General features: G+C 44.1%; 1 protein-coding gene across 9 annotated transcripts; it reads right to left on the bottom strand.

Moving 5' to 3' along the window:
• Positions 1-2,078: 2,078 nt before the first annotated feature.
• Positions 2,079-44,214, bottom strand: ZNF217 (zinc finger protein 217). 9 transcript variants are annotated; one of them, XM_077952005.1, is made up of 7 exons: positions 44,052-44,214; positions 42,636-42,726; positions 17,008-18,719; positions 13,868-13,984; positions 10,996-12,549; positions 6,691-6,823; positions 2,079-4,272 (listed from the first exon to the last, which is right to left on the bottom strand). In XM_077952005.1, the coding sequence occupies exons 3-6, from the start codon at positions 18,374-18,376 to the stop codon at positions 6,714-6,716; spliced, it is 3,150 nt and encodes a 1,049-aa protein (XP_077808131.1). In that variant the 5' UTR covers positions 18,377-18,719; positions 42,636-42,726; positions 44,052-44,214; the 3' UTR covers positions 2,079-4,272; positions 6,691-6,713. The 9 variants fall into 9 exon arrangements, with proteins under 9 accessions (XP_077808131.1, XP_077808125.1, XP_077808128.1 ...); XM_077951999.1 differs by lacking the exon at positions 6,691-6,823; XM_077952002.1 differs by lacking the exons at positions 42,636-42,726; positions 44,052-44,214 and adding an exon at positions 29,621-29,849.
• Positions 44,215-72,089: the final 27,875 nt, after the last annotated feature.

Raw genomic sequence — 72,089 nt, forward strand, 5'->3', positions numbered from 1 at the left:
TCGGTGATGCCCACTCGGTATTCCTTGAGTGGAATCTGCCCAGTAGAGACCAGTGTCCACTGGAGGGCTTGACTGCTGGGCCCCACTTGCCGAGTTCCTGATGGAGCATGTCTAGGGCAAACCTAGTAATTTGCATTTCCAACAATTTCTCAATGATTTTGCCAGTCAGGGACAACTTGAAAACTATAGGCAAACAGAACTATAAAAAGAAATCTGAGGCCGGGTATGGTGGCTCACGCCTGTAATTTCAGCACTTTGGGAGGCCAAGGCAGGTGGATCACAAGTTCAAGAGATCGAGACGATCCTGGCTAACACAGTGAAACCCCATCTCTACTAAAAATACAAAAAATTATCCAGGTGTGGTGGCGGGCACCTGTAGTTCCAGTTACTCAGGAGGCTGAAGCAGGAGAATGGTGTGAACCCGGGAGGTGGAGCTTGTCACTGCACTCCAGCCTGGGAGACAGTGAGACTGTCTCAAAAAAAAATCTGAAAAGTTCACTGGGCAGTGATATAATAACATTGACATTGTTATATACAGGTTAAAGCCAGGTAACCCAGCTTTTCAGAAAATCAAAAAACAAAGAAAACTCTAAAACAAAATGGCAGTATAATTCACGGAGGTTTCCTTTTTGATATTTCTTTTCCCTACATTAAAAAGGCCAGGAGCACAACCACCCAGGTAGGACTAAGCACCCCTTGCACCCAAATCACCCCGATTACCGCTTCCCATAAAAAGAATCCGGGATCCTCGGATAAACGACAGTTCCCAGGTGTGGGTCAGTACAGGTGGGATTTGGAACATCTTGGGTTTTGTTTTGGGGGTTTTTCTTGTCTGTTTTTAGAGACCGAGTCTCGCTCTGTCGCTCAGGCTGGAGTGCAATGGTGCAGTCTCGGCTCACTGCAACCTCTGCCTCCTGGGTTCAAGCAACTGTCCTGTCTCAGCCTCCCTAGTAGCTGGGATTACAGGCGCCAGCCACCACACCCGGTTAATTTTTGTATTTTAGTAGAGATGGGGTTTCACCATGTTGGCCAGGCTGGTCTGAAACACATGACCTCAGGTGATCGGCCCACCTCAGCCTCCCAAAGAGCTGGGATTACAGATAACAAAAAGTTAAGCAGCCTTCAGGCTGTTGTCCTGCAAACATTGGGCCAAGTTAAAACTCCCACTGATCAAAAATGAGAGACTCGAGGCATCAAAATGATTACCACATGCTCTCAACGTATCAAGTGTATAAAGACTTGTGAGCTTGGGCAGGCGCGGTGGCTCACGCCTGTAATCCCAGCGCTTTGGGAGGCTGAAGTGGGCAGACCACTTGAGGTCAGGAGTTCAAGGCCAGCCTGACCAACATGGCAAAACCCGTCTCTACTAAAAATACAAAAATTAGCGGGGTGTGGTGGCGCATGGCTGTAATCCCAGCTACTTTGGAAGCTGAGGCAGAATCTCTTTAATCCAGGAGGCAGAGGTGGCAGCAAGGTGAGATCGTGCCAGTGCACTCCAGCCTGGGCAACAAAGACCCTATCTCCAAAAAAAAAAGTGTGTTTATTTTTGAGACGGAGTCTCGCTCTTGTCGCCCAGGCTGGAGTGCACTGGCGCAATTTCAGCTCACTGCAACCTTTGCCTCCCAGGTTCAAGCAATTTCTCATGCTTTAGCCTCTTAACTAGGACCACAGGTGTTTACCACCACACCCAGCTAATTTTTGTATTTTTAGTAGAGATGAGGTTTCACCATGTTGGCCAGGCTGGTCTCAAACTCTTGGTTTCAAGCGATCCACCTGCCTTGGCCTTCCGAAGTGCTGGGATTACAGGCTAAGTCACATGCTGCCTTAAGATTGTGTTTATAAGCCAGGCATGATGGCTTGATACTCGGGAGGCTGAGAGCTGCAGGATCAGTTGAGCCCAGGGGTTCAAGGCTACAGTGAGCCGTGATTGCACCACTGCACTCCAGCCTGGGTGAAAGAGTGAGAGCACATCTCAAAAAAAAAAAAAAAAAAGAAAGAAAGAAAGAAAGAAAGAAGACTAAAAAGTTAAATAAAACAAAATGAGAAACCAGAAACACAATAAACACTAAAACTCAAGGTTGCAAAACACCAAATCTATATTTACACTTCCACATATAATAACATAACTTTAAGCTGAAATATATCATAAATAAAACAAGTAATGTCTACTGTTTGACAACTTAAGTATCAACAATTAAAATAAATCAAACTGGAATGAAATAAATACATAAACAAAATCCAACGAATTGTACCTCTATTATATGTACTGTTGTCTCAAAGAAAAAAAAAACATATAAAACCAGTAGTATACCAATAGTTAATACTGATGGACACAAAAACATATTTTGAAGTACAAAGGGCTGTAGGAAAATAATTGGTATTTTCATACATTCAGAAATGTGGTTAAAAAGAGAAATCTGAAAGCCCAAAAAATTCCAGCATAACACAAATTGACTTGTTTTCAAATAGATTTGGTGATTCTTTTTTTTAAATACAGGTTTAAATTCCAGCCCTCTATTATCACATACCCCCTTTTAAGATTTATGGTTCTAGTTCAAGCTCTCTGTAACACTCATTGGATTAGGCAAAGATTGAGTCAATCATCTTGCAAATGTGTTAATCTTCAAAAATAGGCTATAAAAGTGCAAAACTATGAAAACAAAAATCTAGATTATGTACATATGGCTCAGCTTGTGAACAGGAAAAAAGGTCAATAGTGTACACTTTCCTGATACAAAGCACTTCATTGCAATGCCAGCAGACTGATCTCAAATTACTTCTCCCTTGTAACACAGGAGCTAAGACTTCTATCAAGGAGGACATCTTATGTTGCATAATTTAAAAAGAAAAAAAAATCTTCTAGGACTTTACCCTTGCTCTATGGAGAACAGCGAGGCCAGAAAAATGAACAGTGCAAATTTATTTTTGAAAAAGTTTCTTAATAAAATATTTTGTGGTCACTACGCCCATGTACTAATGAACTCAGCCATGGACAGCACATTAAAGAACAAAAGTTTAAAATATCTAGGAAGCCAGCTGGTGGCCATCTTCTCTAAAACCCAAATTGCATGTGCACTGAGAAAAATGCTACTGCTTCACAACAACCAAAAATGGGAAGATAACTGAGGTCTAGAAACAGATTTCCTCTTTCTAGACTCCCAGGAGGCTCGGCCAGCAGTTCCTTATTCAGAATCAATGTGTCTATAATCAACTCTAGTATGTCCACAGTTCACCCAAATGCCAGATACATTAAGACTACCAAATACAAACCTAAAATGTTTCCCCAAAAATTTCCCTTAAAACTGTTCCCCAATATCTGCAATTCACAGGTATAATTTACCATTTTTGTTTTTATATACTAATTTAGGCCCCCCCCAATGAATCTTCCAACAAAAGTGATTAATTTGATAGAAACAAATATAAATAACTGCACATACAGTTTCTTATGTTTACACAATGTGTGGCTGTTCTACAGGGAAAATGCTTCTCTGTAGACACACACTCTTAAAAACCCTACGAGCCATCCCAAGGCCCTCAGTCAAGGATTCTGGAGGTTCCAGGACAATCGGAGAGGCGAGGAAGAAGGCGTCTTCCCCAGCTGAGATGCTGAAAGTTGCAATAAAATGCTGCCAACTTCCAAATGGCTGACTCAATATCTGCAGCACGTATCACATAGAGGGTCAATACTTCCATTAACAATTTTAAGACAACAATAGATTTCGGAGGATTCAACATAATACAAAATCATTGGCAGTTTAAAAAAAAAAAAACATACATTTTAAATGAAAGAGCACAATAGCAGAAACTGCTCCAAGTGATGAGCTGTATTAGAGAAAAGGAATACACACAGTATTTGAACAAGCAGGTTTACAACTTAAGATATTTACAGATTTTTACCTGAGGTGCAAGCATTATATACTTTTCCCCCATCCCACCCCACCCCACCCAAATGATTTCTTTTCAGCAGCGCTCAAGTATGCAAAAATTCCACTTCTTATTTGGTCGATTCTAAAAAAAATATTATTGAGGGACAAAATAGAGATTTCCAGTCCCCATGTATGTAGGTTCCAACTGTTCCAACTAGTTTTTATTGCTATTTGGTACAAAAGTTAACAGAACAACTTTACAAAACTGTAGTGTTCCTTGCAGATTCCTTATATGTTTTATGTACAGTACAATCACAGCTTATTTCAGTAGCTTTCACCATTCGCTTCTCAAAGGATGAAGTAAAATTTAATTTCATGGAGAGTAAGCACTGACATCCACCAAGACCTAAGGAAAAAAAATTTTTTTAATGATTAAGATCAAAAATGAACAGTTTAGAAAATTATTTCTTTAAAAAAGTATAATAAATAGAAACAAATTGGCATAGAAATGCAATGGGTTCTGTTTGTTTTTGAGATGGAGTCTCGCTCTGTCGCCCAGGCTGGAGTGCAGCGGCACAATCTTGGCTCACTGCAACCTCCACCTCCCAGGTTCAAGCAATTCTCCTGCCTCAGCCTCCAAAGCAGCTGGGACTACAGGCATGCACCACCACACCCAGCTAATTTTTTTGTATTTTTAGTAGAGACGGGTTTCACCATGTTGGCCAGGCTGGTCTTGAACTCCTGACTTCAAGTGATCCGCCCACCTCGGCCTCCCAAAGTGCTGGGATTACAGGCATGAACCACTGCGCCCGACCCTGGGTTCTATTTAAGTTCAACTTTTGCCATGAAAGTATCAGGAGAATAACTAATTAAATAATGCTGCAAACTTTGGAGCTACTTTTAGTAATTTAACTGAGATGGCTTAACCAAGAATCAGAATTGAGTAAAAGGCAATTGCCATGCACAAGAAAATCCCAGCTACTCAGGAGGCTGCGGTGGGAGGACTGCTTGAGCCCAGGAGTTTGAGGCTGCAGTGAGCCAAGATCGCACCACCGCACTCCAGACCCTGTCTCAAACAAACAAAACCAGTATGTGAGCTGGTCCTTAGGATCAGAAAGAAGAGGTTGAAAAGCAAAGACAGTGCAGGCAGGCAGTTCTCCAGATGAAGGAAACACAAGCAGAGAATCTCAGAGTCCTGGAGAGACACCAGCTCCAGATAAAGGAGCATGGCCGTTTGCTACTACTTATCAGTTGTAATGGATGTTGCAAGTAACCTGCTACTAAAATCTGCTCCTTATAATTCATAAGTTATTTTTATGTTTTAATATACAGTGGACTGAATCTTAATCCTGTGATGACAAAGCTTTACTCCCTCGTGTTCTTCAGCTATTATCCTAAGTAGGAGAAAAGGGTGCAGAACTGTATAAGGCTCATGTTGCCCAGAGAGAACACCACCTCGGTTCCCATGTGAGTCCCAGTGAAAATATGACAGAAATTCCATCCTGGACCACGAGCATCCTTTCATCTTTGTATCCTAGCAGCCAGCAGGCACTCAGTCAAGAGGCTGCTCAATGAATATACAGTGATGGTTTTACGGGACAAGAGTTATCTGAGAAACAACTAAATCTGCCCGTGAGCCCCAAGCTGTCCATTTAATCTTATTGTTGAATGAGTCATAGTATAACCTGTACACAGACATCACACCTTCTGCCCAAGCTAATTAACTAAATATAAACTAACAAAACAACACATGTAATTCTGATACTACTACTTGAGCCTTATGGGACGGGAGTGCACTACCATCAGACCGTTAACATGTGAACCGCATGCTCACATATACTTGCTCCTGTCCCAGTTCTCCTCCAACAGATAAGGACTTGCCAAGTCTTTGAACAAGCTCTTAACCTAGAACACTGGGCACAGAACCTGGATCTTTGCAGACCTAAGACAAAAACCAGGCTCCTGCCTCTCACAGGCAAGAGGGAGGCTTTGAGCAAACTGCATAATCCACGCTTTGGTCTCATCTGAAAAGCATGCACGATACCTCCTAATGCTAGGTCACCAACTTTTTCTGTAAAGGGCCAGATGGTAAATAGTTTCAGCTTTGCAGGCCACATGGTCTGTCACAGCTGCCTGACTGCTGCTGCAGCAAGGAGGTAGCTACAGACCGTATGTTAACAGATGGGCATGGTCATGTTCCAATAAAACTTTATTGATGACGATGGGTGAAAAGCTAGTTTGCTCATCCCTTACCTAAGCCCTCTGCTGCAACAGAATTAAATGAAATCTTGATTATAAAACACTTCATTCAATGCCTAGCACAAAGTAAATGCTCAGTAAATTCCAGTCACCATGACTGTTTTTCCCATTATTTTCACTAATATCCAAAGATCCTGAGGACTCTTAATTTTAAACACCTAAAAAAAATCAAAATCAAACTTAAAAACAATTTTTTTACATTATATTAGACAAGTTAACTTTATTTCCAATCAAGTAAACTCAATCCCCACCCCTCTCTTTTTTTTAAGACGGAGTCTTGCTCTGTCACCCAGGATAGACCGCAGTGGCACAATCTGCAATCTGCAACCTCCGCCTCCTGGGTTGTTCGAGTGATTCTCCTGCCTCAGCTTTCTGAGTAGCTGGGACTACAGGCACCCGCCACCACACCCGGCTGAATTTGTGTATTTTTAGTACAGACAGGGGTTTCAGCATGTTGGCCAAGCTGGTCTCAAATGCTTGACCTCAGGTGATCTGCCTGCCCTGACCTCCCAAATGGCCACCGCGCTCAGCCAATTCAGTGTTTTTAATTGAAACGTATGCTCACCTTTTTTCCCCCAAATTAGTGAATCAAGTTTTTTTGTCATTTGGTCGATAATGTGCATTCCCAATAAAATTCTCATAGTTTCTCTTTTGTACCATGCTGTTAGATAAGTGTTGATATGACACAGGCCTTTTTCCTGATTGGGAAAAAAAAAAAACTATTTAGAGTTAAGGTCAAACAATTAGGTAAGATGTGTATAGGTTGTTAGAAGTCAATTTTCAAAATTCCTGACACTGATAATGTAATCACAACACATAAGTCACATAGTGGCATGCGCGTTTTCAGTTACAGCTGAATTGTGTTTATGACACTTGTTAGCACAAATGTGGTTGATGTCACTAAAACTAAAATTGTCTGTCACTAGAAAGAATTAAAAAGCCAGAAAAAAATTATATCACAAAATACTTGAAACCTATATGCATCATGAACCAAACTATGTAAGTGTTGCTTTTTTTTTTTTTTTTTTTTTTAATCATTTAAAAGGGGATTTGTCAGCCTGGGCAACATGGTGAGACCTCTTTTCTACTAAAAATAAAAAAGTAGCTCGGTATGGTGGCATGCACCTTTAGTCCCAGCTACTCAGGAGGCTGAGACGGAAGGACGGAAGGATTGCTTGAGCCCCGGAGGTCAAGGCTGCAGGGAGCTATGATTGCACCACTGCACTCCAACCTGGGCAACAGAGTGTGACCCTGTCTCAAAGAGAGGGCGGGGGGAGGAAAAAAAGGAGGATCTGACTTACAACACACAGAGCCTTTTCCCCCTTTAGGACAAAGTTTTGATTCCCGTCCATTTTAAGCACCATGGGGGGGAAAATGAACCTTTTTAACCAAAAGGCAGTAAAAATTACTATTTCATCACAATTTTTATAAAATCTACTGAAGTGTGTGAAAGCAATTGTTTTTTAATTTGCTATCTCTACCGAACCAATCAGCATCAAGCAAATCTTGATAGAGTGTTGTCACCACACAGAAGCCTCAGTTTGAAACTAACACGAACTGAAATGTGTAAAACCAACTGTCTCCTTGGGGAGCACAAACCAGTAGAGCCTCTGATAAAGGAAGGCACTGTGGTTTGATCAAGTTTGCCAAGGGGAAGATGTCCCTGGGACACTGAGCTCCTTTTTTACACATACAGGTATGTGCCAGACACCTGCACGAAGTGACACCACCACGACACGTTTCCATGGGGAAAACCCCAGTCATCTACGAGGTCAACAATTTACCTACAGGGGAAATAAGGCTGGTTTTAAATTTATACAGTTGTCTCTAAGTATCCGAAGGGCACTGGCTCCAGGACCACCCCCCGCCCCCACCGCCCCTGCCCCACCGCCAACAGATACCAAAATCTATGGATGCTCACTCAGGTCCCGAATATAAAAGTGTCATATTTGCAGTATTCATAGTATTTATAGTACAATTTTTTTTTTTTTTTTTTGAGATGCAGCCTCGCTCTGTCCCCCAGGCTGGAGTGCAATGGCACAATCTCAGCTCACCGCAACCTCCGCCTCCTGGGTTTCAAGTGATTCTCCTGCCTCAGCCTCCCGAGTAGCTGGGATTCCAGGTATGTGCCACCACACCCATCTAATTTTGTATTTTTAGCAGAGATGAGGTCTCTCCATGTTGGTCAGGCTGGTTCCCAAAGTCCTGGGATTACAGGTGTGAGCCACCACGCCCGGCCTTGTAGTACTATTAATTTGTAGTATTCGTAGTGTAACCTATGCACATCCTCGCATGTACCTTTTTTTTTTTTTTTTTTTGAGACAGAGTCTCGCTCTTTAGCCCACGCTGGAGTGCAGTGGCACAATCTACACTTACTCACTGCAACCTCTGCATCCCTGGTTCCAAGCAACTCTCATGCCTAAGCCTCCCAAACAGCTCAGATTACAGGTGCCCACCACCACACCCAGCCAATTTTTGTATTTTTAGTAGAGACGGGTTTTCGCCAATGTTGGCCAGGCTGGTCTCAGATTCCTGGCCTCAACAGAGCTGCCCACCTCAGCCTCCCAAAGTGCTGGGATTACAGATGTGAGCCACCACATCCAGCCCCTCCCATATACTTTAAATCATCTCTACATTGCCGGGCATGGTGGCTCATACCTGTAATCCCAGCACTTTGTGAAGGTGAGACGGGTGCATCACCTAAGGTCGGAAGTTCGAGACCAGCCTAACCAACATGGCGAAATGCCGTCTCTACTAAAAATACAAAACTTAGTCTGGCGTGGTGGCGGGTGCCTGTATCCAAACTACTTGGGAGGCCGAGGCCGGAGAACTGCTTGGACCCGGGAGGTGGAGGCTGCAGTGAACTGAGATCACGCCACTGCACTCCAGCCTGGGCAACAGAGCGAGACTCCATCTCAAAAAAAAAAAAATCATCTCCTTCATTATTTACAACACCTAATATGAAGTAAATGCTATGTAAATAGTTGTTACACTGTATTATCTAGGTAACGTGGACAAAAGAAGGAAATCCGCTGATGTTCAGTACAGATGCAACCATCCCATTTTCCCCTCCAATATTTCAGTCCCGCAGTTGGTTGAATCCACTGAGGCACAACCCAAGGATATGGAGGGCTGACGACATTTAACAGCATAACGGTTCACAAGACCATTTAACTGGAACTTCTTATGCTTACTGCTCTTGCCAGGTCAAAGGTCCTCATGTGGTCCTTACTGGGCGCCCCCCCGCCCCCCAATTCTGCCCTGTGTGGGAAGCATGTGACTTGACGTGTACGTATAAAACATGGTTTCTGCTCTTAAGAAGTTTACAGGCCAGCAGGGAGTGGTAAAATACCCGAGGAAGAACCCCCAGGCTGGGCGTGGTGGCTCACACCTGTAATCCCAGTACTTTGGGAGGCCGAGGCGGGCGCATCGCCTGAGGTCAGGAGTTCAAGACCAGCCTGGCCCACACGCTGAAACTCTGTCTCTACTAAAAATGTAAGAATTAGCTGGGCATGGTGGCACGTACCTATAATCCCAGCTATTCAGGAGACTGAGGCTGGAGAATCGCTTGAACCCTGGAGGAGGAGGTTGCAGCGAACCGAGATCGCACCACTGCACTCCAGCCTGGGCAACGAGAGCGAAACTCATCTCAAGAAAACAAAACAGGGGGCCGGGCGCGGTGGCTCAAGCCTGTAATCCCAGCACTTTGGGAGGCCGAGATGGGCGGATCATGAGGTCAGGAGATCGAGACCATCCTGGCTGACACGGTGAAACCCAGTCTCTACTAAAAAATACAAAAAACTAGCCGGGCGAGGTGGCGGGCGCCTGTAGTCCCAGCTACTCGGGAGGCTGAGGCAGGAGAATGGCGTGAACCCGGGAGGTGGAGCTTGCAGTGAGCCGAGATCTGGCCACTGCACTCCAGCCTGGGTGGCAGAGCGAGACTCCGTCTCAAAAAAAAAAAAAGAAAAGAAAACAAAAAAAACCCGCAACTCCAGGTGGACTGGCAGTGACTACTGAGCACGCCATAAATGTGCAAAGGAAGAAAAAGGGCTGCGATGAAGTGAGGCAAGATGGGGCCTAAATTGGCTGCATCTGGAATTTCAACAGCAAGACAAGAATGGACTAGATAGACCAGTGTTCTCACCCGCTGTTTCCATGATCACTCCCACAACAGAAAAATAAAACGAACAAGAAAAATTACTCAAGAATAAGGCTGGGTATGGTGGCTCATGCCTGTAATCCTGGCATTCTGGGAGGCTGAGGCAGGAGGATCACTTTAGGCCAGTGGTTTCAGACCAGCCTGGGCAACAAAGCAAATCCCTGTCTCACAAAAAAATAAATTTAAGTTAGCCAAGCGTGGTGGAGTACATCTATAGTCTCAGATACTTGGAAGGCCAACACAGGAGGATCACCTGAGGCCAGGAGTTCAAGACCAGCCTGGGCAACTCCATCTCTACAAGAAAAATTTAACAATCAGCTGTGCATGGTAGCAGCACAGTCTCAGCTACTTGGGAAGCTGAGGCAGGAGGATCTCTTGAATCCAGGAATTCCGGACTACAGTAAGCTATGATTACACCACTGCACTCCAACCTGGATGACGGAGCAAGACCCTTTCTCTAAAAATAAAATAAGACTAAACAAATAAAAAGAATAAAATATTCAGGGTGAGAGTTACACCCACAAAGTAAGCTTTGGAGGACCACAAACCACTGCCGTATCTAAGAATGCTTCTCTCCGTGACCCCCAAGAACTCTGTGCTGCCCACCCCCGACCCTTGGGAGTGGTACCATCTCCATTGAGAATGCATGGATTAGCTGTTAGTCACCGTAGGCATCAGTGCCATTGAAACACGACACCCCTCACGCAATACCTTCTAACGTCGAGCTGGATGCTGGACTACTAGCAGGCACACAAGTGTAAAGCGGCCCGGAGCCACCGTAGGGCTTCTGAACCGTCAGCACATTTGGAGAATCGACCTCGCTGGAGCTCAGGAACCTCGGTTTGGGAGGCAGCGCTGGCGACGGATACACGCATTCCTGCGGTAACAGTGAGGTGATACCTCTGACCATATGGTACTTGGGAAGGTCATAGCCTCTTCTGTAATTGGCCCCAGGCTGGTCAACGTCAAGGGCAACCACGGTGGACTTCAGTCTTTTTGGAAGGGGTTCACCAAATTCTGCTGCAGTGTTGCTGGCACTCCGATTACAGAAATAGTCTCTTCCCGGAGGGGCCCACGGGCTGTCGTTCTTGGGAGGGTAGTCGATGGAACCATTGATGTTACTGCTGCCGAGGGTGGGCTGAGAGGGAGCTACTGGGAGAGGTTTCAATTTTGTCTCAGGTCTTTTTGTCTTATCCGGTGCAGGGGAAACACTGGTTTTAGGAAACATCTCAGATTGCTGTTGTCTGGTGGCGGCCCCTTGGACCCCCACATTCTGCTGTGGTCTGTGGGACTTCAGGTTACTTGGGGCTAAAGTGCTAGAGTCTATCCCTGAAGTCAGAGGGGCCTTGCCTGGCCCCGGAGGGCTCTGCTTCCCCTTCGCAGACGGCAGGGATTTGGACTGCGCTGGGAAGGCAGACTTCGGCTTGGGTTTACAGAAACTAGACAGGGGAGGCACATCCTTTCCCAGCAACGCTGGCGGGCACCCGGTACGTCGACTTCTAAGTGAGGACTTGTTTCGACAGTTTTTATGAACGTCAGGATTGTATTTATGCTCCAGTCTCTGGTGCATCATTAAAACTTCTGGATAAAATGTCTTGAAGGTACAAAATGGACAGGTGATACTTGGAATTAAACTTTTGCCCAAAGAAATTGCCGGGCAATTGTGAAGAGCCCCCAGGGATAAATTTAAAGGTTTCTCGTGACAATCCACACTAGGCCTGTATCTGCAGTCAGCTGCAGTCTCCGTTTGCTTCTCTTTGGGGTTAACTTCAAGGTTATGGGTGGTACTGCCGTCCGGAGGAGGAGTAACATCCGCCTTGGTTCTACAGATGAGGTTATTTGCCTGAGTTTCAACTGCTGATCTCTTTTTTAACAGGTCCAGGTAAGCAGGGGTAGGGATTTTATTCACTTTATCAGCACTGTCATCAGCTGCATTTTTATGGAAATCCTGAGTATCTTTGTGTGCTGGTGAGAGGACAGCGCTGCCCAGAACATTCTGAAAAACAGAAGGCATCTCCTTCAGCTGCTTTGCAGGTGGACTGCCTGTAACATCTTTGGCACCATCAAAAAATCTTTTCAAATTTTTGGTTTGCGCACTGTCCGCGGTGAATAGTGCATCTTCAGTGTCCTGATTTTTACCATCGCTCTTGGCTTCAGCAGCAGCGTCGGCTTGTTTCTCCTTGTGGTGTCTCTCCAAGTGATACCTCAGGGACGTCTTCTGGGCTGCAGCATAGTCACAAAATTCACATTTGTATGGTTTTTCACCTAAGGCAAGAAACGGCACTTTATTAGAGAAGTGTATGAAAAGCACTGAAATAGAGCAAAGGGCTATTTACTGAGAAAACAGGCTTCTTTCCTCCATTTGCTTTCTCTATCTGCTATCACCTAGTATTTTTTTTTTTTTTTTTTTTGAGACGGAGTCTCGCTCTGTCGCCCAGGCTGGAGTGCAGTGGCCGGATCTCAGCTCACTGCAAGCTCCGCCTCCTGGGTTCACGCCATTCTCCTGCCTCAGCCTCCCGAGTAGCTGGGACTACAGGCGCCCGCCACCTCGCCCGGCTAGTTTTTTGTATTTTTTAGTAGAGACGGGGTTTCACCGTGTTAGCCAGGATAGTCTCGATCTCCTGACCTCGTGATCCACCCGTCTCGGCCTCCCAAAGTGCTGGGATTACAGGCTTGAGCCACCGCGCCCGGCCTCACCTAGTATTTCTCATCAGTTCTTTATCACCCTTACTGTAATGAATATGTGAAATTGTGAATACTTATCTTCAGTAGAAAAATTAACAGCAACACTTCTAACTCATTTAATCTTCCTAACAGCCCTAGGGAAATAGGTATTATTCCACTTTTACAGTGAAGAAAACTAAAAGCACAAAAAGGTTAAATAACTTGCCCAAGGGTGCACAGATAGTAAGTGGAAGAGATGAAATTTCAAATCTACGCAGCCTCCTACACCATGATGTCATAGCTCCTTTCACAATCTCAAGACTACTAAATAGATTCTCATTTCATTCTCAATCATAAAGACATAAGATGCAGCATTTTAAAATATTGTAGTTTTAATAAGATGAGAGTCAGGATATAGCAGTCATAAACTAAACAAATGAACTTTGTCCAGGCACGGTGGCTCACGCCTGTAATCCCAGTGGGTGGATCACTTGAGGTCAGGAGTTCGAAACCAGCCTGGCCAGCATGGTGAAACCCCATCTCTACTAAAAATACAGAAATTAGCTGGGTGTGGTGCCAGGCGCCTGTAATCCCAGCTACTGGGGAGACTGAGGCAGAAGTATTGCTTGAACCAGGGAGGCGGAGGCTGCAGTGAGCCGAGATTGCACCACTGCACTCCAGCCTAGGTGACAGAGCAAGACTCCATCTCAAAAGACAAAAAACTTGACTGATTGCATCAGGCTCAAATTACAATGGCACTAAAAAAATAGTAATAACCGCTGTAATCAACACGCTACATATTTATCCTTAAGCTAGTCCAAGGATCTGGAAGAGTATCTGAACACCACCACCAAAAAATCAGAGAGATAACTACATCATTTTTAACTAAAGCATGGTTAAAAATATAAAAGTTCTTTACCTGTATGCGTTCTGAGATGAATATTGAGGTAATAATTTGAACGGAAAAACTTTCCACAATAACTACACTCTCTTGAAGATGTAAGATGCTTTATTTTTCCTCCATCATCATTTTTATCTTAAAGGAAAAACAGAAACATTTATATAAAAAGGTAGCTGAAGTACGGGAATAAGGCATGCTGACTTAAATGTTCTTGACAAACATTTTTGGAAAGCATGAAAAAATTCTTTAATATAATATCGGGTTAGAAAAGGCTAGACACACACCAAATGCTGTTTTGAGGTTGTCTGAAGTTTCAGAGTGTTGTAACGTGGTTTTGTTTTTTTTTTTCTGGGTACAGCAGAGTACACTATTAAAGATTCAGTTCTTTGTTTGCCTTAATCACAAAAAAGATCATTTAATAGACCGAACTGCCCGGACAGCTTCCGGTTCTCAGTATCTCTGTGAGCAGGCAGGATCTGGCAAACTGAAGGTGGACACACATACTGGGGGGAAAAATGATCTTCTTCAGAATCATTTAGAAAAATGAGCCAATTACAAACCACCAACCACCATGGGAAAAATAAGCCGTTTAAGGGTAAGATTAAACAAGTGACCACTAGAGGGCAGCAAGCACAACTTAATCTTCAACAGAAAAGAAAGTTTGGCATCGGGCAAGCACCTAGGAAAGTTTGTCAAAATTTAGCAAAGTTTTGGAAAGCAGGCTGTATTGTCCACAAACACTCATGTGGGCGAAACAGATCTGACGAATGAAAACCTGTGCCTAAATGACACAGTGTTTGGCTTCAGTCTCTGCAGGACAATAGGACAATGTGTCTCACGTGCATCAGTGAAGTCCACTCGAAGGAGGACAGAACTTCAGACACACACCGGCCCTCCAAAAGACTGAGAGGTGCCGCCGTTAAAATACCACCCCCAACACACATGAATGTTTAACTTTTAAATAAATGTCCCCTTACTGTAGATCATATGACTATCCACCTGTAAGACAGACACACCCTTGATCTATAGTCTAAAGAAAGACTTAAAAAAATTTACCTGATCTTCTTAAATCTTAAAAAAAGCCAGGTTGATAGTACAATATGATAAATCTAGACTACTAAGATAATATAAGTTTAGGAAAATCAATTCCCCAAAAACAGAATGGCCAGCTTTTTTTTCTTACAAGCATACCCAAACTAGCTGGGTTTATAACTGGGTGTTCTTGCAATTTCCGACTCCCAACTATGTGTCAGGATTTATGGTATGTTGCGTCATATCCAAAAAGCTATGAAATGCCTTTTCTTTAGAACAAAGGACGTGACATTTCCACATCTACCTGATTCCTGCTCTTTCAAGCATCACCTCTGACTTTACAGTTATATTTTTTAAAGGACTGTGATCTTTTTACAAATAGGCTGTTCAAATTGTCCTTGGGAGGTGGAAGACAAGGGTCAATGAACCATTTTGCAAACAGGGAAACAGTGGCAAAGAAAGGTTAAGCAACTCATAATTAGTCACAAAACAATGCAGTGGTAGAACGAGAACTCAGTGCCAAGCTGTGGTGCTTCCACCCACAGCCAGGCATTCGGTCCTGCCTGATGATCTAGCCCATGTTTTCCACACCACCCACCAGTAACCGGTCTTTTCATTTCTTTCAGGGCACTGGGGCATCTCACAAGGCCCCTTCAACAGTACCGGCACTAGCAGAAACCACTTCGCTAACTGGAGTCTGTGTTTAAAGCCTCTTTTTATGATGCCAGTAAGACATCAGATTTGTAGTATGCTAAGTGCTAGGTTTCCTGTGTCCCAGGAAACTCAAAAACATTCTAAAGATGTGATACACAGACTACAGTTCTCATGTCAATCACATGATCAAAAAAGGAACTGGCACTGCCTGAAGAGCAGGTGAAGGACGAGTCTGATCAACTGTGTGGGCAAATTCACCGTGGGTCTCATATACACAGTTCTCCAAAGAATTCACACACACAGCCAAGTTACACTGAGAGGAGGAGGAACTTGTTTGAACCGAGGACCACTTTAATAAAGGCTTCCCCAAGACCAATTCATGTTCTCATCATTCACTTGTCAATTATGGCCTGCCCATCAGGGGTCTTTTCCAACTGTTTGAAGCAGCAGGATCCTCTATTCAAACAAAATATTAAACTCTGATAGGAGAAGCTCTGGCTACAATGAGGATGGGCACAACTCCAAACACAGGTGGAATCCTCTGCCCTAGATAACGCCCACCAAGGTTCAGGAATATTATGTGAGCATGCCTTCAGTGATCGCCTTCTGTTTCTATAAATGCTGTTAGTACACTGAAAATTTTGCTGAGCAAATGAGCTTTCTTAAAAATGTCTTGGTGTGCCCACATTCCTTGTATTTTATGACAAATCATTTGGGTTCTTGAAGTACCTATTAATGGATACCAGCTTGCCAGACAGAATGGATAGGGTTTCGGACAGCACCAAATGGCTGCCCAAGTAATATTCCTGGCTCTAGTTGATCATCACTCCCAGTACCTCTTATGACCACTGGAAATTCACTACAGATAAGATCAGGAACACCAGAAAACCTTACGTGAAGGCTAGGGTCTCTCAATGATGAAACTATTGATACTTGGGACCAGATAATTCTTTGATGATGGGGCTGTCCTGTGCATTGTACCATACTGAGCAGTGTCCCTGGCCTCTGCCCACTGGATGCCAGTAGGCACACAAGCACACGTGCATGCACACACCCCCACACACAGTATAACAACCAAAATGCCTCCAGACATTGCCAGATACTGACTGGGAGCAAATCATCCCAGTTAAGAAGCAGTGCATTTGGACTGGATGCACAAGTTATTTAAAAAAAAAAAAAAAAAAACACCATGTTTTGTGAGCAAAACGTTCAACGTTTAAAAAAAAAAACACACAAGATTTTCAGAACAAGGAGACCTTTTAACTCAACCCTGTTATTACAGAAATGAGAAAATTAAGGCCCCGAGAAGTTAAATGGCTTACACAGAGTGATACCAAAAAGAGCCTGGATTTGACTCTGGCTCTCCAAATTCCATTCCTGGCCAGCGTTGTCTAGAGATGGGAAGAGAGGGGGAGACAGACAGACAGACAGACACAGGCGGAACAGCACGGGAGGGAGACAGGGCAGCTTACCCAGATGGATTCCTTCGGGAAGCCCATCCTCAGATCCGTCTTCAGAACCACCTTCCCCTCGATCCACGGCTCCATTTTCATCCAGAGGGGTGGCGAGGTCAGGAGAGCATGTCCCCGGCTGCCTCCCGTCCACAGACATGGTGGGCGACTCCGCGCCAGCCCTCCGGTCCTTCTTGTGGACCCTCGAGTGCAAGACCAGCTGGTGGTAGGTTCTGAAAGCTTTGCCGCACTCGGAGCAGTGCGTGGGCTTCTCCTTGCTGCTGGTGGGTAACTTGGGATCCGCGTCCACGGAGGGCGCGTCACCGTTGGAGTGTCTGCACTTCTCTTTCTCTTGCGAGAGGCCTGTACAACTGCCCTTATTTTCTCCAAGCTCCTTCTCGGAACTCGAATCATCATTGTCGGTGCTCCCTTCTTGTCCCGATTCCTTCACTTCTTCTTGGCAAATGGCAACTTTTCCTTTGGTAGCCAGCTGCCAAGCCTGGAAGGTGGTGAACGGATCGAGCTGAGGTATGCATTTGACAAGCTTCTTCCCCGTGTCAGTGTGAGATTTTGGTCTCAAGTTGAACCACCGCAGGAAGTCTTCCCTGGAGGACGGCATTCCTTCTTGTGGAGAGTCTGTCTGCGTGCTGCTGGTACCGGGAGCAGTTTTTTTGGTGTGCACCTTGCTGTGCTCTATTAGATTTTCTTTATTTGTAAATAGGAAGCCACAAACCATGCAGATTTTGTAAGGAGAGGGGATGCTCTCAGCCGCGTGCACCTGGACGACCTCGTTGATCGTCGCGGGACAATCCAAGCCTTGCTGCAGTTTGCTCCTGGCCCCTGATTTGCCATTATGTGTCCGCATGTGATTTTTAAGAAACCAAGGCTCCTTGAATCTTCTTCCGCACATGTTACACCCGTAAGTGAAAGAATCTTTGTGTGTCCTCATGTGGATCTCAACATCAAAAGCCACTCTAAATGTCTGCCCGCATACCTCACAGCTAAATTCTTCATTTTCCTTGCAATTCTTTTCCTTGGGAGGTTCTGTTCGTACTTGACTTTTATCAAGCGGACTAAGATACTCTGCTTCAACCCGCAGAACTGCTGGTTCACAAAGGGTAGGCCGGTGTTGCATTAAGACGTGTTTATTAAGGTCTTCCGAATGTGTGAAGGTCTGGCTGCAGAACATGCAATCCAAGGGCATATACCCCTCTATTTGGATGACATTTTTCTCTTGCGTAGCTCGGAATGGAACAACAGCGGTCCCTTTCATTGACATGGCATCCTCCATCTCCATCTGACTGCCAAGAGAGCTGCCAATCACTTCTGGCCCATCCATGTACATCAAGAGGGATTGAGTTGGCATGTTTCCTGTCACTTTCGATTGCATATAATCTCAAAGTTCCCTTGGGGAATTTCTGGAGTTGGAATAAGGCCACTTGTAAGACTTGTCACTCACCCCTCTAACAGCCCTGGGCTTCAAAAACCAGAACAAATATTTATTATAAAAGTTCAAAAGAAAGTGTCTAGTCCTCTAACTTCTTCGGAACTTTTAGGAAGCTCAGTGGTGGTGTCACTGGTTCTTTCCACAAACAAGGCATACAGACTCCCCAATGCTTTGATTCAAATATGAATCAGCACAAAGCATGAGTTCTCTTTGTCTCCATTGAATGAGTGTTTCAATTGAGCAAGAAGTCAATCCCAGCAACCTGGAGACAAGGGATTTCCAAACCCTAGAGGAAAAAAAACAGAAACGGTTAGCTACACTCAGAGCAGAGAGAAGGCTGGTGTGGGTGAGTCAGACGGTCTTTTCCACGCAGCAGAGAAGATACCTAATTCAACTGCCTCACTTTTAACTAATATATACAGCATCCTGTTAAACGGGCTTGTTAATTAAATCACTGGCATTTTATCCAGTCAGTACACTTATTAAATCAGAATTCCATCCAGTTAAAATCCAGTTTAGTGCTTTACTGACTTAAATCTAAAATGTCAAGTTTTAGGTCAGAAATGGTTAAATTCAGCTGAACACATTTTAAATGTCACTAAGATGCACATGTGGATGCCATCAACAGCCTTCCTAAATCTAAAGACTGTAAGAACTGTGAAAATTAAGATGAAAAAATTTAGTAAACTAAAAAATTTTAAATCCAGTGTACATAAAACAATTTAAAATGTTTTGTATACAAGCAAATCTGCATCCAAGAAATCTAAGTGCCCAAACACACCCTCAGAGATTGCACATACAGAGATCAACAAAATGAGCACAGAAATACAGAAACTTTTCCTAAAATCCCCATTCAAGAAATATGAAACACCTCAGAACAGTCACTCATCTTGGGCAGGGGAACCCTGATATATTTTGGTTCACTGTATATTCCAAACCTCAATCCACTGTTCAAATCCCGGCTTGCTTTCAACAACTTTCTGCCTTCAACAAGCACTGGGTGGGGCTTCCTAGTCCAAACAACAAATAGGGAAAGACATACACAAAGCTCCTTTGTGAATGTATAGATTTAAAATAAAATCCTCAAACAGGGCTGTTTCAACAGGGCTTAGTCTTTCATCAGAAAATGGGTCCTCTCGTTTTTTAATCTACCTTTCACATCATGCACTGGCCAGGTGGAAAATTACTTTATTTAGCTCCGCTGCTTCTGGTTTAGAAGCTAATTTTTCACTCCTGGAGAAGAATTAACTTCTAAAGCCAATACCCTCGGCCTTTATGGCAAACATTGGATAGGCATTGTTTTTAAATAGTCCCAACTACTTAAAACTTAAGTCAGTTAATTCCACCCAAGAAAATCAAAAGGGATGCAAACTACTCCCAGCAAAGTAACCATAAAAAACAAAAACATACTTTATTTTCCTCCCTCTCCCTACTTCCTTAAAGAGTAACGAGGGCCTGTAGGCTCAGAGAAGGCAAGGAAACATCTCCTTTACACTCCGAAATAAATTCTCATATTCCTTGTTATCTTTAGTTTTGAATAAACTAGATCTTTAACATTAAGCTTTTCTAAATAAGACTGCAGATCAAGGATTAGGGTAAAAGAAGGAATGTCCTGAAGTCTTTTCTTTGTTGCAATCACAATGGAGGATCAACACATGGGCTGGTGACCAGCTTGGTGTGATATAATAGAACACACCAGAGACCCGAGTTCTAGTCACAACCTTCAAGCTGTCACTGCCACATACCACCTCCTTCTATTATGTATTTAATGCAGTTGGTTAAACTACAGGATGGCCTTTACAGTTCCAATATTCTGTGATTCTGGGGATAGATCTACACACTGAAAAGAATATTCAATTACTCTGCTAATCAGAATGTGAAGTGATATTTGGACATGAGTCTGACAACTTAGGTTTCTATACATAGAAGTTTAAGTTTAATTTGCTTATTCAACAAGTATTTAGTGAATGCCAGCATCCCAGGCAATATTTTAACTGAATAACAGCACATACCCTAGAAAAACAGTTATCAAACTCTGACAACGTTTTCCCTGGCCAAGAACAAAGACTCATTTATTTGAGGTCATTCCTACTTTTAGATGCTAAAATACGCTTATTTTTCAAAAAATCAAATAGTGGCAATAAGCAATAGTGGGGTTTTTTTTGTTTTGTTTTTTGTTTTAAATGTCCTTATTTAGCAAAATCAAAGTTAGGTGAGAATTTGGGGGAAAAAAAAATCTAAGTCCCTATGTCAGCTCTCAACATTATTACTGTATTTTAGAAACTTGACTAATATGTGAAACTGTAATTTTGGGGAACTCCACTTCTCTACTGACATCTTTTCCAAAAACAGACACCAGCTCTACACTCAGTCTCGGGATTAGAAATAAGATGTGAGGCCGGGCACAATGGCTCACGCCTGTAATCCCAATGCTTTGGGAGGCTGAGGTGGGTGGATCACTTCAGGCCAGGAGTTGGAGACCAGCCTGGCCAACATGGTGAAACCCCTTATCTGCTAAAAATACAAAAATTAGCTGGGCATGGTGATACACACCTGTAATCCCAGCTACTTGGGAATCACTTGAACCCAGGAGGTGGAGGTTACAGTGAGCCAAGATCGCACCACTGCATTCCAGCCTGGACAACAGAGCAACACTTTTGTCTCCCCCCAAAAAAAAAAAAGAAACACGATGGAGGGTAACTTTATTATTTCCCACTCAGGGAAACAGCATAACTTACTGAAAACATTTACTAATAGAAGAATGTTTTGGTTCCAATTCTCAATTATCTGAAGTTACCATTACTCTCCACCCAAGACCTTGTAGGATTATTTCACTGCAGTGAAGGACAATGAAGGAGGTTCAGTGGGAAACGATCTAAGAAGAGAGGAAGCTTCCACTTTGCCTGGGAGGGTGAACAGCCTGGGAGACCTGGAGATGAGGGCAGGCATTCTAGGCCAAGGGGTCTTCCTGTGTGGTCAGATGGGGAAGGAAACCCTCCTGGCAAAACAGCAGCAACTCTTTCTCCAAGGAAGCTTCTGAGACAGACTCTGATAATCAATTGTGCCTAACTGTCCTAAGCTCCCAGGGTCACAGGAATCCTTAGGCACCCCAAAGGTGCCATCCCTGACTGCCCAGCACACCCTACCCCCAAAGCATTGTGACAGCTCGGGGATGACTTCCTCTGAACTTCTGTCCAGATCTAAAACCATCATGTTTGCTTGTAACTGTCTTTTTCGAAAAGTAACACCTCAGGACCAAGACTCTGTTGCCTTGTCCACTGCTGCCCCCAATGCCTGAAACAAGGTGCTGGACACAGGGTCAGCCACTCAACACACAGCTGGTGAATAAACGTCATGGAATTAGCATACGTGTAGAATCAGTACACACATGTTTTGGCCACAGTCACTAACCGTAACTGATCAGAAATTAAAATTAACTTGCATATTCATCAAAACTTCTACATGGCTATCAGTGGCTGCCATCTAATTGCCATTCTGCAACTTCAAGAGTGCAATTTCAAGAGTGTAATAAAAAAAATTGCATTAAACACACCATAAAGTTGATCAGCACAAGCAAAAAAAAAAACTGCACCATTTGAATTTATACTCACTCCACTTATGACCCTCCAAAACAAAAATGCTGGGCATCCTAGGGCTATCTCTGACAGCAAATGCCTTCAGCTCTTGGACTTTGAAACTATAACATACTGGACAGAACACTTCCTTAAACTCTAAAACAATGAATAATTTTAAACCAGGTTTACATCGATTAAAACCAATTTGCTAATCAGTAATCAAAGTGGTTGTAACAATAAAGACGTTAATAACGGAATACAGCAAAATAGAAATTCTAATCTACTAACAGCAAATCACCATTCCAATTGAATGGGGTGTGTGCACAAACATAAGCCTTCCCAGAAGCCTCCAGCTCTCCACACTCCTGCACACATAAGGCAGCAGTAAACTGATGGCACTGCTGATAGAGTCAATTGTCTTTCTTGACAAAGAACTGAAGGGGAAAAGGAGGATATTATAATCCAACACTATAATCTAAATGCTTCTAGTTTGCAAGGAAGTGAGCATTATGAACACACTAAACTTACTGAAAAGTACTTCACAAAAATGTTTTCCAATGTTTAAAAACATTTTAAAATCTTTACTCCAGTAAACGACAGAACTTAACCTTAACTCAAATACCCCCTAACACCTAAGGCAAGTGGCTATGCAGTATAGCCATATTTTGAGAAAATACTAGGGTTTAATTTATATTGGGATTATTTAAGTAGACACTTTTACAATTTGCCAGAGCATAATCTTTGAAATCCAGTAGGAACCATATTGCTAGAAAAGGCTGGACTAGAAATGTGATGTTCTTCAGATCACTAATTACACACTGATTTGTGACTAAAGCTACCACTACCTGTAGATCCTGAAATTAGCAAATACGACACATTATACACTGCTTAATAAAAACCACAGTAATCTGTGCTTAAGTACAACAAATTAGGTACAACAGCCACTTTGCTGACAATTACTGTAACTTGGGAATATTTTTCTTTACATCCAGATGTACTCAAACTGTTAATTTTTAGAAACAGCACAGCTTCTTTGTTTCGGCTTAACAGGTTATCTTACCTTGTTGATATGAAATATGTATCTACCATAATATGAAGCAATAAGGTATTCAAAGTCCTCAAAAACACAGAAAAATTATATTTATACACAATCTGTCATACTGCTAATAAAGCTACTTTTTCCCGAGTTACTGAAGTGTCCAAATCAGGAGTTATTAAAAAATTCAACTTAAATATCTATTCTCTGGCCAATGCATTTGTACCCTGAAAACTACAAAATTGAATCTTTAAGACCGGGCTAGAAGTTTACACTTTTTCTCAAAGTTTTCCCTCTGGATTTTACACACAGTATTTTTTCTTAATCTGACAAGTGAAGAAAACTCTGTAGAGCCGTCTACTAACAATCAAAAAGCTACAGGTTTTTTTTATTTTTTATTTTTAATGCTCTAAATTCTCCAACACTGTTTCAAGGAAATTACTAGGGGTCACACCCATGAGGCTAAATGGTCAACCCAACGTTCCTAATATAGCTGTGGAAAGATGCTTCCAAGTTAAGCAAAAAAAAAAAAGATTGGAATATTCAAAGTTTTTATTTAAGGTTACAACCTCAACTCTTCAAACTTGGGAAGCTCGTAAAGGAAATAACTTCATTTTGCTGAAATTGTTCATAAATTACCAATTATAACTAGGATTAGAGATCAAACTACTATAAAAATATAATCATATAGCATATCTGAGTGTCATTAACTAGAAACTGCCTGATTCATCATAAAATCAGTTAAGGTCAGTTAAGGGATCTTAATAAGAACTTAAAGTATAACATAGTAGCTTTAGTTTCAATATTAACAGGTACTGTCATCTCCAAAGTAGTTTTTAAAAACATCCTGATCTGAAAAAAAGTTATAAGGAAAGTGAATTTTTAAAAACTTTAATTAAGCAAGATTAAGCATTGCTATCCATTTCTCCTATTACTACTACTTAACCAGTACAATCTTGTATCTGTAAAAATTTGACAGGCCTAACTGCACCAAAAAGATTTCAGCAAATTAATAAACTGTTTAAATAAACTGTTCTATCTTTACCTGCACTAACTCTCTGCAATGAAAACACTGAATGTGTGTGTATTACACACATATATATACACACACACACACACACAAATAACTAAGCCCATGACTAGACCACTACACCATACCGCTTTTTCCAGTGAGCGCTCTGAATTAAACACAATTCAAGTAACCTAGTTCAATACAAGCTTAGGCAATGCCTTTTAAGGCATAACATCTTTCTTCTGCAAGATTTAAATATTCCCATCCTATCTTTTGTTGACTACATACTAAAGTTGTGTATCTGGCTCTTTCCAGTCACCTGTTTGCTTTCAAAATCAAGGGGAAAAGTCTCCTTTCAATTAATAATACAATCACTGTTCAGTAGACTTATAAACTGAAAAAAATATATATATTGATTACAAAAGAAAGAAACACACTTCTTCAGTATAACTGAGATGCTTTATGTTATCCTTATTTGATACAGGTAGAAGTATTATTCCTAAGTTTGATTCAAGAAATGTCTAGAGTCTACATTTCCGGTCCATTTAACTATATTTTAAATTTCAAAGGTTTCCAGACACACCCGAAAATAATGGAACACCAATACAGAAACACTACACAAATCCGTTAAAAACCTAGCTTCTGAGTCTAGGGGAGCTTTTCCATAGGAAGTACAGGCATGTGGAGGTCAGAAACAAGTTTTGTAAAGCTTAATAAGAACAAAGGCTAAGTAAGGAATCCAACTAACTCTCTCATACAACTTCTTCAGCTGTCTTTTCAGGTTTAGTAATTTTATTTCTCAACTTTATCATAAAATTACCAAACTGTCCCCAAATTTCCAGTAACTCAGTTATGCTGATACCCTGGGCAGGAAGTAATGGAGATGTTCAGAACAGTCAGTCAACAAATGTTCAAATGGAAAGCATTCCAACGTTAAATATAAAAGGGTAATATGTGGCGGCAGCTGGCTAGCAGGGGCTTCCCCCCTATTTATCTGGAAGATAGATGTGTACAAGAATTGAGCACGTCATCGTGAGCTGCAGATTTTAGGAAAGAATGGTCCCTGTTCTTCTACTTCCTTCAAGTCAGATTTCTATCTGCCCTCGTGGTCTAAATTCAAAAACCTTTGCCCCAGATACCACTGCAAATTTGTCTGTTATTACTGGTTGGGGAAAAATAACCCAGTTCACCTTACTCCAAAAAACATGAGCATTTCAGGAAAGTTTTTATACTGCCTCTAAAATGAGGCCCTTAAGTGATATTCAATAATCAGGCTTCCTTCACCCGAATTTAAGAAATTTCCTGCCGTCTTTGTGTAATATATTTTTTCTTCCACGTGCATTTAAACTAGTTAACACCCCTCCCCGCCAAAATCTGGAGATGAGGTGTGCGGATCAAGACCCCCCCCCCACCCCGCCATTGTCTCAAGTTTAATTTACATGCTGTAACCAAACCCTTCACTCTTTAGAATATTTAACAAGATTGAGATTCCTTTAATTCCATTTTGGTAGCTGTTCTGTAAATACCTTTCAGGTTTTTATTTTTTAATATCCCAGTAATCTAAAAACTAATTCTGTATATTTCAATTGTAGTAACTGGATTTAAAATCTTATTACATTTATTAGTGCAATACTCAAGTTTATGCAACTCTCTGTTTTTCATTCCTACTTTCTAATTCTAAGGCTTGAAAACAGCCATTGCTCAGTCCTTCAGCTTCACCTTCCCAATTCATTCATTAAACATTCTGCTCAGGGATTAAACTGAAATGGGAAATTAGGAATGAACCATTTAAAACAAATCATACCCAGCAACCTCAAAATCTATAACATACAGGCCATACGGGCATACAGGAGATGGGACAATTTGGATTTTTTTTAAGCAAATGGAAACAAAGCTTAATATAAAACATAAAAAGGGTCCAATCATTTACTTTCAAATAGCATCAGATAAAAGTAGCTCCTTTTTTAAAGTGCCATCTTTGAGGCAGTCAAGAGTCATTAAAACTACTCCAAAGTTCTTACCAACCAATATCATGTTTGTGACAACTGTGAGAAAAGAATGTAATTTTATAAAGTGGGAAAACAGCACATCTTCTGGGACCCCCGAGGCTCTAATCAGGCATCTCAGAATTAGGAGTGCTCCAGGGTTGGGAAATGGCTACCCTGCTGTGGCGAAAACATGCCATTTCATAATAAATGTTGTTAAGAGAGAAAAAAGTGATTAGCATGTATCTGCAATGAGGAGATAGAAGAACTTAGTCATTGCCAGGCCATTATATTCCTTAATTATTTCATCAGTTTATAAGTGACTTGATGATTAAGTCTTATTTTCAGATTTCCTCCAAAACAAGTCCACTGGAAGGGGATTAGGAGCTCCTACTCCTCCCTGAAGTTTTCCTGCCAAAAATGGAGGCTTACAAAGAAAATGCAAATTTACCCCCACCTTAAAAGTAAAGGCAGTCAAAGTCAAAACCTTCACTGCTCCTCCTTCCTCCCCTACTACCTGGAAAAAAATTTTGACCTATTACCAAAATAGATTCCTCAGGGTAAAGGGGAGAAAAGTTTTCTACACATTTTTTCTAAGTGGTGTATTAGTTCCTTTTTCTGAGTAAGAAGTGAAAGGGAATAGGAACCCAACAGAACTGCTAAACTTCGATCTCACAAGTTATTAAAAAACAGCAAAGGTCAAACTGCAAAGCGTTAGGAAAGTGTTGTGAAGACAAAAAGATTAAAAGAAGTGGGACACTAAAGAAAAAAGTGTGTGTCCTTCACCAATAAAAGTCATACCTTGTCCTCTACTTCCTCCTTCTGTAGGCAAATAAAGACACAATTCTATCTAAAGGACTAGCTTTCCTCATCACGCCAAATAATTAAAATTCCAAACAAGCAGATTATTAATCCTATTCTAACAATTAAAATAAATTATAAATCTGCCTTGTAACTACTGACAACTGAATTTTAAGTAAGTCACTGCCTCTTGAATTTAATCCTTATATAACCGATTAAAAATGGCAGCAACATCAGGGTTAGGAAACAAAACAAATCGAAACACTATTAGTCTCTGGAACACTGAACAAAACAGTATCTAAAATAAATATGACTTCTCAGAAGGAAAAAAGTTATCTACCATTAAGGACACACCTTAAAAGTTCTTAGCACACATTAACTAAGCAAGCACAAACTAGTGGCTTGCCTGTTATATTTTCAGAGAAAAAGAAATGAGGTTATTCCTCTACACTTGTCACTGCAGACACATAAAGGCTTTTAGAAACTACATCTATTACTCAATGTCTAAGTATCATAAAACTTAGCATTTTAATTCTTGATATCAGTCAAGAAAGAACTTCCATTTCAGGGGAAAAAAGTACAGTAAAATAAGAATATTGTAAATGTCCTTCTTGACATATACAAAAGAGAAGGTAAAAGGCCTCCTAAGACCCCTACCTAGTGGCCAGGCCTGGACGGCAGCTGTTGCTACCTCGCCTTTTCTTTTGTTGAGCTTAATCTCATGTCAAGTCATTCAACCAACTCAAAAGCGATGAAGACATAATTGAATCAACCTGAACTAAATCAGACCTAGGCTTCTTAAAACATACAGCTTAATGCTTCCAAACGATCTAGAAAACTAAGAAACCTAGCTACGCTGTAGGACATACGGTGGCCAATAATACAGGACCCCCAAACTGGCCAATGGACAACTGCAACCGCCATTTACTTCCTCTGTGTTTAGGAATGTTCAACGCTTCAAGCCCCATAGGCTGATTCAAGAAGATAAACTGAGGCTCAAGGAATTTCGAAGTGGAACAATACACCAAAGCCTTAAACCTGAAATGACTATCCTTTTCTGGGGCGGGGGGGGGGGGGAGAATAGAAAAAGAGAAAAGACTTTCTGGGGCTCCCAGGGTGGCCCGGATGCCAGGGTCCCAGAAGGGGCCTTTTCTAGCTCCTGTAACTAAACCTGGCGGAAAACTCCCCGCCTGCTCACCCCACCCCCACCCCACCCGCCCAAGAATGCGCCTTCCCGTCTTCGGTAGCCCTACCCAGAATCCCAAAATGTGGGTTCCAACCGGGGCCCTGAACGTCTTCCCAAATCCCCGGGATCCAGGTTCCGGCTGCGCGCCCCGCGTGCCGGCTCTAGCCCCTCGGGCGGGACCGCCCAGGCGGCCCCAAATCCAGCCTCCTGAGCCCCCAGCAGCGCCCTCCGCCCCTCCACCATCCCGTCCCGCTCGCAGTCGGGGCCAAATCGAGAGACAAGAGAGCTGTGCATCTGAAACTGAGCGGTTTCACCACTCGGCACCTCCTGGCAGAAACTTCCCTTTAAAAGAAAAAAAAAAGCAGCAGCACTTTTGGGCATTTCAATCCTTCCTGCCCTTTAGAGCTCCCAGTTCTGCTTCCAGCTGGCTTTGGGTGTTCCACTACAATTGAGTTGTAAAGACATTAAGTGTTTTATACAACATTAAGACTTAAATAAAAATCTTTAAAATTAGAGGGAAAAAAAGCCACCTTATCGCACACATCCAGGAAACGCAGCCCGTGCATCCCTGCTCAGGGATGAGCAGGCGCCCCGAGACTCCCGGGGACAGATTTTTGGGCACCCGAGGGAATCACCGGGGCGCGCGTCGGGGTCCGCGGCGAGGCCCAGCCCCTCCCGCGGTCCCTTAGACGCGCCCTCCGCCCGGCCCGTGTGGACCGTCCCGGCCATTGTTTGCGGGGGATGCCCGTCCGGACGCATTGTTTTGGCCGTTTCCAACTTGCCCCAGCCCCTCCCGGGCATCGCGGGGGACCCCACGCCGACGTACCCTCTCCGCCCGCGCCCCAAGGGCCGAGTGGGCAAATTGGGAGACCCGCCCCGAGGAGCGACGCAACTTTTCGGAACCCCCTACCGCACACCCCCGCAGCCCCCGGACCCCTGCTCCCGGAGGAGATTCTGGGGACACCGCACCCCAAGCCCTTCTGAATCGTGCGGCGTGAGTGTGACGGCCAAGAGCGGATGCAGTCCGGAATCGCCCGCACCTTCTCGCGGGCGGAAACGCCGGAGCCGGCTGGGGAGGGGGCGCCCTAGAGGAGCGGATAGAAAGCTGAGGCGGGGAACTGGGGTCATCCTGGGGGGCACAAGACAACGAGCCGGGCGCCTCGGGGGCGGCGCGGGAGCCTCCGCAGGACCGGGCGGGCGCCCCGGGTGGCCCGGGCGGGGGGCGCGCCCCCTTTACCTGCGGCTCCGGCTCCTCGGCCATTTCCTCGCGCGGCGGCGGCCGGGACTGAGCTGACACCACTCGGGCCGGCCGGGTTTGAATGAGGAGGAGCGGGCGCGGAGGGGAGGGGGCGGGGAGGGCGGAGGGAGGGAGGGAGGCGTCGCGGAGTTTCTCTCGGCCTTTTGTGCGGACACCTCCCGGATTCCCCGCCCGCACCCGGCCCCCCAAAAGACACGGGGAGCCCCGGGCGAGGGATGCAGCCATCCGCCGGGGCGCCTCGTAGCTTCGCGCTTCCAAGACCCCCCCCGACAAAAAAAAGCGTCCCCCACCCCCACCCCCGCCCCCGCCCGGAAGATTTGGGGGCCGGGCTCACCTCGGGCGCGGGGCTAAGGTGAGCGGGGCGGGGGTGCGCACGGGGGGCAAAGGCGCGGGCGCCCCCTACTCGTCCGCGCGGGGACAGTGCAGGCACGGGGGGTCCCTAGAGCCGCCGGGGCGCGGCGCGTCCGGCGCCGGGGGACTGTTGGGTCAGAAAGTGTTCAGGGAGCAGCTGTTGCGCCCGCCCTCGGCCCCGCCGCTCGGAGACGCCCCGCCCCCTGCCTTCACCGGCCGCCCGGCCCCGCCCCGCTCCGCGCCCGGCCCCGCCCCAGCGACCACGTGAGCAGCATAGGCGCGCCCCCGCTCCGCCCCCCGCCGCGACTCCGCCTCCGGGAAGCGAGCGAGCGCGAGCGCGCGCCGTGCCACCCTCCCCGCGTCCTCCGCCCCGCACCCCTCCTCCCGCCATCCGGCTTAACGTGGCGGGCGCGCGCCGCGGCCGTAGCCGCGACAGGTACTAGGGGAGGGGGACCGCGAGGGTGTGCGCAGGCGCAGACCCGTCCCCCGTCCCCCGTCCCCGTCGCCCCCTCCTCTGCAAGGTGTGCCCGGGCGAGGGGAGGGGTCCGGGGCCCGAACCCCTGGGTCACCCCGAATTACAAACAAAAACCTTAACGCAGTTGCGCGCGGGTTAGAAGGCAGCTGTGCGCGAAAAACACCTCAGATTTTCTTCAAGCGTGAAGAAGGTCGAGAAGATAAACAGTTTTTAAATGAGTATCTTCAGAAAGCTATTTAATTGTTCTGATTTTTTTTTTTTCCTGAAAGGGCCGGGCTTGCGCTATTCTAACTTGAGATTTCTAAACTTAGTCTAGGTTCCAAGAATCTACTTGGCTTTGATAGAAATCCATTTGGAGGAAACCGGGGACAAAAAAAGTGGGGACAAAAAAAAAAAAAAACAAAAAACGCTACCCTTTCCCCCTCCTCCCTACGCCCAACTCATTTAAAGCGTTTCCCAACTGTTTTTTTTTCCTTGCTAAAAAAAAGGACAAAAATAGGTTCTGATTCCCAAAGCCTGTGATATTTCCCCATTTTAAGTAAGCCTCGAGGAACCATAGACACAACAAGCACACCCCCAACTTTTCTGCCCCAAAATGGATACTAATGCAAATGTGAAATGGATCTATGCAAGTCGCTACCAACAAAATAGCCAATTATTTATTTTTTTACTGGCCTTCGGCATATCCAAAATGAAACTTTAAAACACATCAAGAAAAGCATGTAAAATATGTATTTCCTAAATCAAAAGAAAGAACGCACTACAGAAATGATCCGGAGCTGGTGAGCAATGCAATCTTAATAAATAGGAAAAGGAATCTGAGAAGACAGCTAGCTCAGCAAAGGGGAAGAATTTGCCAAGTGTCATGTTTTGCTGTCATTTTATATATAACTACTAACCCCACATATGGTCTGGTTAGTCTTTTTTAAAAAGGAAGTGAATCAATTACTTACTCACAATTAATTAGCAGTGCCAGTAGATTCTTAGGCCAGCACTAAAAACCTAAATTGGGTGATTTTTTTCACTCAAGTCCACTGATACTGATCACTTTTAGTATTAGGATTCCTTTTCTCACAAAAGATGAATACCTTTCTTTAAAATATATTTTTTAATCTTATTGTCACATTCTAAAACACAGTCCAAAAACACTCTTCATAAACAAGAAACTTCATTTAACTTTATGAAAACAAATGACTATGAGCCTTGCTACACAACAAAGAAACTGAACAAGTGGAACCAGGTTGAGCCTTAAGTGTAGCCTCATTCTACATGTTAATGGATAACCTTTGAACTCTGAGATCTTGAATGCTGTAAACACAATAGCACTGATAGTTAAAAATTCCAGTGTCAAAATCGAGCATAAAGAAAAGTCCAAACTTTTCAGGGGGAATAGGGAAACAATCAAATATTTTGACAAATAATCGTTTCAGTAAGAACAAGGAGATTCCTGGCTCTCAGACCTTGTTGCTACTGAAGTATTTTCTGAGCAAAAACGGTTGTGCTTGTTTTCCCCTGTGCCCTCCAAAGCTACCACTTTGTTCACATTATAGCATCATGATTTGTTACTGTTTCGCCACCTCCCTCAAAAAAAGAAAAAAGTACCTTATTATGTTGTAGCTTTTAAAATTGAAAGATGATTATATTCACTGATCTATCTTCTAAGAGTTTTATTTATATGTGATCCTCCTTATGTTTGAGCAAAGAATTACAAAGAACCACCTCCTGGAGTCTTGCCAACAAAACTGGGAAATCGTTGCAAAATTCTGCCAGTGACTGACTGCTGGGTTGCAAATACATACTGTGTTTCCCGAAGGACATAGAGGGATCTGAATTCGCCCGGGAGGGCTTCCCTGAGACACATTCTTCCCTTAGAATGTGAGACTCATACTTCACATTTACTTGGAAAGCATGTATAGTTCAAACAATTAAAATATGGAAACTCCAAAAGTAACAGGAGAACACTGGAAACATTTGGTTTTGTAATAAAATCCAGGAACTCATATTGCACGAAGTGAAAATTGAAAATCGAACGTTGGTCTTCCTACGCTTAGCTCCACCCACAAGAAATCCAGCTTCGCCATCACTCCCTGCCTAGGCCATCTCTAAAGGAGTCAGGTGCTACTAGATGCCAGCAACAAAAACAAAGAATGGAACCCAAAGAAAAGCTCTGCATATGTTACTTGGAGAAAGGGCAGAAAAGCTCCACTTCACCTTGTTTTAATGCAGCAAACATCAGCTACACTTCATTTTTCACAATTATCCAAACAGACAGGCCCTCCTTAAGACGTATTTCCTAGTATGCGCTTATAAAATCACACCATTATCTCTGATTTAATTCTAGTGATATAAGGCCTCTTCGTTTAGTCAACATCTGATTTTCTATCCAGATCCTGCCAGTCCCGGCATGCTCATGCTCAGAGCTAGTAACATAACAAAAAAAAAAAAAAGAAGAAGAAAAAAACCAAAACTTCTGATTTGCTGTATTTAACACTTACTGGAATCATCTGTTGAGACTCAGCCTTAATTAGAAGAACAGAATGAGGTATGATCTTATTTCACAAGTCTTTATTTTACTGTGGAATTATTATAGAAAAACTATTTGGAAACTGTGTGTAAATCCCTGGAGCTGAAACAGAGCCAACATAGATACGGGACGTAAAAGAATTCAGTGTTCAGAGCAGGAAAACCTGAAAAACTGCAGCGAGGAGTTAGCAGGAAAAGAACATGAAAAAGTTAGGCAAACCTGCCAGCATCTGCAAACTACAAAGGACATTTGAGAAGGAAACAGGGACGGCCCTTTGAACAAGACTGAATGCACTGAAGTAAGTAGGAATAACAAACAGCTCGAAGGAGCAACACATTGCTCTCTTTTCTATTAAGTTTCTTGATCCCATGCAACTCACTCCTCTGTAAAGTATCACAATAATATACAATTAAAAAACATATATATATATGTGTGTATATATATATAGCAGAACTTACCTTTCAGAAGAGAAGGCAGGGTCTGGAACCTGATAACTCTCTAGGACAGGACTTCACTCTACCTGGCTCTAAACAATACTGGAAGAGATGTGATTGCTGGTTTTTATAAGCACACCAAAAAGGGAGGGGTCAAGAATAAGGCTCAATTTAAATAAAGGTTTTAGTACCCTCCCAACTTGATTGGATTAGTCAATCTTGATAAGGTTGACAGCATTTTTTAACTGGATTTGTCCCATTGGTGCGTTTGATGAGTGCCCTCCCCCACTGCAAACACAACTCATGACTCCTAATATTCTGGATCGTTTTCTGAAATTACCTTCACTCAAAATGTTAATGTAAACTCCCTTAAAAATGGCACACAAAACACAACACTGGGAACACCTCTTTAAAGTTTTCTGCCTTCATCAGATATTCCAAACGGGTAGCTTTGGAATGAGGGATGGAGGGGAAGAAGAAGGTAACTAACATTAATTGAAATTCAATCATCATTATAATCTCCAGCCAAAATCTTAAAATCTAATCAGGATATTTAATCTCCACCCTACTCCACCGTACACAGACCTTGCATCTGTCAGCAAACCCTCATATGTCTCAATTGTGTCCATTTACCTTTATCTGTAACAAAAGCCTACACCAAGGTGCCACTGGCAGGTGCCATGCACGTGAACATGGAGTCTGTTGTTGGAAATGCGTTGGGAAGGGCAAGTGCCCGGTGAGAATCATGCACATTTAGGAGCTTTCCAAATACTGATGGCATGTTGAGTCATCAGACTGGATAAAATTGCCCAAAAGAGGTGCTAGTATTGGGCCCTAGGGTGGTTCGGCGCCCGGAAGTCAAGGAGAAGAGAAAGAGAGCAAAGGGGACTGAGAAGGAGCAGGCAGTAAGGTCTGAGGGACCTCAGGAGAGCATGGGGGCCCAAATGCAAGGGAAAAAAGGGTGTCAGTGCCACCACATGTTCTCCTCCAGACACAGACAGTACTGTATGTACAGGTTTCTCCAAATTTCTTCCTTTCTAGGTTTCCCTTAATGCTTTCTCTACCTATAATCCAAGATTTTTACCCAGAAAGACCCAAGTCTTTTACCATGCATATCAAATAAGTTCACTACCCCTTAATGGCTTCCTATTGCCTTGAGGGAAGAAAAACTCCATAGCTTGCCCCACCAGCCCTGCAGATCTGGCCCCTGCCTAACTCCAGCCTCAAGTCCTGGCAAGCCCTTCACTTAGGCATCTGAACTCCAGCCTTCTCTCTGACCTAGAGCCTTCAGCCCTGGGGTTCCCCTAGCCTAGCACCCCTTTTCTCATTCTCTTCAAGAACTTGGCTTCTGTTCTTTCTGAGAGTGGTTTAAACTCCCTGGTTCTCTGGGAGGGGGAGGAGAGGGGGAGGCTCTGACATAGTGTCCTGGTTATGAACATTTTCTCTCCAATAACTTGGGCTCAGATACTCAAATTCTACCTCTGGAGAGCTGCATAGGCCTAGAATATTATTTAATCTCTCTTGGGTTTCAGTTTCCTTATCTATAAAAGGGAAATGATGAAGATGATGAAGAAGACAATTAAAATAATTGTTTGTGTTACTTATATAAGTAGTAGTCACATTTCTTCAAGACTCTGGAGAATGAAATGAGACACACTACAGAGCTTGTGAGCCCAGAGTTTTGGGGGCCCCGGCACTGTTCTAGGCATGGGAGATAGAGCAGTAAGCAAAACAAATGAATTCCTTGTCCTGTTGGGGCTTATCTTCTGGAGGGAAACAGACAACACACCGGTAGTTATATTTGCAACCTACTGGGACTGGGTCATAGGAGAGGGGAAAAGCCTGCTGTTTTAAATTGAGGCTCCCTGAGGAGCAGAGACCCTCCAGGAAGTCAGGTGGCAAATCATACCAGGATGGAGAGGGTTCCATTCATTCAGAGGGAACAGAAGGGGAGAAGGACCAGAGAGGAAGAGAGCCAAGCTTGGAGAAAGAACTGGCGGGCAGCCAGTGTGTCTGGGGGCCGTGGAATGAAGACAGGGTAGGGACAGAGGAGCAAGAAATCAAGGCAGGCCCATGTGAACACCGGAGATTTGACTCTCGTTGCAGCAGGGTATCAGTGACCAGTTCACTGTTCCCTGGTATTTGCCACATCTGCAACACTTGATAGAGCTCTTTTCTGCCTTGCAGTTGGATCCCCATGCTCTCCTGATCTCCATTAGTCCTCTCTGGCTGCTCCCTCCCAGACCCCGTGGCTCCTTCTTTAGACTCTTCTCCTTGACTTCCAGGTGCTGACATGCCCAATGCTAGCAACACTTTCTTATTCATGTGATTTTATCCAGTCCGAAGGTTCAACATGCCATCAATATTTGGAAAGCTCCTAAATGTACATATTTCCCACCTGGAACTCTCCCCTCAACTCCCAAAACACATTTCCAGCTGCTGATTTGTCTCTGCATGCAAGGTCCCTGTGTTTACAGGGCAGAAATGTAGGCAGTCCCATTCTAAGTGGCCACAACTGACCTTTTCAAAAGCCGTCGTCTGGTTATGTCATGCCCTCATGCATCTTAGAATAAAAACAAAATTCCCGATAACACAGCCCTCATGCGTCTTAGAATAAAAACAAAGTCCCCGGCTGGGCGAGATGGCTTGTGAGATGGCTCACGTCTGTAATTCGTAATTCCAGCACTTTGGAAGTGTGAGGTGGGAATAGTGCTTGAGTCCAGGTGTTTGAGACCAGCCTGGGCAACATAGCGAGACCCCCATATCTACAAAAAAATAACAAATTAGCCGTTGTGTGCCTATACTCCCAGCTACTCAGGAGAATGAGGCAGGAGGATCACTTGAGCTAGCGAGACAGAGGCTGCAATAAGCCAAGATTGTGCCACTGTACTTTAGCTTGGGCAACAGAGTAAGATCCTGTCTCAAAAAACAACAACAAAACAAAAGTCCTGAGAACATGGCTGGCAAGATCTGGTGGACCATGCTAAGACTCTGGGTTTTATTCCAAGAGCACTGGGAAGTCACTAAATGAAACGGAAATAAAACCAAAGGAACCATCGAACGTCAACTAAGTCTTTCTTTCCCAAGAGATACTAGTATCTCCTAAAGACCCCATCCTGGTTTAACAAAGAGGACATGACAAACTCTAAGAAGTTGGAGTCCTGCTGGGTGCGGTGGCTCACGCCTGTAATCCCAGCACTTTGGGAGGCTAAGGCAGGTGGATCATGAGGTCAGCAGTTCAGACCAGCCTGACCAACGTGGTGAAACCCTGTCTCTACTAAAAAAATACAAAGGGAGGTGGAGGTGCAGTGAGCTGATATCACACCACTGCACTCCAGCCTGGGCGAGAGAGTGACACCCTATCTCAAAAAAAAAAAAAAAAAAAAAAAGAGAGAGAAAAGTGAAAACTAAGGCTCAGGATCATTAAGTAACCTGCCTGAGGTCACACAGCTAATAATTTGCTTCCCCACTTTCCCGACTACAGTAAAGCCAATGCACCAACTGAACACAAAGTCAGACTCCCCCTTTAACACCAACCTAAATTTCCTCAATTCTAAAAATTGACACTGATGCATATTTCTCGACCCCCTATTTCCAGGATGTTTACCAGTCAGTCATGTGTGGCTCTGGGGCAAGGTTGAAATGTCCTCACCCACTGTCCTCCCCTCCCCACATTCTGGAACAGCAATACAGTGTTTCACTTGGTTGCCTGAGGGCTAGTTTCCTCCCACCTGTGTCACTCCCTTGAGTTCTTGGTATACCTGTGTACAGGACCCTCTTCCTCACCAGACTCTAACAGACTATAAATCTTTTTTTTTTTTTTTTTTTTGAGACGGAGTTTCGCTCTGACTGCCTAGGCTGGAGTGCAATGGCGCAATCTTGGCTCACTGCAGCCTCCATCTATAAGTTCAAGCAATTCTCCTGCCTCAGCCTCCTGAGTAGCTGGGATTACGGCGCCCGCCAACACGCCCGGCTAATCTTTTTGTATTTTCAGTAGAAACAGGGTTTCGCTAGGTTGGCCAGGCTGGTCTGGAACTCCTAACCTCGGGTGATCCGCCTGCCTCGGCCTCCCAAAGCACAGGGATTACATGCGTGAGCCACCATGCCCAGCTGAAATCTCTTTTGAAAAGGAAGCCGGGCACCGGGACTCATGCCTATAATCCCAGCACTTTGGGAGGCCAAGGCGTTCACCTGAACCCGAGAGTTCAAGATCAGCCTGGGCAATGTGGCGAAACCCTGTCTCTATGAAAAATTAGCTGGGCATGGTGGCTGGCACCCGTGGTCCCAGCTACTCAGGAGGCTGAGGTGGAAGGATCTCTTGATCCCGGGGAGGTCACGACTACAGTAAGCCGAGATGGCATCACTGTACTCCAGCGTGGGCCACAGACCCTGTCTCAAAAAAAAAAAAAAAGAAAAGAAAGCGGGGAAGAAAAGGTAATACAAATTAATATACCAACAGCAATTAGTGAGTGCCTTTTCCATGGAGCTGGGAGAGAATAAATGTTTGTAAAATTAAAATGTTCTATGCTAGATATCAACTTTCCTTCTATGCCTTCTTTATTTCACACCTCATAGCTAGTTAGTAAATCTCACAAATCCTATCCTTCTAATCTCTCTGAAATGTACCGTTTCCTTTCTATTCTCACCACCCATGTTTCTTTGTTTCCTTCTGGCCTGTGTAATAATCTCATAATCGCTTCTCCTGTACCTGCCTTCTTTCTAGTCCAGAATACTTTTTCCTAAATTCCACTAATAACCATCCTGCTACTGCTTTGTGTGAAATTCTCCCAAAAAAAATTTTACTTTTCCAAAATAAGTCAAGCTCCCTCTCTTGGGATACAAGAACCACACCACGGTCCCAGCCAATCTTTCAGCCTGATTCACTGAATATATATTTATTGACCACTCCTTTCTCCCAAGCACTTAGCTAGATAGTAATTCAAGAGTGAGGCACAAAACAAATTGGATTCCTTCCCTCATGGAGCTTATATTTTAACAGAAAACATAGACATTAAATAAATTAAAGCACAAAAAAATAGACAAGCATATAATTACAGTATCCTAGAGAATTATCACTCATGCAGAAAGCATACACAAGGATGCAGCACCGTTTACAATAGTGAAAGGCTAGAAACAACCTACATGTTCATCAAAAGAAAATGGCCACATAAAACATACCATATCCAAATTTTAGAATATAGACAACAGGCCAGGTGCGGTGGCTCACACCGGTAATCCCAGCACTTTGGGAAGCCAAGGTGGGCGGATCATGAGGTCAGGAGTTCAAGACCAGCCATGGCCAACATGGTGAACCCCGTCTCCTCTAAAAATACAAAAAAAAATTAGCTGGGTGCGGTGGCAGGCACCTGTAATCCCAGCTACTGAGGAGACAGGCAGCAGAATCGCTTGAACCCAGGAGGCAGAGGTTGCGGTGAGCCAAGATCATGCACTGCACTCCAGCCTGGGTGACAGAGCAAGACTCCGTCTCAGAAAAATATGTATATATAATATAGACAACAGGCCGGGAGCAGTGACTCACGCCTGTAATCTCAGCACTTTGGGAGGCGGCGGTGGTCTGATCACCTGAGGTCAGATGTTTGAGACCAGCCTGGCCAACATGGTGAAACCCCGTCTCTAATAAAAATACAAAAATTAGCTGGGCGTAGTGGCGTACGCCTGTAATCCCAGCTACTTGGGAGGCTGAGGCATGATAATCACTTGAACCCGGCAGGTGGAGGTTGCAGTGAGCTGAGATCACGCCACTGGGCAACAGAGAGAGACTCCCTCTCAAAGAAAAAAAAAAAAAAAAAAAAAACCCCACTGTGTTAATTACTGTGCAGCACAAAAACTTAGGAATAAAATGTTTACTAGTTCCATATCCTGCTTTTGGATAAACATTTGATAAACCATTCTATACTTACTCCTCTCTTGGCTCTATTCCAACAGCCTACACCCCTCCCCTGCCACCCAATCCCCCAACATATATGCCATATATATAAACATCAACCTGTAACCACCCTAATCAGCCTCAAGGTCACTCCAAATGCCACCTCCTTCAGTTACTCTCTCCTTTGTTCAATGCCTCCTTTATGACACTGTCTGCATGATGCCTAGCCCTGGGTATATTGTTTCTCTTACCACCTGTATAGGGTGGAGGCTTTTCCAAGGGAAGACCGGTTTCCTCCATGTTGTGGAATGGTCAACACACAGTAAGTGCTCCAATCAATATTTAGCTGTCCCAATACTTAGCTGTTCTGTGCTCCTTGGATTTTCTTTTTTTTTTTTTTTTTGAGACAAAGTCTCACTCTGTCACCCAGGCTGGAGTGCAGTGGCGCGATCTCAGCTCACTGAAACCTTTGGGGTTCAAGCGATTCTCCTGCCTGAGCCTCCTGAGTAGCTGGGATTACAAGCATGCACCACACCTGGCTGATTTTTAAATGTTTAGTAGAGACGGGGTTTCACCATGTTGGTCTCCAACTCCTGACCTCAAGTGATCTGCCCGCCTTGGCCTCCCAAAGTGCTGGGATTGATTACAGGTGTGAGCCACTGCTCCTGGCCTCCCTGGATTTTTTTTTTTTTTTTTTTTTTTTGAGACGGTGTTTCGCTCTTGTTGCCCAGGCTGGAGTGCAATGGTGTGATCTCAGCTCACTGCAACGTCTGCCTCCCGGGTTCAAGTGATTCTCCTGCCTCAGCCTCCCTAGTAGCTAGGATTACAGGCGCCTGCCACCACACCCAGCTGATTTTTTGTATTTTTAGTAGAGACAGGGTTTCACTATGTTGGCCAAGCTGACCTCAGCCTATCCACCCGCCTCAGCCTCCCAAAGTGCTAGGATTACAGGCATGACACACCTTGCCCGGCTCCTGGATTCTTTAATACACTCGTTTTTTTAATTCTCTCATGTGACACGTACATAGTAAACACCCACCACGTACCAGGCATTGTTCTAGGTGCTGGAGATGCCACAGGAAACCAAACAGATCAAAATGCCTATCCTCATGGAGTTAACATTTGATATTATAGTCTGTTAGATATTATAATAAGTACTATGGAGAGAAATACAAGGGGCAAAGGGGCTACAGAGTGGAGGGATGGTGAGGGAAATGTTAAATAGATTGGACCTGAAAGGCTTCATCATAGACATATCTAAATAAAGATCTGAAGGGGGTGACAGTGGGAGCCACAGAGGTTCTAGGGGAAGAGCATTCCAGGCTCAGGGACAGGCAAGCGAAGTCCTTGAAGCAAAGTGCGCCCAGTGTTTCAAAGAACAGCAAGGAGGCCAGCATGGCATTGTGGTTGGTGTAGAGACAAGCCAGGAAATTAGGATGGGGATGGTGCATTTTGATTGCACGGATCTTTCTGGCCATGATAAAGATTTTGGATTTCATTCTGAATGGGCCTGAGAGCTCTGAATAATTTGAGCAAAATGACCTGGCTCAGTTAGTAAGTGGCGTATATTAAACGGGTTGACACAGTCAAGAGCACTCCTAAAATAGTAACGCAGGGTCTCTCTCCTTTGCCGAAATCACTCAGATATTTAAATGTATCTATTTCAGGTACTTTTACAACCATAACAGTAATAATAATAATAATAGTAAGAAGAGGGCTGAGCGCAGTGGCTGGTTCATGCTTGTAATCCCAGCACTTTGGGAGGCCGAGGCCGGCGGATTGCTTGAGTCCAGGAGTTCAAGACCAGCCTGGACAACATGGTGAAACCCTGTCTCTACAAAATACAAAAATTATTACAATATTAGCCAGGAGTGGTGGCAGGCGCCTGTAATCCCAGCTACTCAGGAGTCTGAGGCAGGAGAATCACTTGAACCCGGAAGGCAGAGGTTGCAGTGAGCCGAGATCACGCCACTGCACTCCAGCCTGGGCAAAACGAGTGAAACTCTGTCTTAAATAAAATAAAAATAAAAATAAAAATTAGCCGGGCTTGGTGGCACGTGCCTATAATCCCAGCTACTCGGGAGGCTGAGACAGGAAGATAATTTGAGCCCAAGAGGTCGAGGCTGCAGTGAGCAGTGTTTGGGCCACTGCACTCCAGCCTGGCCGATACTCTCAAAAAATAAAATAAATAAATAAAATAGGAAGAATGGGGAGGAGAAGAGGAGGGATAAGAAGGGGAAAAACAGACCAGGCTCGGTGGGAGGCCAGCACTTTGGGAGGCCAAGGCAGGAGGATCACATGAGGTCAGGAATTCCAGACTAGCCTGGCCAACATGGTGAAACCCTGTCTCTACTAAAAAATACAAAAATTAGCCGGGCATGGTGGTACATGTCTGTAATCCCAGTTACTTGGGAGACTGAGGCAGGAGAATCGCTTGAAACCCAGAGGTGGAAGTTGCAGTAAGCAGAGATTGAGCCACTTCACTGCAGCCTGGGCAACAGAGACTCTGCCTCAAAACAGTAATAATAATAAAAGGGAAAAAACAAAACGATTTACTGCAGCCCCGCTATGTGCCACTCTCAGCTCCAAAGCTGATTTATATTATGGTGTTACTTAGTTCTCCTGATAACTTTCATGCTTAAATCCATTTGCAGATGAGGAAACTGGGGCCTGAGGTTAACTTTCTGACTTAATTCTCTTACTTGAAGATCTACAACTAGAAGAAAGTGGGGTTCCAGCCCAGATCCAGCGCCAAAAGCCATGCTGACTCATACCATTCTTTTCTGTCCTAAGTGGTTGACCTTGGCCTTAGGAAAACAATAATAATAACGATCACTGATTGGGCATTAACTCTGGGGCAAGCACACCATACCCCATTTCGAGATCCCCCCGCAGAGTCGGAATCCAAGTCTCCCAGAGTAGAAAGTAGCACCTAGGAGCGGTGACCCCGCAGCAGGTCAGGGCTGAGCTCTTGAAAATGGCTCTCTGGGCCGGGCGCGGTGGCTCAAGCCTGTAATCCCAGCACTTTGGGAGGCCGAGACGGGCGGATCACAAGGTCAGGAGATCGAGACCATCCTGGCTAACACGGCGAAACCCCGTCTCTACTAAAAACACAAAAAATTAGCCGGGCGAGGTGGCGGCGCCTGTGGTCCCAGCTACTCGGGAGGCTGAGGCAGGAGAATGGCGTGAACCCGGGAGGCGGAGCTTGCAGTGAGCTGAGATCAGGCCACTGCACTCCAGCCTGGGCGACAGAGCGAGACTCCGTCTCAATAAATGCATTAAATAATTAATTAAAATATAAAAATAAAATTTAAAAAATAGTACTCGCTGACAAGTGAATTTGGGAGGAATAAGCAAGCCCTCACTCGTGGTAACGGGCGCAGGGTGGGGAAAGTGGGGGGTGGCACACAGCGCTCAATTAAGTCACGCTATTATGATCACGACCATCGCCCGCGGCCGCAGAACATGCCCGCTCTGAACACCAGGGCGGACACCCACAGACGCGTCCTTCACCCGCGCAGGGACCTGCCAGGGCTCTTATACCAGAGGGTGTTCAGAGTAGGGAAGGGAGAGATCAAGTCTGAACCCGGATCCGTCTCCTCCAGAACTTGAGTCGCTCAATCATCAGCTAGATCGCCCAGTGTAGACAAAGCAAGTGGAATTCTTTGAAGGGTATACCTTGAGTTGGGCAATCCTCATAGAAGGTGGGAGACGACCTGCCCTTCAGTGTTCCTGGGGCACCTTCTCCAAAGCGGAGGTCGAGCCAGGCCTAGGAGGAAACAGAGGGAAGGTGTGGACGACCCCACCGCAGAGACGGAGGTGAAACCGACGAGCTCCAGGTAGGTGTGTCCTCCTCAACGACACCCTCCCACAGGGCCCTGAGACTGGGGAAGACCGGAGATGAGATTAGGATCAGAGCCACACCCCTGACCGGCTTACTGGACAACCTGAAGCCACGCGTCTACACTGGCGCTCGGAACTGAGTTGGCCCAAAGCGTCTTCACCGCTTCTAGCGGAGGGCTTAATGCGGTCCCCCAGCACTCACACAGCGGGTTTTCTCAGAACCCAGTCTCCAGAGACCGCCGGGACTCAAATCCTGCGCCGCCCTCAGCCGCTGGGAGACCAGGGCCTTGGCCTCACCTGCTTCCCAGCCTCACCTGCAGAATGGGTGGTCCCGAGGGTTAAATGCCCTCATCACCATGAAGCCTTAAAACGGTGCCTGGCACATGGCGATCACGCAATAAACGTCCGCCAAAATGACGTTAGCCAGGATTCGCCCCGGAAGGCTGCCTGTTCTCAAACAGCCCTTCAATGAGGGCTAATCCCTTTGACTCCTTGAACAACTTTTTTTTTAATGTGGTTAGCACATTTTGTTGATTTTTTTTTTTTTTTAACAAAGACCAAGTCAGCATGTTCTCTTAAAAATATTTTAAGAGATTATGTTTTGTTCCCACTTGCTTTGAGGAAAGACTTCGTCCTGGTTGAGTGGGGTGAAAACAGTGAAATGCGAACAAGGGTAATAAGACCATCTTTCCTGTACTGTTTCTTAAAAAAGGAGGGGAGGGAGGAATTAAAAATTCAGATGCTGGATTTTAAAGACCGTCATGCTAAGAATTATCAACTTCCTTCTCTTTTTTTTTTTTTTTTTTTTTGCCCTCATATAAACATAACAGTAGTGAGTTTTTCCTTTTTTCTTGACTCAAAAAAAAAAACACAAAACTGACACATAAACTTCTCCAAAGCAATACAGCTGAATTTTCTACAAAGATTTGTAACTGATAGGATATATTCCTTAAAGAAAATAAGAATGCTCTGAACAGAAATAAAGTTTCTGCAGCAGTTTTATTTGAAGCCCACAAATAAAAACAGCATGTCCCCAAGGAAACAAAATAGAATTTGGAGTTGCAGCTAAAATGGCTCTGCTCTAATCCTCTCTTACCCAGTAGTATGGGGTTTGTTTACAGGAAACCCCTGCCACGAGAACTTTTCTGCTAGTTTTCAACCGTATTTTGGCATCATCAACTCAGGCATATGGAAACAAATGAAATATTCAGCTTTAAAAAAAATTACAAAGTAAACGAAGAGAACGCTGACCTGTTCCTTTCTACCTTCTTCAGGATGGGTAGAGGCATGAAGAAATGCAGGCTCCCCTCCCCCTCCGGGCCGCGCTTCCCGGCTGGGTGGAAACTATCTCATTACCACACTTTCAACAAGTAGACCAGTTTCCTCCTTTAATCAAAGTTACTTTGTGGTTGTTTAGCAGTCTGCGCATGCCATGTTTTTATAGCTATAGAAAATGCATATTTATTTATTTTGAGATGACTATGACCATATGACAAACCTAAGTCAGCCTCTTGTAGCCAATGATTTATAAGAGCTCTGAAAAACCCGGCCTTTAAACATTTTAATAGAGGCTCTCTCATCCTTTGTAAGTGGAAGTGTAAATTGGTACAGTCCTTTTGTAAACAACTCAATGAGACAAGTCAAGGGCCTTACAAATGTTCATACATTTGGATGCAGCAGTAACACTCCTGGAATCAATCCTAAGGAAACAGCCCTAATGTAGGAAAAGGTGTTAGGAACAAAGATCTTCGTGGTAACAAGATTTACTACGAGGGGGACAGCAATACATGTTCACTCTCCATACATGTGTGGAGGCACACAAATAAAGGAGTGGTTAGTCACCCAAGTTATGTATCCCCACACGATTACACACAGTCATTTTAAAATTAGAACGTTTTGAAAAATAGGCCATTGGGAAATATTTATAATAGCAAATGAAAAAACCGAGATGCAAAGTTGTATTTTTAATGAACTCTAATTTTTTCTATTAGTAAAGAAAAAAGGATATAATATACATAAAAATACTAAAATAAATTTTATCAGAAAAATGTTAGTACAGACTGAATATTATATGAAAACAAAAAAACTTAATTTCGTTAGCTGCGATAATGGCATGGATTATCACAGAATATGTATACATATATATAAAGATATATACTGAAGCATATAGAAGAATGACATGATATATGAGAATTTATAATACTTTAGTAAATAAAAAAAGAAGAGAATTGAACCAAATGCGGTTAACATCTTGAAACTAGAACTGGGCATCAGGTATGGGGGGGTTACTCATTACGCTATTTTTATTGTTCTCTCTACTTTTGCATACATTTCAAAATTTTTATTAAAATTGTTTCCTTTTTTCTTTTTTTTACCCTTAATCTTATGACGGGTTACATTTAAACATTTTTTGATGGTTGTTTTTCAATAATGGAATATGTATGACCCTTTTTCCACTTTCTATTTTTCTCTATTTTTCATAATATACTTGTATTACCTTTGAAATAAATTAGCATTTATTTTACCAAAAATAAATTAAAAATAAGAATAGTAAACAGTCCCACAGAAAAGTTTTTCTTGCCGTGTAGTTCTAGTGAATCCTCAGAATGCTATGATAAGCCTGTGTACCTTAAAATGTGAGCTCCTAAATGGTCCAAATCTTTTGGGACGGCACCATGCCATCTGAGACTGCTGTAAATATGATCAACTGATAAAAAGGCCAGCTGCAACTAACCATTTTAAAGATTAGGAACCATTTAAAAACACATACACACACCACCTCTTGCCTCTTGAGTGTTAAGTGGCAAGATACTCTGGTTTATTTCTAAAGTTTCATGCAATAATCATGTAAGCACTGAGTGGGACAGAATTCTACATACTGCCGAGCTGACTCAGAAAGAAGGGTTCCACATTCCTTAATTAGCAGCATCAGAGAAGCACCACTTCCTGCAGTGGAGTTCCCATTTCATCCAGCCACTCCACTGGCTCAGTACATCCTCAAGTTCACGTAAAAGATTTTCATAAAGTCTGGAGACATAGTGTTATTTAATTTATTTCATTTTACTCTGTTTTGTTTTATCCTACTTTATTCTATTATACTCTATTCTATTGTATGTATTCTAATTTTTACAAATTAAGGATGTTTGTAATGACGTAGATTCTTTGTTTCCAGAGTTTATGGATGCCCGTATATACTGAAATCACAGCTGGAGGCAGAGTAGGTGAACACCTGACCACCTTGAAAGGACAGCTTTCACTTTGGGAGGCCAAGGTGGGAGGATCACTTGAGCCCAGGAGTTTGAGACCAGCCTGAGCAACATAGTGAGACCCCTGTCTCTATTTTTAATCTTTCTTTTTTTTTTCTTTTTAAGACAGAATCTCACTCTGTTGCCCAGGCTGCAGTGCAGTGGCATGATCTCGGCTCACTGCAACCTCCCTGTCCCAGGTTCAAGCAATTCTCATGTGTCAGCCTCCCAAGTAGCTGGGACTACAGGTATGCACCACTACGCTCGACTAATTTTTGTATTTTTAGTAGACATGAGGTTTCGCCATGTTGGCCAGGCTGTTCTCGAACTCCTGACCTCAAGTGATCGGCCCACCTAAAACTCCCAAATTGCTGGGATTACAGGCATGAGCCGCACATCCCCCCACCCCACCCCCCGCCAGCCCCCACCATCACCAGTCGTCTCTATTTTTTAAACGAAAGAGAATACAGCTTTTTTGATTATTAAAAGTCAAAAGATTCAAAGTCCTGGACCAGAAGTTTCTTTTTTAGTACCTATGACTTAAATTTATGATTTGCATTAAAGTTCTCTGGCAGAACTCCTACAGGATGCCAAAGCCTGAGGAAGATTTCCAAACAAGATTACATGGTTTTCTAATAGGATATATTTGATCACGTGTGAAAACGTGGTGGCAGCACTACTGCAACCTGAAATGAAAGGGCAAATTCTCAGGAAACACGTTCTACTTGTAAATATTGGATGTAATCATTGTAACAGTTATTTACTTTTAACTTCAGAGGTTTTAAAGAAATGTAGCCGCGCGGTGGCTCACGTCTGTAATCCTAGCACTTTGGGAGGCAGAGGTGGGAGGATCACCTTGCACTCCAGCCTGGGTGACAGAGCAAGACTCAAAAAAAAAAAAAAATAGCCTTTTTTCCTTTTTCCTTTTCTAAGTTTTTAAAGATTTTATGTCTGTCTTGGTTTTCAAGGTATGCAGCAAAACATTGTGGATCCATTACAGAAACACTACAATTTTAGCGCATAAGAATTCAAAGCTTCTGTTATCTAGAACACAAGGGCACCCCTCATTGCCAGTGTATCCTATTGTGTTCTGTTTGCATAGAATCCAGCCTAAATGCTGCCCACCTGGAGTGAGTTGCTAGATGGACTGAAATAATCCTAGCAAACTTGTAATGGTTTGGGCACAACCACTGCTCGTTTGCCATCTAGCTGGTACTGCTGCTGTTAGCAGGTCTGTTAGATAGCGACCAATGAGGCCTCCTGGCCTTGTTGATATTTCTTTGCCTATCAGTGAATCGTTAGCTGGAGTATTTCCTTAGTCACAAACCGGCCATTTATTGGATGTTCTCAGTAGGAACTACATTTGCAGATAACAGATGGTTATTTAAATAAGAATGTGAAAAATGTATATACTCTTTCTCTTCGGGGACCTAAGATGGTTTTTGCTGATTCTTAAACTTTTAGCTGTTTTTATGAGTGGATATCTGATTTTTAAAAACTCTCTCTTATGACATTTAATTAAGTTGCTTGAAAACATTTACATTTTCTGACCAGCCAGCAACACTTAAAATCTTCCATAGTTCCCAAGATTAAGAAAATAGGAGAAAGCTAGAGAGATTTGGCAAAGTATGTAACAACCTAGCAAGGAAATTCTTGAGCAAGAGTATACGGGTTTGAATTTATTGGAACATTTGAAAGCAATTAAAATTTTTTTTCTCCAAACTTATTTTTGTCCTTTTTAAAGCACACACAGGCACACAACTGAAAAAGATCACTGCAAGTAAAATGAATCATTAAGCTGATCAAGCCTAGAAACCACCATCAGAGGTATTTATAGCATTATTAGGGTGGAGTATCTATAATCCATTCTCAGACTTATTATAAGTCCCAAGATCAACCCTTTGAAAAGCTAATCCTATCTTCAATCTTCAAATTTAATTAGTATTTATTGATCTCATACAGAACAGCCTGCACAGTGTTAAAAAGGACCATCTTCATCAAAAAAAAAGAGAAAAACCAAAAAAATTGAAGGAAAAAAAAAGAAAGAAAAAGCAAACAAAACAAAAAGTACCATCTTCCAAATGTGAGGACAGGTGCTCAGATGATATCTGTGGTTCAACTATACATGCGTGTTGAGCAAATGTAAATAGCATATAGTAGAAGCCACCATAAATGAATCAGAATGATTCAGGTTAACTTTTCACTAAACTTGAAGAACATTACTATTAGGTTTGCGTATCTGCCATATTTCAAATACAAGAGTCCTCACATTTTATAAGGTCACTTAGGAAAGATTAGCGGACATGCAATGTATAATTCTTTTTTTTTTTTTTTTTTTTTGAGATGGAATCTTACTCTGTCACCCAGGCTGGAGTGCAGTGGCACAATCTCCACTCATTGCAACCTCCACCTCCTGGGTTCAAGCAATTTTCTGCCTCAGCTTCCCAAGTAGCTGGGATTACAGGTGCCCACTACCACACCTGGATAATTTTTTTATTTTTAGTGGAGATGGGGTTTCACCATCTTGGCCAGGCTGGTCTTGAACTCCTGACCTCGTGATCTGCCTGCCCTGGGCCTCCTGAAGTGCTGGGATTACAGGCGTGAGCCAACACGCCCACCCAGTTTTTTTTTGTTTTTTTTTTTTTTTAAGTCTTCTTTCGTACTAGTCATGCAATGTTTTTTTTTTTTTTTTTTTTTTTTTTTTTTTTTTTTTTTTTTAAGACGGAGTCTTGCCCTTTGCCCAGGCTGGAGTGCAATGGTGTGATCTCAGCTCCCTGCAACCTCTGCCTCCTGGAGTCAAGCAATTCCCCTGCCTCAGCCTCCAGAGTAGCTGGGATTACAGGTACCTGCCACCAAGCCCAGGTAATTTTTGTACTTTTAGTAGAGACGGGGTTTCACCATGTTGGCCAGGCTGGTCTCAAACTCCTGACCTCAGGTGATCTGCCTGCCTTACCCTCCCAAAATGCTGGGATTACAGGCGTCAGCCACCACACCGGGCGGCAATATATAATTCTTAAAGAATACTTTTTTATTTTTATGATTAGAAAGCCTTACTTGGCTGGGTGTGGTGGCTGACATCTGTAATCCCAGCTCTTTGGAAGATTGAGGAAGGAGGATTGCTCGAGGCCAGGATTTTGAGGCTGCAATGAGCCATGACTGTGCCACTGCACTCCAGCTTGGGCAGCAGAGCAACACCCTGTCGCAAAAAAAAAAAAAAAAAAAAAGAAAAGAAAAGAAAAGAAAAGAAAGCCCTACATATCATTATAGAAAATTTGAAAATTGGCCAGGCGCGGTGGCTCACGCCTGTATCCCAGCACTTTGGGAGGCTGAGGTGGGTGGATCACGAGGTCAGGAAATCGAGACCATCCTGGCTAACACGGTGAAACCCTGTCTCTACTAAAAACAAAAAATTAGCTGGACGTGGTGGCAGGCACCTGTAGTCCCAACTACTTGGGAGGCTGAGGCAGGAGAATGGTGTGAACCCAGGAGGCGGAGCTTGCTGTGAGCCGAGATCCCACCACTGCACTCCATCTCAAAAAAAAAAAAAAAAAAGAAAAAGAAAATTTGAAAATTGCACCCATAAACCCAATACATAACATGCAGAAATAACCACTGTTCCAATTTTGCTGCCTTCTTGCAGCTTTAAAAAAAAAAAAAAGGCCATTTGTGACATTTTGGTCTGGATGATAAAAAAGAAAAAAAATGGCCATATGTATCTTCAAAATATGTACAACCCTTATGTATTAATAAAAAAATTAAAATGGCATAGTACTTAATTGACCCCTGCTCTTTATCTGATACTTTACAATGATCATTTCTTTTAGGTGTCAAAAATAATGTAAGACCAGGCATAATGGCTCACACCTGGAATCCCAGCACACTGGGAGGCCAAGGCTGAAGGATGACTAGAGGGTAGGATTTCAAGACCAGACTGGGTAACATGGCAGAACCATGTCTCTACTAAAACTAGAAAACATTATCAGGGCGTGGAGGCATGTGCCTGTGGTCCCAGCTACCTGGGAGACTGAGTTGGGAGGATCACTTGAGACCAAGAGTTAGAGGCTGCAGTGAGCCATGATCATGCTGCTGCACTCCAGCCTGGGGCAACAGTGCAAGACTCTGTCTCTAATGATTGATAATAATTTTAATAATAATGTAAAGTTTTTTTGTTTTTTTGTTTTTTTTTGAGACAGGGTCTTTGTCTTGCTTTGCACTGTCGTCCAGGGTGGAGTATAATGTCGGGATCATGGCTGAGACTAAAAGAGTATGCCACCACACCCAGCTAATCTTCACTTTTTTTTTTTTTTTTTGGCGACATCTCCCTCTGTCGCCCGGGTTGGAGTGCAGTGGTATAATCTTGGCTCACTGCAACATCTCCTTCCTGGGTTCAAGCAATTCTCCTGCCTCAGCCTCCCGAGTAGGTGGGACCACAGGAGTGCGCCATCAAGTCCAGCTAAATTTTGTACTTTTAGTAGAGACGGAGTTTCACCATATTGGTCAGGCTGGTCTCGAACTCCTGACCTCAGGTGATTCACCCGCCTCAGCATGCAAAGTGCTAGGATCACAAGCTTGAGCCACCGCGCCCAGCCGTCTTTGCATTTTTATACAAATAAAAATAAGTAAATACGGGCTGGGCGCGGTGGCTCATGCCTGTGATCCCAGCACTTTGGGAGGCCAAGGCGGGTAGATCACTTGAGGTCAGGAGTTCAAGACCAGCCTGGCCAAATCGTGAAACCGGGTCTCTATTAAAACTACCAAAAAAACTTAGCCGAATGTGGTGGCTGATGCCTGTAATCCCAGCTACTAAGGAGGCTGAGGCAGGAGAATCGCTTGAACCTCCGAGGTAGAGGTTGCAGTAAGCCGAGATCACGCTAATGCACTCCAGCCTGGGCAACAAGAGTGAAACTCTGTCTCACAAATAAATACATAAATAATCTTTACTCTGGTCCTAGGAATGACCCTGCAAGGGGAAGAGGACTCGACAGTCAGGGGAACCACAGTGGGTGGGAGAAAGACTGACTTCTCTGTGTACCTTTTGATATCAGAATTATGTTTTAACTTCATAAAAGATACATATGTCAATTTTTTTTTTGAGACAGAGTCTCGCTCTGTCGCCCAGGCTGGAGTGCAGTGGTTTGATCTCGGCTCACTGCAAGCTCCGCCTCCCGGGTTCACGCCATTCTCCTGCCTCAGCCTCCCGAGTAGCTGGGACTACAGGCCCCGCCACCACGCCGGGCTAATTATTTGTACTTTAGTAGAGGCGGTGTTACACCGTATTAGCCAGGATGGTCTCAATCTGCTGACCTCGTGATCCGCCCACCTCGGCCTCCCAAAGTGCTGCGATTATAGGCATGAGCCACCGCGCCCAGCCCTTCTCTTATTTTTTATTTTAGAATCTTTTTTTTCGGGGTTAGGGCAGTGGTGGGGTGAAGGGCACAGTAACTAATCATAGGACACCTGCTCTATTTTGCTTGCCCTTGAGTAAAATCTCAGAAAAGCCTTGACAACATCCCCAGAACTAGATGGCCTAACCAAATAAAATGGCAACACCTAAAGATACTTATAAAGTCAATCTTTAGGCCCGGCACGGTGGCTCATGTCTGTAATCCCAGCACTTTGGGAGGCTGAGGCAGGCGGATCACGAGGTCAGGAGATCGAGACCATCCTGGCTAACACAGGGAAACCCTGTCTTTACTAAAAATGCAAAAATTTAGCCAGGCATGGTGGCGGACGACTGTAGTCCAGCTACTCAGGAGGCTGAGGCAGGAGAATGGCGTGAACCTGGGAGGTGGAGCTTGCAGTGAGCCGAGAATGCGCCACTGCCCTCCAGCCTGGGCGACAGAGCGAGAGTCTGTCTGAAAAAAAATAAAAAATAAAAATAAAAAAAGAATCAGCCCTGACCTAACACAACAGACATGAATGACAAAAAGTTTCATTGTGCAATTTTCTCCATAAGAGGACCTGAGGCAGGTTCTATGCTTGCTGTCTGCATTTTAGAAAATAATTTCAATGTATTTTGGATTCATCCATACTAAGCAGTTTTTGCTTTGTTAACGGTTTCGCCTTATGCGATTTTTATTTTGAGAACGTGTGGTGAACGTTGGGATGTTTTTTTCTTCCTCCTCTTTTTTTTCCTTCTGCTTTAAAAACAAGATAAGCTTGTATGCAAATGAGTTCAGGGTGACCACAGTAACACTCTCAGCTTTATTTACTGAATTACAGAGTCTTCCTTCACTTGATTAAGTGCCATTTGCATACTTTTAACATGAGAAACACTTTAGTCCATTAAGGAGTCATTTGAGACATCTTCAGAGTTTATAGCTCTGAAGCTATAGCTTCAACCATACCAATGCTGTAAGAATGGATAGCTTCTGTATGAAAACTTAGGGGTTGTTTATGTGCAGAGAAAAAGAGAGACAGACAGAAACAGAGGTTTTAAAAAAAAAAAAATTCTAAAACTGAAATGTGCTCAAATGAATTAAACATATTTGAAATATATTTACGTATGTATTTCTAACTAAAGAAATATACAGTATAACATTCTTATTCTATGAAGAAATAGGCTATTTCCTTTTGTGCTGCATATAATTAGTTTTCAAAGAAGAATAATAACTCTATATGTTTACTATTTTTTTATTTTAATTAATTTTTTTTTTTTTTTTTTTTTTTTTTTTGAGATGGAGTCTCACTCTGTTGCCCAGACTGGAATGCAGTCGCATGATCTCGGCTCACCACAACCTCCACCTCCTGGGTTCAAGCGATTCTCCTGCTTCAGCCTCCTGAGTAGCTGGGATTACAGGCGCCCACCACCACACCCAGCTAATTTTTGTATTTTTAGTAGAGATGGGGTTTCACCATGTTGGCCAGACTGGACTCGAACTGCTGATCTTGTGATCCACCCGCCTCGGCCTCCCAAAGTTCTGGGATTACAGGCGTGAGCCACCTCGCCTGGCCTATTTTATTATGTCTTATTTAATTTTTGGAGAGAAGTGGCTCACTGAAACCTGGACCTCCCAAATTCAAGTGATTCCCTTGCCTCCGGGAGTAGCTGGGACTACAGGCACCCACCACCATGCTCGGCTAATTTTTGTATTTTTATTAGAGGCAGGGTTTCACCATGAGGGCCAGGCTGGTCTTGAACTCCTGACCTCAAGTGATCTGCCTGCCTCAGCCTCTAAAAGTGCCAGGATTACAGGCATGAGCCACTGCGCCTGGCCGAATATTTTTAAATAGGAAAACAAAAGAGAGAGAAAGAGAAAGACAATCTCAATGCTTTTCTCAGAAAGAACAGGAAGCTTCAAGGAGGAAGTAGGTGACAGTTTAGTTTTCAACAAGCACACGTTATCAAGTGAATGAAATTCCTCTGGAAGCTATAAAATTGAAGATTGGAGGATGGCAGTGTTCAGATAGCATAAAAGGCTGCTCACTATTCAGGAATTTTTTTCAAAGCTACGTTATTAATGAAAGCCAATTATTTGCACTTTTCCAGAAGGAAACACTGAGTCATTCATGAAATGATCTAAGATTTCGAAACTTGCTTACACCATTTTTTTCCCCTCCTCCTTTCTTACCTGTGCCAAAACCAGAAAAGCCAACTACTCACTGGGGCCTAAATCCAGGGAACCTGCACCAAATTAGTTCAAGACTGGAGTAATTTAACAGACTTGTGATGCCCCGAAGGCTTAGGTCCTTACCAGGATGGTAAACTCTGAAGCACCTCCACTGCCCCCGCAGGGTGCAGAGCACAGGGGTCTGGTCCCCACCTCTGGAGGGCCTGTGATTAACTGGTTCTGGCTCAGTAATTTTTTGGCCATATCCCTGGCCTGCCTCCAAGTTTCAAGTGGAACAGCAAAAGGGCGTGGGCCGGCAGATAGGCAGGCCCGTGTTCCTAGGAGGCATTACTTATTTACAGCCAGATCCCTACGGAATTTGGCCAGAGATGGGATACAGATGAGAATGTGTTTGGCTAGGAAATACTGACTTCTTGATTCATTTATGGAAAGTTTGTGAGCTTAGGCCAGTAAACCATGTCAAAAACACAGTCAACAAATGTTTGTTTCAGGAATAAACTGTGAGTTAGGTGGTTTTAACCTAGGGACGGCTTCATACTGTTTCTTTCCTGGTGAGACAGAATATTTCTAGGTACTTTTTAAAAAACATAAGTTGAGGCAAATTCACTAAAAAGCAAACCACTGAAGTTTCTGGTTAGGCAGGCCATCAGTGGAAGCTGCTTAATTTCATCTTCACAAACAACTGTAAGTCCATGTAGATAAATAATGTAGACAAGGAAACAATGTTTTGATCCAAACAATACAGTAAAGCTTGGAATTGTGCCTCATTAACATAACACCTTATGTTTGCATTGTTCTCTTAAAAGGATTTTACAGATACATTATCTTCAAATGTCACTGCAAGGCACAGAGGGGAAGTTGAATGTCCCATTTCACAGATTAGAAAATGGTGGCTCAGAGAGACCATGACCTTCCTAAGGTCACAAAATTAGTACATTGCAAAGTCCATGCTTAAATCCAGAGCCCCTAGCAAGAGTGCTGACCTTGCCCCTTACGAACCAGATCTGAATGTTCCCTTCTGTACACCTTCTGTATACCTGGACTCTGTGAGCTTGTATGTCCTGTGGTTTTGCATTAAACCTGAGCTTTTAGCTCCTAGAATTCACAAGGAATATTCAAGTCTATTTCCACTCCCTACGTTGAAGCTCCTGGTCTGTTTTCACAACAGGGGATGTGCCTATTTGAGAAGGAAGTGGTCTAGAGTCTGGTATTAGTGTAAAACGGCTTCCTCTTTTTCTCCTTGAATTTATTCTGGTAGTATTTTATCCCAATACTCCTCCCCCGCACCAAAAAAATCCCAAATTCTGCAACACATTTGAGGAACTTAAAAAAAAAACCTTTCCCATCCACTAAGATGTTTCTAATGATCACCAGTGATTTTCCCTTTGTATATGTGTGTATTTTTCAGTTTTTTTTTTAAACAATGATATATAGGGTGGGGTTTTCTGACATTTAGGGAAAAAATTATTTTAAAAAAATCTTATGATTTTTGTGTAATTCACATGGTGTAATTCACACAATGGGTGGTTATTTCTAAAACCAGTAGGAAAAAATATCACAGGAGCTTCATGACAAATCCTTAGGCAGGGTTTAAGTCTCACTAATTTAGAATATGCCTGGTAAGCACTGGTTAAAAATTGATGATCCTGGGAAGTCTTTCTCAAACGATTTTTGTGAAATACCTAGGAGACCTTGAACATTCTGTTACGGAGGTTTACAATCCTGGGGAGAAGGACGGAGGGTGGCGTTCACGAGGGATACTGCCTATTACTCAGCTAAAAGTCCCCTTGGCTCTGCCCTCCTCCTCCTCGTGCTGCGAGCTGGGAGGAGTCAGCGTTTTGTCTCCCTAACTGGCATTTTTACTAGACAGAATACTTGTCTTTTGTGAACGTTTTCATTTTCAAGATATATAAAAGAAAACTTTGTTCTTTAGTAAGTGATTTTCTCCCCTCACTGGTTACAAATCCCTCCCACTCCAGCTTAGTTTTCTTCTCTCTTCTTTACAGAGCAGTAGCCATTTTGGGGAGGGGGAAAAGTTGTCAGCAACTCACAGCCTAATAATGGCAGATATTCTTCTTAAACACTCACCATGTCCCAAGCACTCTCCCAAGAGTTTTACATGTATTAACTCAGTTAATCCTTCATACAGCTTTATGGTATATGTGCTATTAGGATCCCAATTTTACAGAGGAACAGAAATGTTAACTAACCTACCCAGGATCACACAGCTAAGCACTATGCCCTGACCTATTTTTCTTTGCTGCCCGGAGGTATTCGTGCAGCCTGCAAACCTTCAGCGAAGTCTCCATGACTGGGATTAGCTCTCTGACCTCTGTCCCAGAGGCAGATTTTTTTTCTAATCTCACGAGTATAGGTGAAAGTCAGAGTCTCATTACAGACTGAGACTGAACAGAAAGTTGGAATTCATTGAAAAAGAGGTGTGTGTGACATTGATCAAGGCCAACACTTTTATTTTTGCCCATTTATACTTCCTTAAAATCTATGACCCAACTCTGTTGTTACAACACAAACATGCAGTGGTTCCCTAGCCAGGTCAGCTAGAAAACACAACATATGCTTTTGAACAACTAGATTTATTTTAATCCATTTTCAGTGTTTATATAATTCAATTTAAAATGTTAAAACTTAGAGGATTTTATTCACCAGCTGAAGGACTCATAGTTACTATCTTTAAAAACAGCAATGAATAAGCAAACTAGAAACAAACAAACAAAAAAAAAACAAGCACAACAAAACAAACAGCAAATTAGCTTTAATCATTACGCTTGGGAGAATATGTATTTGGCTTCATTATACTTTCTTTTTCCTTTCTTTTCTTTCTTTTTTTTTTTTTTTGAGATGGAGTTTCGCTCTTGTTGTCCAGGCTGGAGTACAATGGCATGATCTCAGCCCACTGCAACCTCTGCCTCCCGGGTTCAAGCAATTTTCCTGTCTCAGCCTCGTAAGTAACTGGGATTACAGGTGCCTGCCACCACACCTGGCTAATTTTTGTATTTTTAGTAGAGACAGGGTTTCATCATATTGGTCAGGCTGGTCTCAAACTCCTGACCTCAGGTGATCACCCACCTCGGCCTCCCAAAGTGCTGGAATTTCAGGCGTGAGCCACCATGCCTGGCCAATTATATTTTCTAGTTACTCAGCTATCTACAAATAAAGGTTTTGTTTCATCTTTACATATTTTAAATATGTCTTACTATATATTTATATGTATATATAAATATTTCTTGTACTCTTTTAATATGCAAGAAATAGTTTTCCATCTTTAAACATGTTTAATATGGCAAATGTCATTTTTTATGAAACAAGATTGAATATCAGCTAAATCACAAGTAGAAGAAGATCTCATATTTCATGGAGAATTCACAGTTCTTTAATGCTGTCATTCTGAATCTGAATAATCATTCATGATGAACTAGAAAGCACAGTTAAGTCTGACCCATGTGGACTCTTCATAACATTAACTGGAAGCTTCCTTTTTCGGACCAAGCCTTTAATATCAGTTCTGTCCTTATGATTTATCTCTTCCTCCTTCAAAAGGGGAAAAAAAAATTAAAGTCTTTTTTTTTTTAATTTTATTTTTTTGAGATGGAGTCTTACTCTATCGCCCAGGCTGGAGTGCAGTGGGGCGATCTTGGCTCACTTCAACTTCTGTCCCCTGGGTTCAAGCAATTCTCCTGCCTCAACCTCCTGAGTAGCTGGGACTACAGGCACCTGCCACCATGCCCGGCTAATTTTTGTATTTTCAGTAGAGACGGAGTTTCACCATCTTGACCAGACTGGTCTTGAACTCCTGACCTCGTGATCCACCCACCTTGGCCTCCCAAAATGCTAGGATTACAGGCATGAGCCACCACGCCTGGCCTAAAGGCTGTTTTTATACATACACACACACATATTTTTAAATGTGGTACACACTATATAGAATATTGCAATGCAATTTTAACAAGATAAAGAAAAATGATCTTTGAGACACACTTGAAATTGAAGTACACAGAACTTATATTGTTCATTCAAACTTGTCTTTATGATACAGTTTCTGAACACTGAAGAACACAGGCAAAAGCTGTGACCAGTATAAATTTCATTCTGTATATGATGAAAAGAACCGAAGGCTGTCATTTTAAAGTGAACTCCGTGTAAATCCCAAGAGGAAAGCGTACATGATTTTATTGTATGGAAAAAGTTCAGTGAACTTTGAAATTCTTATTGAGCATAATAGACTTATACTGATCAAACCAGGTCAGGTGAAGTGACTCATACCTGTAATCCCAGCACTTTGGGAGGTCAAGGCATGAGGATCACTTGAGCCCAGGAGTTTGAGACCAGCCTGGGCAACAAAATGGCACCCCATCTCTATTTAAAAAAAAAAAAAAAAAATCAAAATTAGCTGAATGTGGTGGTGCACACTTGTGGTCCCAGCTACACAAGAGGCTACGGGCAGGAGGCTTGCTTGAGCCAAAGAGGTCAAGGCTGCAGTGAGCTATTATCGCACCACTGCACTCCAGACTGGGCGAAAGAGTGAGAGCTCCTGTGTCAAAATAAATAAATAAATAAACAAGAAAAAGCCAAACCTCATGATGTAAAAGATTATGCCAATCCCCCTGCACTAAGAAGTGGTGTTCCCCCACCACAAGTAGCAGGAGTTTCAGTCAGGAAATCCTTCACTAAAGGAAAGCATAGTAAGCCAATGCAGCCAAAAAACTCATCTATGCAAAGTCCATGGGTGTCTTATATCTTTAGCATTACAGATCTCAGAATCAAATAGATATAGGCTGAGTGGGGTGGTTTACATCTGTAATCCCAGCATTCTGGGAGGCCAAGGTGGGAGGAGCATTTGAGGCCAGGAGCTGAAGACCAGCCTGGGCAAAACAGCGAGACCCCAACTCTATTACGCTTATTTTTTTTTCTTTTATTTATTTTTTTTCATTTTTGTAAAGAACGGGGTCTCCCTGTATTGCCCAGGCAGGTTTCGAACTCCTGGGCTCAAGCTATCCTCCTGCCTCTGCCTCCCTGAGATCTGGGATTACAGGCATGAGCCAGGGTGCCCAGCCTTGAGGGGAGTTACACTTTTTTTTTTTTGTCTTTTTTTTTTCATCTCTATTAAAAATAAACAAATAAGGCTGGGTACAGTGGCTCATGCCTGTAATCCCAGCACTCTGGGAGGCCGAGGTGGGCAGATCACCTGAGGTCAGGAGCTCGAGACCAGCCTGACCAACATGGAGAAACCCTGTCTCTACTAAAAATACAAAAATTAGCCAGGCATGGTGGCACATGCCTGTAATCACAGCTTCTCGGGAGGCTGAGGTGGGAGAATTGCTTGAACCTGGGATGCAGAGGTTGCGGTGAGCTGAGATAGCACCATTGCACCACAGCCTCGGCAATAAAAGCAAAACTCCCTCTCAAAAAAGAAAAGGAAAGAAAAGAAAATCTTGCACTGATGGACAGCCATTCAGCAACACAGATCTATCAAAGACCTACTCTGCCAGGCAACGCTTTAGGGCATTGGAGCATATTGGTACATAACACCCATGACGTCCTTGAAAACATATTCTTACAGCCATAAGTAACAAAATGGGAGCCTTACAAAATATGACCAGGCATGTGTGTTTTCTTTTCCTTATTCACTGAAAGCATGTTGACCAATTACTGTGTCAGTGTTTGTGCTGGTGCAGAAATGCAGAATTGTACACAAAAAGCATGGTCCTAACTGGAGTCAACGTTTTAGCAAAGTAAACAGACATTAACAATGGTTCTCAACCATTTGTAAGCACTAGAATAATCAAAAGCGGCTGGGCGCGGTGGCTCACGCCTGTAATCCCAGCACTTTGGGAGGCTGAGGCGGGTGGATCACTGGAGGTCAGTAGTTCAAGACCAGCCTGGCCAACATGCTGCAATCCTGTCTCTACTAAAGATACAAAAATTAGCCGGGTGTGGTGGCAGGCAACTGTAATCTCAGCTGCTCAGGAGGCTAAGGCAGGAGAATCACTTGATCCTGGGAGGTGGAGGTTGCAGATAGCCGAGATCGCGCCATTGCACTCCAGCCTGGGCAACAAGAGTGACACTCCATCTCAAAAAAACAAAACAAAAAGTACTCGGATTATAGGCATGAACCACCACACGCAGTCCAAGTTTTCTACTGAGCGTTTATTCTTATCATAGTTAATTACCTTCTAGAACGTGTGAGCCCAGGGCACCTGCCTCTGCATCTGTGGGGGCGACACTAGAGTGTGAGATCTCAGTTTCCCAGAAACATCCAAGCCAATGTGCGTTTTTAACCAAGCTTTTGATTATTCTTTTTTTTTTTTTTTTTTTTCCGAGATGGAGTCTCGCTCTGTTGCCCAGACTAAAGTGCAGTGGCCCGATTTCGGCTCACTGCAAGCTCCACCTCCCGGGTTCACGCCATTCTCCTGCCTCAGCCTCCCGAGTACCTGGGACTACAGGCACCCACCATCATGCCCGGCTAATTTTTTTTGAAATTTTAGTGGAGACAGGGTTTCACTGTGTTAGCCAGGATGGTCTCGATCTCCGGGTGACTTGAGCCCGGTAGTTCCAGACCAGCCTGGGCAACATAGTGAGAACCCATCTCTACCAGAAATAAACAGAATTAGCCTGGTGTGCCTGTAGTCCTGGCTACTCGGGAGGCTGAGGTGGGAGGATCACTTAAGCCTGAGAAGTCAGGCTCAGTGAGGAAATGAGGAAGGCAGTGAGGCAAGGTTGCGCCACTGCCTTTCAGCCTAAGCCACAGCCTGTCTCTAATAAAAGAAGAGAAAAGAAAACTTGCATAGCGTTTGCAGGTCAGCTTCTCCACTTGGCACAGGAAATACAATACCCAAGACCCAGGATAATTTTAGGGGCCCACAAAAATATTTTTATTTTAATTTCTTTTAAGGACAGAAGAGAATGTGAATAATAGTCATATATATAGTAATATAAAGTATTCATATATAATATATAGTAATGAATCCAGCCTGAATTATATTTCCTCTTCAGGCCAATGTAGTTATAAAATATAATTTTCCATATCCTTTTATGGAGGAAGGGGTCCACAAAGGCAAATATATCTCAGGCCCTTAAGAGTCATGATTGGGCTGTGAATGCTATGGAAACCTGTAAGGAGCATGGAGGTGGTGGGAGTTTGGATGAGGCTTCCAGGTAGGAGGGACCCATTGAGTGGAGACCTGAAGGGAGAATAAAAATCAATTACGCTAAGGGCAGGGCAGAGGCCGGGCGTAATGGCTCATGCCTATAATCCCAGTACGTGGAGAGTCCAAGGCAGGTGGATTACTTGAGATCAGGAGTTCGAGACCAGCATGGACAACATGGCGAAACCCCATCTCCACTAAATATAGAAAATTAGTCAGCTGTGGTGGTATGTGCCTGAAATCCCAGCTACTTGGGAGCCTGAGGCAGGAGAATCGCTTGAACCAGGGAGGCGGAGGCTGCAGTGAGCTGAGATTGTACCACTGCACTCCAGCCTGGGCAATACAATGAGACTCCATCTCAAATATTAATAATAAATAAATAATAAAGGCAGTACAAAGCCGGGCGCAGTGGCTCACACCTGTAATCCCAGCACTTTGGGAGGCCGAGGCGGGCGGATCACGAGGTCAGGAGACCGAGATCACAGTGAAACCCCATCTCTACTAAAAATACAAAAACATAGCCGGGCGCGGTGGTGGGCGCCTGTAGTCCCAGCTACTCGGGAGGCTGAGCCAGGAAAATGGCGTGAACCCGGGAGGTGGAGCTTGCAGTGAGCCGAGATCGCGCCACTGCACTCCAGCCTGGGCGACAGAACTAGACTCTGTCTCAAAAAAAAAAAAAAAAAAGGCAGTACAGGGAGGAGTGATCACTGAGAAGGCAAAACAAGGAAGAGTTTTCTTCTTCTTCTTCTTTTTTTTTTTTTTTGAGACGGAGTCTTGCTCTGTAGCCCGGGCTGGAGTGCAGTGGCCGGATCTCAGCTCACTGCAAGCTCCGCCTCCGGGTTTACGCCATTCTCCTGCCTCAGCCTCCGGAGTAGCTGGGACTACAGGCGCCCGCCACCTCGCCCGGCTAGTTTTTTGTATTTTTAGTAGAGACGGGGTTTCACGGTGTTAGCTAGGATGGTCTCGATCTCCTGACGTCGTGATCCGCCCGTCTCGGCCTCCCAAAGTGCTGGGATTACAGGCTTGAGCCACCGCGCCCGGCCAATTTGAGACAGAATCCTACTCTGTCACCCAGGCTGGAGTGTAGTAGCGCAATCTCGGCTCACTGCAACCTCCAACTCCCAGGTTCAAGTGATTCTCTTGCCTCAGCCTCCCAAGCAGCTGGGATAACAGATGCACCACCATGCCTGGCTAATTTTTTTGTATTTTTAGTAGAGACGAGATTTCTCCATGTTGGTCAGGCTGATCTCCAACTCCTGACCTCAGGTGATCCGCCCGCCTCGGCCTCCCAAAGTACTGGGATTACAGGCGTGAGCCACTGCACCCGGCCAGGAAGAGTTTTCTAAGCAGAGGGAACAGGATGTGCAAAGCCCCTGGGGCAGGAAGAAGCAGGAACATTTGAAGAACTAAAAGAAGAAAGTAACACTGGTTAGAGAAACTGCAACAGGGGAAGAATAGTGTGCAAAGAAACAGAAGTCAGTCAATGCTGGGCTTATAGACAATGGGAAAATATGCTCTGTTTTTTCTCTCCTTTGCCTGATCTCTAGTTTGCTTACAAGAGGAGATAAAGATTTCCTTTATTGGTTTGCAAATTGTACATGAGTATCTACTTTATCTTTTTTTTTTTTTTTTTTTGAAACGGAGTTTCGCTCTTATTGCCCAGGCTGGAGTGCAATGGAGTGATCTTGGCTCACCGCAACCTCCGCCTCCTGGGTTCAAGTGATTCTCCTGCCTCAGCCTCCCAAGTAACTGGGATTACAGGCATGCACCACCACACCCGGCTAATTTTGTATCTTTAGTAGAGACGGAGTTTCTCCATGTTGGTCAGGCTGTTCTCGAACTCCCGACCTCAGGTGATCCACCCGCCTCGGCCTCCCAAAATGCTGGGATTACAAGCATGAGCCACTGCACCAGGCTAGTTATTATCTTTCTTTCTTTCTTTTTTTGAGAAAAGATCTCACTGTGTTGCCCAAGGTGGAGTACAGTGGCATGAACATGGCACACTGCAGCCTTGACTTCTTAGGCTCAAGCGATCCTCCCGCCTCAGCCTCCCAAAGTGCTAGGATTACAGGCATGAACCACCACACCTGGCCATCTTTTTAGTGCTACTAACCATCTAGGTTTTGGTTGTTTGTTAGGATTTGGAGATATCTCTGAAAAAAGAAGGAAGAAAGCGTTCAATGTTTTTTCATATAGAATGAACCAATTTATAAAAAAAAGAAATGAACCAACTTCTTTGTCTTTCAAAAGCTTTCTTAGATACTGAGATTTGATAGTTAGGCAGGCTAATCCAGTTGTCATCATGACTATTATAATTTGAAATGTTCCCAAAAGCTTTATGTCTGACTGTAAACATATTCATGAAGATTTTAGTTTCACAATACTTACTCTTTACCGTTACAGAACAAAGGTAATGTATTTTGGTAACTGCGAGGTAAAAGGAGAATTAAAACTGTAAATACAGGCCTCCTTCAGGGGATTAAGTTCTAGGCCCTCCCATAGATACCAAAATTCACAGATGCTCAAGTTCCTTATATAAAATGGTGTAGCATTTACATATAACCTAAACATATTCTCCATATTCTCCAGTATACTTTGTCATATCATCTCTAGATTCCTATTTTTTTTTTTTTTTTTTTTGAGACGGAGTCTTGCTCTGTCGCCCAAGCTGGAGTGCAGTGGCGCGATCCTGGCTCACTGCAAGCTCCGCCTCCTGGGTTCACGCCATTCTCCTGCCCCAGCCTCCCGAGTAGCTGGGACTACAGGCGCCCGCCACTGCGCCCGGCTCATTTTTTGTATTTTTAGTAGAGACGGGGTTTCACCATGGTCTCGATCTCCTGACCTTGTGATCCGCCCGCCTCGGCCTCCCAAAGTGCTGGGATTACAGGCGTGAGCCACCGCGCCCGGCTTCCTATTTTTTTTTTTGAGACAGAGTCTCGCTCTGTCACCTAGGCTGGAGTGCAATGGCCCGATCTCAGCTCATGCAACCTCCACCTCCTGGGTTCAAGCAGTTCTCCTGCCTCAGTCTCCTGAGTAGCTGGGACTACAGGCGCGTGCCACCACGCCTGAATTTTTGTATTTTAGTAGAGACGGGGTTCCACCATGTTGGTCAGGCTGATTTCAAACTCCTGACCTTGTGATACGCCCGCCTCAGCCTCCCAAAGTGCCGGGATTACATGTGTGAGCCACCTCGCCTGGACCCAATTCATTTATTCTCTTTTTTTTTTTTTTTTTTTTTTGAGACGGAGTCTGGCTCTGTCGCCCAGGCTGGAGTGCAGTGGCCGGATTTCAGCTCACTGCAAGCTCCGCCTCCCGGGTTTACGCCATTCTCGTGCCTCAGCCTCCCGAGTAGCTGGGACCACAGGCGCCCGCCACTTCGCCCGGCTAGTTTTTTGTATTTTTAGTAGAGACGGGGTTTCACCGTGTTCGCCAGGATGGTCTCGATCTCCTGACCTTCTGATCCGCCCGTCTCGGCCTCCCAAAGTGCTGGGATTACAGGCTTGAGCCACCGCGCCCGGCAATAATTTGTTAAGAACTTAGACAAGGTCTATACATTGTGCTTGGTTGTTATTCTGCATCCATCATATATGAAGTCTGAAGCCTGATGCTGGTGCAGGGTGTGTACCTAAGAAAAGCACCTTCCTCTCCCCGCCTTGCCCCTTGGAGACAAAGCTCGAGGCTGAAGAATCAGGTTGATTATCACAACAGCAGTAGCCTCCTAAGCACTCTCTGCAGCTCCACCCCAACTTCCCCTCCGGGCTCTTCTCTTCACAGGTGCCATTCATGGCACTGATCTTTGTTGAGCTCCTACTGTACGCCAGATACGTCAGGACACATTACTGCAAACAGACAGAAACCTTGGTCTTCATGGAGGTAACAGCTTAGGGGTTTAGGAGGGAAGATTTTAAAAAACGATAAACAAGATAGTAAGTTAAATATAGAAAAGGCAGATGATGATAAGCTGTTAAGAAAGAAGGATAGGGCCGGACGCAGTGGCTCATGCCTGTAATTCCAATGCTTCGGTAGGGCAAGCTGGGTGAATCGCTTGAGACCAGGAGCTAAAGACCAGCCTGGACAACATAGCAAGGCTCTGTCTCTACAAAGAAAACAAATTTAAACATTTTTAAAAATTAGCTCAGCAGCCAGGCACGGTGGCTCACGCCTGTAATCCCAGCACTTTGGGAGGCCGAGGTGGGCAGATCACCTGAGGTCAGGAGTTCCAGACCAGCCTGACCAACATGGAGAAACCCCATCTCTACTAAAAGTAGAAAAATTAGCCGGGCGTGGTGACGCATGCCTGTAATCCCAGCTTCTCAGGAGGCTGAGGCAGGAGAATCGCTTGAACCCAGAAGGTGGAGGTTGTGGTGAGCCAAGATCGCGCCATTGCACTCCAGCCTGGACACCAGGAGCGAAACTCCGTCTCAAAATAAATAAATAAATAAATAAATAAATAAATAAATAACAATAAAAATTAAAATTAGCTGGGCAGGCCGGGAGCGGTGGCTCAAACCTGTAATCTCAGCACTTTGGGAGGCCAAGGCAGGCAGATCACCTGAGGTCAGGAGTTCGAGACCAGCCTGGCCAACATGGTGAAACCCCATCTCTACTAAAAATACAAAAATTAGCCGGGTGTGGTGGCGGGCACCTGTAATTTCAGCTACTCAAGAGGCTGAGGCAGGAGAATCACTTGAACCCACAAGGGAGAGGCCGCAGGGAGCCAAGGTCGCATCATTGTACTCCAGCCTGGGCGACAAGAGCGAGACTTTGTCTCAAAAAAAAAAAAAAATTAGCTAGGCATGGTGGTGCCCACCTGTATTCCCAGTTATTTGGGAGGCTGAGGCAGAGGGAATCCCTTGAACCCAGGTGTTCAAGGCAGCAGTGGGCTAGGATTGTGCCACTGCATTCCAGCCTGGGTAACAGATTGAGACAAAGGAAAGAAAGAGAGAGAGAAAGAGAAAGAAAGAAAAGGAGGGAGGGAGGGAGGGAGGAAGGAAGGAAGGAAAGAAGGAAGGAAGGAAGGAAGGAAGGAAGGAAGGAAGGAAGGAAGGAGGGAGGAAGGAGGGAGGGAAGGAAGGAAGGAGAGAGAGAGAGAGAAACAGAGAAAGAAAGAGAAAGAGAAAGGAAGGAAGGAAGGGAGGGAGGGGGAGGGGAGAGAAGGGAGAAAAGGAAGGAGAGAAAGAAAAAGGAAGGAAGGAAAAGAAAAGAGAGAGAAAGAAAAAAAAGAATCCTCATTGAATTCTGAAGAAAATGTCATTTTTAAAAATAGGAAGAAAGAGAAAAAGAAAGAAAGGAAGGGAGGAAGGGAGGAAGGGAGGGAGGGAGGGAGGGAGGGAAGGAAGGAAGGAAGGAAGGAAGGAAGGAAGGAAGGAAGGAAGGAAGGAAGGAAGAGAAAAGAGGCTGTGGATGGTGGCTGATGCCTGTAATCCCAGCACTTTCAGAGGCTGAGGCAAGAGGATTGCTTGAGGCCAGGAGTTTGAGAGCAGCCTGGGCAACAAACATAGCATGCCGCTGTTTCTACAGGTAATTTTAAAACGCTATTCAGGCCTGGTGGCACATGCCTGTGGTGGTCCCAGCCACTCATGAGGCTGAGGTCAGGGGATCACTTGAGCCCAGGATGTTGAGGCTGCAGTGAGCTGTGATCATGCCATTGCACTTCCACTTGAGCAACAGAATGACACCTGACTCCAAAAATAAATAAATGAGTAACAATAAAACAAAAATAAAAAATAATAATTTGCTGGGTGCTGTGGCTCACGCTTGTAATCCCAGCACTTTGGGAGGCCGAGGCAGATGATCACCTGAAGTTGGGAGTTTGAGACCAGCCTGACCAACATGGAGAAACCCCATCTCTATTAAAAATACAAAATTAGGCTGGGTGCGGTGGCTCAAGCCTATAATCCCAGCACTTTGGGAGGCCGAGACGGGTAGATCACGAGGTCATGAGATCGAGACCATCCTGGCTAACATGGTGAAACCCCATCTCTACTAAAAAATACAAAAAACTAGCCAAGCGAGGTGACGGGCACCTGTAGTCCCAGCTACTTGGGAGGCTGAGGCCGGAGAACGGCGTGAATCCAGGAGGCGGAGCTTGCAGTGAGCTGAGATCCGGCCACTGCACTCCAGCCTGGGCGACAGAGCAAGACTCCGTTTCAAAAAAAATAAATAAATAAAATAAAAAATAAATAAAAATACAAAATTAGTTGGGTGGGCCTGGGGGCACATGCCTGTAATCCCAGCTACTCGGGAGGCTGAGGCAGGAGAATTGCTTGAACTCAGGAGGCGAAGGTTGTGGTGAGCCGAGATAGTGCCATTGCACTGCAGCCTGGGCAACAAGAGCGAAACTCCGTCTCAAAAAAAAATAAAATAATAACAGTAGTCACAATAATAATAATAATAATTCATTTGTTTGAATAGAACCCAGATAATGTCTATACATTGTGCTTGGTTGATATGGTTTTTGTTTTCGCTGTTGTTAACAGAGACATGGTTTTGCTCTGTTTCCCAGGCTGGAGCACAGTGGCACCATCATAGCTCACTATAGCCTGGAACTCCTGAGCTCAAGTGATCCTCCTGCCTCAGCCTCTCCAGTAGCTGGAACTACAGGCTTGTGCCACCATGCCCAGCTAATTTTTAAAAATGTTTGGTAAAGATGGGGTCTCGCTATGGTGGCCAGGCTGTAGTGTAGTGGTTATTCACAGGCACAGTCATGGCACGCTACAGCCTTGAAATGCTGGCCTCAAGCAATCCTCTCACCTCATCCTCTTGAGTAGCTGGGACTATAAGTATTTGCCACCACGCCTGCTCAGAAAAAAAATCAACATTAAGACATTTAAGAATTAAGTTCTTCAGTGACAGAAGCCACATTTTAACAACATGTGGACTGGCCCTACCATCTTGGACAGTACAAATGTAGATTTCTATCATCACAGGAAGTTCAATTGGACAGCATTGCTCTGTAGGATTCGTCTGACTCTTTTTCCTAGATAGAGAGATAGACAGTGCAGGGGTGGAATCTCAGCTCACTGCAACCTCCTCATCCCAGGTTCAAGCGATTCTCCTACCTCAGCCTCCCAAGTAGCTGAGATTACAGATGCCCCACCACCACTCTCTGCTAATTTTTGTATTTTTGGTAGAGATGGGGTTTCACCATGTTGGCCAGGCCGGTCTCAAACTCCTGACCTCAAGTGATCCACCCGCCTCGGCCTCCCAAAGTGCTGGGATTACAGGCGTGAGCCACCGCACCAGGTCATATTTTTATTTATTTTTTATTAGATACTAGGTCTTGCTATATTGCCAGAACTGGTCTCAAACTCAAATGACCCTCCCGCCTCAACCTCCCAAAATGCTATTTTTCCTTTTTATGTGTTAAAGAAACATGGACACATGTCTGCAGAAGTTCCCCACATTTTAAACTCTGGTGATTTCCAACTCCCCAGTGTCACTGAACCTGTTTCTCCATTCTCTGTACTTCCTGTAAACCAGGAGTTAGACCTGGAGGCTTGATCAGACGCAGGGTTGATTCTTGGCAACCATTGAAGATGACAGGCAACCTGATTCTCAGTATTGTGTGAGAAAGCACACAGAGTGAACGGAATCTAGAAGGATGTACACCAGCACATTATCGGCAGTTATTTTGGGGAAGTAGAATGACCTTATTTTTGCTGATCTCAATTTTATTATTTTTTTTTCACAGCGAGCATGCCTTTCTCCTGAAAAATAAAAAAGTAGTTGGTGTTTCCTGCACATTGTATGCCAAATACTGTGTTGAGAGATTCATTTACGTGAGCTCATGGAATCTTCAGGACAATTCTGTGAGATAATTACTATCTCCATTCTGCAGTAAACACTCAGAATTATGAAGTAACGTGCCCAAGTTCATATGGTCAGTCTTGGGTAGAGCCTGGATTTTATCTCTCAACTGTCTGACTCTGATTTTGGAAAGTGTGGCGTGCAACCTGAGAGACTTAATTTCTTTCTGGAAGATTCCCTCAAGTTGTTCTGATGCAGACCCAGGCCTGGGAACCACAGCCTCTCTGCCCACCACATGATGTCGTCATCCATAAAACATCTCCTCTCCAGGCTAAACTTGCTCCCAGCTGGAAAGTATTCTGTGCCCATCACATGTGAAGCCTGAAGCATGATGCTGGCGCAGTGTATCCAACAAGGGCACCTTCCTCTCCCCGCCTTGCCCCTTGGAAACCAGGCTCGAGGCTGAAGAATCAAGTTGACCATCACAACAGCAGTAGCCTCCTGAGCACTCTCTGCAGCTCCACCCCAACTTCCCCTCCGGGCTCTTCTCTTCACAGGTGCCATTCATGCCACTGATCTTTGTTGAGCTCCTACTGTATGCCAGATACGTCAGGACACATTACTGCAAACAGACAGAAACCTTGGTCTTCAGGGAGGTAACAGCTAGGGGTTTGGGAGGGGTCAGTAAAAAAAAAAAAAGATAAACAAGATAGTAAGTTAAATATAGAGAAAGGCAGATGATGATAAGCTGTTAAGAAAGAAGAATAGGGCTGGGTGCAGTGGCTGCTGCCTGTAATTCTAATGCTTTGATAGAGCAAGTTGGGAGAATCACTGGAGGCCAGGAGTTTGAGACCAGCCTGGACAACATAGCAAGACTCCATCTCTTAAAAAATTTTTTTTTTTTTTAATCTTTGAGGCAGAGTTTCACTTTTGTTGCCCAGGCTGGAGTGCAATGGCATGATGTGGACTCAGTACAACCTCTGCCTCCCCACTTCAAGTGATTCTCCCGTCTCAGCCTCCCGAGTAGCTAGGATTACAGGCACATGCCACCACGCCTGGCTAATTTTTGTATTTTTAGTAGAGACTGGGTTTCATCCTCCTGAGTAGCTGGGACTACAAGCATTTGCCACCATGCCTGCTCAGAAAAAAAGTCAACATTAACAAATTTAAGAATTAAGTTCTTCAGTGACAGAAGCCACATTTTAACATGTGGCCTGGCTCTACCATCTTGGACAACACAAATGTAGATTTGTGCTGACCTCAGGTGATCCGCCCTCCTTGGCCTCCCAAAGTGCTGGGATTATAGGCATGAGCCACCACACCCGGCCTATTCTTTTTACAGTTCGCTGACTCCTGCCCTAAAATGTCATTTTTTACAGTTCGCTGACTCCTGCCCTAAGATGTCATTTGAAGAGACACCTGAAGCAGGTGAGGGAGCCAGTCATACATTTATCTGCAGGAATATTCTAGCACATGTTTAGCACATGTCACATGGATTTCATCATATTGATCAGGCTGGTCTCGAACTCCTGACCTCAGGTGATCTACCCGCCTAGGCCTCCCAAAGTGCCAGGATTACAGGTGTGAGCCACTGAGCCTGGCCACATTAAAAAAAGAAAAAAGAAAAAAAAATTAACAAATTAGCCAGATGTTTTGTACTCTCAGCTACCTCAGAGGCAGGCTAAGGCAGAAGAATCCCTTGAGCCCAGGAGCTTGAGGCAGCAGTGAGCTAGGAATGTGCCACTGCACTCCAGCCTGGATGACAGTGAGACAGAGAGAGAGGAAAGAAAAGGGAAGGAAGGAAGGGAAGGAAGGAGAGACAAAGAAAGAAAAGAAAGGAAAGGCCAGGCACAGAAAGAAAAGAAAAGAGAAAGAAGAGAAGAGAAAAGAAAAAAGAAAGAAAGAAAAGAAAAGGCCGGGTACAGTGTCTCATGCCTGTAATTTAAGCACTTTGGCTGAGACTGGAGGATTGCTTGAGGCCAGGAGTTAGAGACCAGCCTGGGCAATGTACCAAGACCTTGTCTCTACAAAAAAATTTTAAAAAGTTATCCAGGCTTGGTGGCACATGCCTGTGGTCCCAGCCACTAGGAAGGCTGAGGTGGAAGGATCACCTGAGCCCAGGAGGCTGAGTCTGCAGTAAGCCATGATCATGCCATTGTCCTCCAGCTTGGGCAACAGAGCAAGACCCTGTCTCAAAAAAAAAAGAAGAAGAAGAAAAAAAGGAAGAAGAAGGAGGAGGAGGAAGGAAGGGAGGAAGGGAGGGAAGGAGGAAGGAAGGAAGGAAGGAAGGGAGGGAGGAAGGGAGGGAGGGAGGGAGGGAGGGAGGGAGGAAGGAAGGAAGGAAAGAAAAGGAAAAGGGATAGGTCGAATAGGGATTGTGTGTGTGTGTGTAATTTTTGAGACCCACAACCAGGGAAATACTCCCTAAAGCAGGGGTCAACTAGTTATGAACGGAGGCCAAATCCACCCTACTGTCTGTTTACGTACAATGGCAAGCTAAGAATTGTCTTACATTTTTAAATAGTTGAAAAAAGTCAAAGGAAGAATGTTTTCTGACACCTGAAAGTAACTTATGTGACATTCTATTTCAGTGCCCATAATGAAGTTTCTCTCTTTTTTTTTATTTTTTTGACCCTGAGTCCCGATCTGTTGCCCAGATTGGAGTTCGGTGGCATGATCTCGGCTCACTGCAACCTCTGCCTTCTTGGTTCAAGTGATTCTCCTGCCTCAGTCTCCTGAGTAGCTGGGATTACAGGCGCCCGCCACCATGCCCAGCTAATTTTTGTAGTTTTAGTAGAGATGGGGTTTCGCCATGTTGGCCAGACTGGTCTTGAACTCCTGACCTCAAGTGATCCACCTGTCGCAGCCTCCCAAAGTGCTGGGATTACAGGCGTGAGCCACTGTGCCCAGCCCCATAAATGAAGTTTTATTGGAACACAGCTATGCTCATTGGTTTACTTACTGTCTGTGGTTGCTTTTGCCTGACAAGGGCAGAGTTGAGTATCTGCCAAAGAGACCCTGTGACCCACAGAGCCTAAATTTTCCATTTTCTGGTTTGTTTGTTTGAGACGGAGTTTCACTCTTGTTGCCCAGGCTGGAGTGCAATGGCGCGATCTTGGCTCACTTTAACTTCCACCTCCCGGGTGCAAGCTATTCTCCTGCCTCAGCCTCCCAAGTAGCTGGGATTACAGGCATGTGCCACCACGCCTGGCTAATTTTTTATATTTTTAGTAGAGATGAGGTTTCACCGTGTTAACCAGGATGGTCTTAATCTCCCAACCTCAGGTGACCCGCCCTCCTCGGCCTCCCAAAGTGCTGGGATTATAGGCATGAGCCACCGCACCCGGCCTACTCTCTGGGTTTTTACAGTTCGCTGACTCCTGCCCTAAGATGTCATTTGAAGAGAGACCTGAGGCAGGTGAGGGAGCCAGTCATGCATTTATCTGGGGGAATATTCTAGCACATGTCACAGCAAATGCAAAGACCCTGAAATAGGATGTCTGTTGTGTTATTGGCAAGGCATGAAGCTCACTATGACTGGAGCAGAGTGGATGAGGTCAG

This window comes from Macaca mulatta, chromosome 10 (assembly GCF_049350105.2).
Source record: "Macaca mulatta isolate MMU2019108-1 chromosome 10, T2T-MMU8v2.0, whole genome shotgun sequence".
Lineage (NCBI taxonomy): Eukaryota > Metazoa > Chordata > Mammalia > Primates > Cercopithecidae > Macaca > Macaca mulatta.

Coding starts and splice junctions, on each gene's coding strand:
- ZNF217 (XM_077951999.1), bottom strand. CDS start 18,376: ATGCAATCGAAAGTGACAGGAAACATGCCAACTCAATCCCTCTTGATG. Junction 13,985..17,007: donor TCCCGAAGGAATCCATCTGG/GTAAGCTGCCCT, acceptor TTTTCCTTTAAG/ATAAAAATGATGATGGAGGA. Junction 12,550..13,867: donor TCATCTCAGAACGCATACAG/GTAAAGAACTTT, acceptor TTCTTGCCTTAG/GTGAAAAACCATACAAATGT.